Genomic DNA, 72,089 nt, shown 5'->3' on the forward strand with positions numbered 1-72,089 from the left:
TTCTTTTGTGTAGTTTCTCACCAGAGCAGGGACCTGGGGTCCCTGGACTGGTGAAAACTGTGTTAGGTAAACGGTCACTGTAAGTCACCCCCTTTGGTAGGCCTCTTCAGCCCAAAGGGCAGGGTGCCAGTGGCGTGGGGAGGCTATCCCTTCCCACCCTTGTAACACCTATTTCCAAGGGAGAGGGTGGTGCATCCCCTCTTCCATAAGAAATCCTTTGTTCTGCTTTCCCCTGCTTAAGCTGGCCAAGCAGCAGGAGGGCAGAAAACTGAGGGACTGCAGCAGCATGGGCTGCTCGCAAACCCTGGAAGACTGGTATAAGCAATACTGGGGGTCCTCTAAGGTTAGCAGGATCCCAGGGGAAGCAGTTTAAACACACTGATAACAGGCAAAAAGTGGGAGTAAAAATGCCAAAAAGAGTGACTTGTCTATACTCACCCCTTGTAGTTACTGTGATCTCCTCAAACACCCATCAAGCTCAGGGTAGGCCACCACCAGTATGTAGACCATCAGGGGGGTCAGTGTCCTGCGTGCGCCCTGCCCACATGGGGAGGACATCCCCAGCTGGACCTCCGCGATCTTCCAGTTCCAGCATCTCAGGTCCTCCCACTTTTTTGACAATATCAATCAATCAACCAATCAGAGCACTTGTATAGCGCGCTACTCACCCGGAAGGGTCTCAAGGCGCTTGGGGAGGGGGGCCGCTACTGCTCGAACAGCCAGGTCTTGAGTTGTCTCCTGAAGGCGAGGTGGTCCTGGGTCCGCCGAAGGTGGATGGGGAGGGAGTTCCATGTCTTGGCCGCCAGGTAGGAGAAGGATCTGCCTCTGGCGTTGGCTCTTCGGATGCGTGGTACGGCGGCGAGGGTGAGGCTAGCGGATCCTAGCTGGCGGGCGGGCGTGTGGAAGGTCAGTCGGTCGTTGAGGTACTTGGGGCCCAGGTTGTGGAGAGACTTGTGTGCGTGGGTGAGGAGTCTGAACGTGATTCTCTTGTTGACGGGGAGCCAGTGCAGGTTCCTCAGGTGGCTGGAGATGTGGCTGCGTCGAGGGATGTCCAGGATGAGTCGGGCGGAGGCGTTTTGGATTCGTTGTAGTCTTTTCTGTAGCTTGGCTGTGGTTCCGGCGTAGAGGGTGTTTCCGTAGTCCAGCCGGCTGGTGACGAGGGCCTGGGTGACCGTTTTCCTGGTTTCGATCAGGATCCATCGGAAGATCTTGCGGAGCATGCGGAGGGTGTGAAAGCATCAAGAGGAGACGGCGTTGACTTGTCTAGTCATCGAGAGGGAGGAGTCCAGGATGAAGCCCAGGTTGCGTGCGTGGTATGTCGGCTTGGGGGCGGTGACACTCCGCTAGTGATAGACCCCCAGGGTCCGCACCTTATAGATGATGGCTCTCCAAATCCCTTGCTTCTGATGAGCCTTGGCCTGTATGGATGCAATAGACAAATGAAGAGGTCACAATTGCACATTTAAGGGTAACTGGTTGTGTAACAAACAGTTTTAAAACACCTAGCACAAGCATTTTGTAATTGTCAACAATCAACATGTGTAAAGCACACATGGTGAAAAATACAGGGACATAAATGGACACTTTTGGAGTCATCTACTGACTATCCACAAACCTGGTCATAGGGCACATTGACTAAGCAAGCCCACTGACATACTGTAGCTCAGAGTCAAGCAACATGTACTGTGATGTGAGTCACTAGGAAACACAACACACCCTTGTGACCTTTGGAAAAGTAAAATACTTGTTCATGACTGTACAGATACCTTTTCATCCAGCCACATTGGCTCGCTGCATAGGGTCCATGGAGGTAACTACAATGGTACAGACTACACCGTACGAAAGAGCTGGCATGGGTGTCAGTGGAAGCTTCTTCTCTGGGTGTGTGGAAATATGGTCTACATAATGGAATTTCATCCCGATTATGGGTGGTTTTGTGTAGTATGTACTGATATCACAGGAAAATGTGGCACTCCTACAGAGATGACGTTCAACATAACAGGGCATGTTTGGTCTGATTGATTGCATGTAACAAAACTAATGATTCCCATGTCATGATCTCCCCTGCATTAACCAACTATCTGCACAGTGGGTTTTTCACGTGTGCAATAGGCCTGTAAATGTGACAACAGACACATGGGAGTAAGGGGCCTGTCATTAGGCAATGACACACATTGACAATGAGGGTAAATTGAAGTAATTGCCAGGTCAGGTGTTTACCTCAGTCCCTATTTCTAATGTAATCAATGTAAAAGCATGTAGGCCAAATCTTGCTCCAGAAGACTAATTGTGGTCACATCCAGGGATCACAAGGTCTACAGGGTGTGAGTCAAGTACCTAAGTTGCATACTCAGACTTACTGTGCACCAGCCTTGGCTATGTCTCATACTGTGAAAAGACTTTGAACAGCCTTGCTCTCTGCAGGCTGAGCATACATGACCTACATGTGCAGCACATTGCCATCACTTCCATTCATGACAGTACATCTTGTGGTCATCCTATATATTAGTTAAGGGTTGTGAGTTTTACATTGGTCTTATCCCACAGTTTGCCAAAGCCTGAGCTGGGTTGAGTATTATTAGGACTATACACTTTGCTAACAACATCCCCAACTGACTCAAACAATATACATACACAGCTCATGCTGTAATGCAAATAAATGTACTGTGTTATTTACCGTTATCTGATCTACAGACAAATCATTGTTTGGCTGTAAAGTTTATTTGCATAGATATTTGAATGCAACAGAAGGAGGATCTAGAGCTTATCATACATCACAAAACATAATGGTAATTTGAAATACTCAGAGTACCGGACTCCACAATCCACAACCTGTACATCCTATGTATGGTACACCCATTGTGACAACAGGCAACCAAATTACTCACTGGGACCCAGAGGCACATTTTAGACTGTGAGGAAGGAAAGGATGGTTTTGAAAATAGACAGATATAGTTACTTATTTCTCTGGTGAGCCATAAAGCTGACCACACTTATATTTCAAAGGCTAGTGACCTGCCTTCACACCATGGACTGCCAACCCACCTACTGGGACCCTGGCAGACAGACCTGTACTGAAAGGGGACCTTGTGCACTTCAAAACCACTCTTTGAAGTCTCCCTCTCTTCAAAGGCATTTTTGGATATATAAACTGGGTCTCTGACCCCACCAACTTAGACACTTCTGGACCTGAACCTGCAACCTGTCAAGAGGAACTGCCTGGCTGCCAAAAGGACTCATCTGGACTGCTTTGCTGAGAAGGACTGTTGCCCTGCTGTTACCCTGCTGCCCTGCAGCCCTCTGACTTTGCTGAGAAGTGGTCTACAAGGGCTTGGATTGAGCTTGCCTCTGGTTTTCTGAAGTCTCAGGGCCAAAACTACTTCATCTCTTTAAGGAACTCCTTATGCACCAAAAAGTGATGCACAACCTGCCGGAATGAAGAACAGCCTGCCTTGCAATGAGAAAATCGCTGCACAGCCGAACTGGAACAACGCAGCCCGACTTCTCAAGTGAAGATTCAATGCAGCGCATGTCTTGCGGCCTGGAAATTCAACGCACAGCCTACCGGATCAACACACAGCTGAGCCGCAATGATGCATCCCGACTTCACGAGTGAAGAATCAACGCAGCACTCACCGTGCAACAAAAAAATGGATGCATCGCTTACCGGAATGACGCAACGCCTGTGACTTCTTCGTGCACGCCCAGGATTTCCATGCATCATCTCTGGATGTCAAAAAGATCCCCGCATCACAGTGAGGAGCCAAGCCTTTGTGCCGGAAATCGTCGCCAAACCCCCTGCAGCATAGAAAGAAATAACGCATCGTCTGTGCCGCACCGGTAAATTCAATGCACACCCTAAATCTAGTTAAAAGCTAAGCTAAAAACACACATAAGAGATATAATGTTGATCATGAGAAGCAAGGTAGGCCAAAAGTGAGCCAAATTAATAAGGCAATTTGGTATCACATTTTATATTTTGAAAAAAGCCAATGGTCGAATTTAACAATATGTGTGGTCCTGTAGAAAGTCTTCGAAGTCATCAAACAGGAGTGCATCCAGGATGTACTCCACATCAGATGTCAAATCAGTCACAGGATTGGCAGAAGGATCCAGGTAGCAGAAGTGCACAGAAGCCTCAGATGCAGGGTCACCCGCATAGGCGGCACCATCCATTGTGCCATACGTCGACGGAGCCGAGTAGTTCACAAATGTTGGGTCATAAGTGGCTTCGCGAATCAACCTCAGTCTCATGGAGCTTGACCACGAATGAACCCCCATCGGAAACATTACAGTTCTTTGTCCATAGGAGGCACTGGCTGCGGAGCAAGACACGCTATTGGCGTGCATTCAAAGAGGCACCTGGTGCAATAAAACACCGGCTGCATGCAGCATAGTACTGGCCGTAATGACAATGACAAATCATTCTCCAGTTCTTCCAGCAACGGCACGCCAAAGTATTGCATCATGAGGTCACGGCACAGCTGGGCTTGTGGTAGCTCCATCTCTCCATTGAGCTGAAAAAGCATAGCCACTGCATGTCAGGAACAGCACTAGCAGTATTCTGCCAATCAGCACCAAAGTTATAGGAAATCCACCAAACACACTCGAAAAGAGTGAATGGATAGCTGAAGGAATGACTCCGAAGATGGTCTGGAAGGTGGAAATAAATCCAGAACTGACAGGCTTAAAAAAGTGTACAATGCCTGCAGTGCTTGAGGCATTACAAATCCTGCAGACCAGTTCTCCAAAGTGCTTGGGGAGGTTGGGATTTAATAAGGATTGTATATCAGCTAATGATTTCGATATGAGGAGCATGTACATCTCCTTGGCCAATGTCAACGCCATTTATTTTTGAAAAGATATCGCCCTTAGTCTTCTCAGCTTGTCAAAAGTTACATTGGTAGTATCAATATGAAGCCAATTTCTGCTACTCTTATCTCTGTTGTGGGGTGGATAAAACATGTCCACAACAAGTTTTAATTTGAGAAACTGAAATTGTGTAGGCAATTCCCTGCCTCATTCCTCAGCAACTCTGATTATTCAGAATCATATAACTTCTATTCAAAAGTATATGAACTGCTGGACCAATCAAAGGGACAGGAGTAGCCTTCAGAACGCATGCCAAGTTTGCAAACTCCACATTGCAGAAGCCATAAAGGGGCACCTGCTTGCAAAACATTTGAAGACTAACAGTAGTCTCACATTCTCTTTCGTTCAAAAAGACCTGTTTTACTGTTCATACATTTGAACTCAAAAGGCAACTCTCACTCTTCCTAAATATAACTTTCTCCTAGCCGCTCATATCTACCCACATCAAAATATTTCAAACATTTTGTGAAACCAAAAGTGGAAATCAACAGATTTATAAACCCCATGTACTAACCATACTGTTGATGGTGTCCCTGTTATAGTGAAAGGAAGTTTTTCTAACTTTTCACTCTTAAGCATGGTGTAAGCTTCTGTTTTAGCCATTATCTGCTGCTCCCTGGACAAATTAAAAACAACAAACAATTCACTACTGTCTATGTATTTTCAAAGGGATGCTGCCGTTTTTTAGAATCTGCAATATCCAACCCAACTGCATGATGTAATACAGCTGACTTTGCCCATGTTGTAAAAAGGACATGTCATTCTGAATGATGTCAATCACAAATGACACAATGTTAAGGGTATAGTATATATTCTGTTAGACAGAGTATTCATGCCATTGTGGAAAACAGCTAAAGCCTTTTCCATATTTTCTTTATCTAGCTGCCTTAAACATGCTGCTGCTTCTATTTGAGAAAGCTTCCAAATCTTGTTGTATATGGCATACAGGAATCGTTTACAGCAGGGTTTTCTCGGACCTAGCAAGAAATCCTGCAGGTTTACTTCCTCTGATAGGAGACTAAGATGTTCTTTAACTGCTACTAAGGTGCTAGTGTGTAACCATTGTTTGCACAATTTTCCCACACTGCATGTGTAACTAAACAAGAGTATTGACCTGAGACCCTCTGAGGAATTAACAAAACATGCCTGACACCCACTTGTGCCCAAAGGCCACAATAACCACCCGCCAGGACTTGAAAGCATAGTTTATGCAATTGTCTAAGTAGCAGTCAATATTTCATATTTTTGTGTCTTATACCCAGGTGCAGCTTAAGCTGCAGTTTGTGAAGGGGAAGAAATTAAACATATGATGAACCTGGAAAATTGAACATTTCTGAAAGGAAGACAATTTCTGCATTGAGTAAGGCATCATTTGTGTAGCTCTCTAATGGAATCCAAAATAAACTAATTATTGAAGTTAAATAACAATAAAAGTATATTTGGAAATAATAAAAATAGACAAGAGTGTTTCCATCTTTATTTTTCCCCTTTACCCCAATGGACAATTTACAAAAATAACATACTTTAAGTTCCTTCAGAATTTTATGGTCACCGGGACATATTGTGTTCCTAGTTTGCCAAAAATATGTGCTACTACAAGCCATCAACCATGGTGATTTTCCATTGTGCAACGACCATGCATCAATTTATAACCTAAAATCAAATGAATTAAAAATGGATATGAAGGAAAGTTATGAATTTCTGAAAAGTGCCCAAGTGTCCTTGTTTAGGGATAATGGTTATTTGTTTGACTCCAAGTTTGGGGATATTGATAACATCATGTGATTTAGAGGACTGTTTTCAAAATGTGTTTTTGTATTGATAATCAATAGATAATATCAATTTTTTCTCTGATGCATTCCCAAGCGTCTTGTAATTAAAATGGTACCCCACTTGTGTGGGATTTAATCACACTGGCCAGAAAAGGTCCCCAATTATAGTCCTTCTGGCATTTTGGGTATCTTGGATTTGGGGCCCAGAGTCACCTGGCATTCACAGACACCTACCAACCCAGAGATTTCTTTACTTACTTCAATCCCACCTTTTTCATAGCCAGAATGCCCTGTAAATGGTGTCAATGTGCTACTTACATGGCCACTGTTTTGTTCTGTTCTGGTCTCAGGCAATAGACCCATCCACACATGTGAGGCATGGATGTTATCAGAGAAGTATGGACATTCAGGTAAGTAAGATTCCTGCCATTCCATTTATGGTTCTTGTTGCAAATGATTTCCACCAATTTAGTATGGCAGGATTTTTATACTTTTTGATCACTTGGTTTTTGTACCTTTACTGTTGGTGAGGCTCTCGACTCAAGGCTCATTGATGATAATTTAATGGTATTTGGACTGCATTTGTTTACCATCAGTGTCAGCCATTTAAGATATACTTCTGGGGAAAGAAGCACTGGGCAAGTTACCAATGAATATATGAGCACATTGTATGTGAGAGACTACAGTGGTATGCAGCTTAGTAGCTGCACAGATGAAACCTGTTGGTGGCACGTTTTAAAACTGAAAATTTAACTGGTCAAAATACCCATTTGGCAGGCCTAAACATTCCTTTTAAATACTAATAAGTACCAATTTGTAGGCTTTACTGACCATAAGGGTAAGGTGCATGCAATATAAAAGTAGGACATTCAGAAGTCAATGTTGAACATGTCCTTACAGTGAAATAGACCCAAGAATTATTTTCGTTGTAGCAAGGCTGACTGCTGCCATTAGAAATCATTGGGCTAAATTGTTCCATTTATTAAATGCTAAATTCTGATGGGTAGCAGCTAAAGAAATGCTTCTTCCACTTATTTTAACTTATTATTTTGGAAATGACACTTTTCAAAAGTTGTCACTTCCCTACCTAAATACCTGCCTAAATACTGGGCTCTATTTGTGGGTAGCCAACTGCCTGAGCTGGTGATGTCTCCCCCAGTGGGAAATGTGTATCTGGGCAGACAGGAGAGAAAGAGCCATTACTGTAAAGGAGAATGGGCCTTCCTAACAGTATGGTTGTGGAGGAGCAATGCCATGCTGTGATTGCACTTTAAAATAACAAGACTCCATCATACACACTGGAATCTGACACCAGGCCTGCCCCTGCCTTTGTTTCACCTGCCAGACTAGAGCTGAATCCAGGGGAAGGGAGGAACTAACCCAAATCAGTTTTAGGGTTAGACAGAGGGGTTCCCCACCGGCTGGCTGACACTTGGAATAAAAGTGGCATCCCCAGAACCTTAAGGAAAGCAAGACCCCGGATGAGGACAGCAGGAACACCATGGGAAGCTGAAAGGGAAAGTCATCTGAGGCCCTGATGGACTAAGCACTCTCTCTGCATCTGACACCAGGACTAGATGGCTCTCCATGGGGCCAAGTGTGATGTCCCTTTTACAGCCCCTGAGTACCACTCAGAGGAAGGTGCATGGCTCCACTAATACCAGCTCCCCACAACGTAACTCCTGTTGTATGCTAGGAGGCCTGTTGAAGCTGCTCCAGGTGGTGGAAGATCATGAAACTTTGCCAAAACACTGTTATGATCCTTTGAAGAAATGTGACCTTTGACCCCCTTCCCACTCTGCTTTATCTTCAGGCAATACCCCTGGAATGGGCCAGCACAACTTAATTTAAAATTAAATTAAATTATCCCTTTTGGACAGTGGGTGTCTGTAGGGCCACCTCCCCATATTTTTAATTTCCTCTAGGGCCCCCATCACCATGGGGGCAGGTCCAAGAAAAATGCTGACAGTGTGGGTCCCAGAACTGCATCCCAGGAACCCTGAACTGAGAAAAGGTGAAGCTGTGGGCAGGGTTGCCTCCCTGCTTCCTGTGCCAAGACTGGGTGCAGCAGTGGAGGCTCAAATATACATTATTGACCCAGCTGCCAGCATGAGGCAATCTGCTCCTGCCCTGGGAGTAGCTGAAGGAGCCTTAGCTTCTACATGCTACACTTTCGGCTTACCCGCACCTGGGTGTCCAGTGGGCATGGGTACCCATGATTTAAAGAAGAAGGTACATGTGTGGCAAAGCCACACACAGTGGAAACACCCGCTGGTACCATATTCTCTGGTTTGGGCAGCAAGTGCTCCATAATGCCCTGCCAGGACTTGTTTTCAAATTTCTCTATCGTGTGATGCCCCAAGTAGGCTTAGGGGGACCACCAACTGCATTTTCCACTGATGTGGGGGCTGCAGAGAGTGAAGCAGTCCCCTTTAAAAGTAATAATAAAATATAACCACAAGCCTCCTAGGTCTTTGGATTATTGACCCCAAGAGTTCTTCCTTGTTGTGAAAGCACTCCAGAGCTGGAGCTTTTGCTCTACAGTCAGGAGTGCAGGAACATCTAGTGGCTGGTCCTGTGACTGCATTTTAAGTGGTCTAGGTGTGTAGAAGAAAGACTCAGACATGTTCTATTAATTTTCAGTGCTTTATTTAAAGTATATTCCTGACAATGACTTTTGGCAAGCCTTGCGATGTTTTAAATTAACAACAATTGCCTTTAAACATGATTGCTAACTCCAGTGCTGGAGAGAGACAAGTGCTATAACAGAGTAGTTGGTTCCTAGTAAGGAGACAACTGTGGACGTATTATTTATGCAGAAATCACATCCAGCACAACTGTAAACCCAATTTCTAATATTTCTTATTTCTTCTATCACATGAGTGTGTGGAATTTTAAGGTTTTCACATTCTTTGACATTTTCACTGCAATATGGGTAAGAAAACATACATGAATCTGTGCAAGGCGCAGTACCAGGAACTCCTGTGAGTCTACTTTTAAAAAATGTCTGGGGTTGGTAAGTTTCCGAGGATGCCTGCTGACCACGGGTCCAAATAAACTATTTGAAGTAACCAATAACTGCATTTGAGTACAGTGTCAAACATTTCCTCTCCCTTTGACAGAGCACAGGTAAAAAGGATGAATGGTGTTACATTCCTCATTGACAGGAAACATGACACTTACAGCACAGGTACTGAAATGCCACTAGTAGTGCACTCATGACATTTTCCCACTTCATTTTATGTGTTGTTTTATTCTCTTGACATTTGATAGAAGCTGTGTACGGATAAAGGCCTTGGTGACCGCAGGCCTCAATGACCACCCTCTTGCCTACTAAGGTTCTTCTAAAATTCTAAACATATACATAATGTTTTTATGACCAGGTATATCATTTTGTTGGATCTTTAGACATCCTTTTCCTAACAGAGACATGGATTATGGGATCATCAATGCTCATGAGTATTCTTGCTATCCCGCCTGGCTATAAAATGAATCACTTAGATTGGATCTCTGGGTAAGATCACGGGATAATCATTACTCATACCAGGCTATTACACTCAATGCAGACCTTGTGTACTTTCAATGGTAACACTAGTGTGAATTGAATACTAATCTATCATTCTCCAGGACCAGCATACCAGTTTGGTATCAAGTTTGCAGATACTATTGCTCAGCCAGTTCTAAACACTTTCAACTTTCTTGAATTGGGAAATGATAATACTTTTGGGTTGATGTCTCATCACTGCTAGTGACAAGGTATTTTATTGATTCCCATGCAGCTCTTTGGTCCACAAAACAAGCCCAACAGACCTGCAATATTCCATCTTGAATTTTCATAGAAGAAGCACATACATTTAGAGTGGTGCTACTGGGGCATGAGGTATAGCCACAAGTCAATTCAGTGTTGCTGTATTAGTAATAGACCTATGCCCCCTCAGTCAGTCAGTTTCAGTAGGACCAGACAGGGCTGCGTATCTGTTATATTCCAGGACTGATTTTGGCTGAGAGTGATGACACATTAACAGAAACCTTAACTGCATATTGGGCTTATAAAAAATCCCAGAGGTAGTAATACAGTTCTTGGACTGGCACAGTTGCCCTCCATATGGAACCCTAATAACTTCTTCACACAGGAAAGGTGCCTGAGGTTTATGCAGGGGAATCTCACAGTGAATGCAACCTCTCTACATTTTATTTTGCTCACAAGGCAGGGCATATATGCTGGACATAAATGTATTCACTAAATATTTCTTTACCAATGTAAAACCTCTTTCTGTGTTACTATATGACCACACATCCACATGTTTCTCCTTGCAACTTAAATATGCACAATCTACATCTTGCTCTTCACCTCGCACTACACTCAGTAGGCAGAAGTGTGCTGATACAGACTCTATTTTCATGCCCTCTTTCCTGGATACGAATAATGATTCCCCTCCATATTTCAATGGGATTTAATCAGTGGTTGGCTTCAACTTTGAATACAGTGCCCCCAGTTTAAACTGTTACCTCACATCAAGTAAAACTTTGGTTCCTTGGTACAATTAATCCTTAGCGGAGGAGAAACTGGCTTGTACGGCTTTAGCGGATTACTTTACCCAAAGTCCATTACAATGCTGCACTGAGAAAATATAAAAACTAACTTATACCTGCCAGAACACCGGCCTAACCTTCATAGATTTTGACAACGAATGTCCCTTCCAAAGAAATAGTAAAAATTGCTTCTGAGTTTTTTTGCACTCAAAATTTATTGTGAATTTTCTCACTTTTTGTTTTTAGATCTGTGAACCTCTCTCGCTCTTTTTTAAATCTAAGAATCAAAACATCTGCAGTATCCTCCAAGCTACTAATGGTAGCTTTCACGTTGAAAGTGATCAATTGGGGAAGGGCTGAGCCTTGCCCTAACAAGCATGGGTGCACTGTTATAGTGCTACCTGGCCCGGTGTTTCCAATCTGCATTCCTGTGACCATCACTGACATCAGTGGTGGTGGAGGAATGGGTTGTACAACCCCAGTGCTCTGGGGCCAGGCTTTTGAATATGCGGTGAATATGCAGGGCCGACTGCAACAACCTCCTCCCAGTTCCTGTCTATTGCACTTATGGAGATGGCCATGTTGGGTAAGTCGCGGCCTATCACTGTGCCCTGAAGCTGCAACCTTAATTCATGGCTCCCCCTTTATGGCAATTCTTTTCCACATGCATCAAATGGCTCTCCAACATCAAGTGGGTGCTCCCCCCCTGACCTGGCTCATACATCGACTCCTGCCCTGGACACACAGTCACTGCATCAGTGGGAGGACCCTAACTGACTCCTGAACCTCTGTGACATTTTTTTATGTTGTCTCTAGCTGTGCAGAGACCCTGGTAGAGATAACTGTGACCTACTTGCACAGTGCAGTCAGGGCCCCTTTTCTTTGCTGCCCGTCACTTTGGATCTTGATGCTTGTGTTTTTAGGGCCCCAGCATGGCACTGTGATCTACCTGGATGGACCCCTCTTTTACACCCCTTGAGACTATCCTATATGGATATATAAACGCTATTGTGAGTCAAAGCTTGCTCATCTCCATTCAATCCTAGGGCCTTGTTGAGGGTTGAGGCCCTTGAGGAGTGTCTGTACCAATGGAGACCCTGTCATTTTAGACACTGCCCTCCACCCTCTTGGAAAGGTATACTGCTGCGTCATATGCAATCCCATAGCAGGATCTGATGAACTGCCATTCAGTCATCAACTGTATCTGCTACTAGACTGCGCTGAGCTTTGAGATACCTGCCCCCTCTCCAGGACCTTGTAATGTCGCCCACCATATGCTGGCTATTTTGTAACTCTCCTTGGGGCATCTCCTTGCTTGGTCGATTCCCTATTCCTGGCATCTGGCTCTTTCCAAAGCAGTGGGCAACACCCAGCCCTCCACTCCCACATCTTCTCCCATGTCAGATGAAATCCACATCCCTCCCATAGCAGTGGATACACTATTGAAGTAAGTTGCCAACATTAAAACCTCCATCACAGATGTCACTGCAGCAATCTCATCCACAACTGCAGGGGCAAAGTTACACCTCTCATCATTAATGTATGGACAATACGGACTCCAGACTCCAAGCCATGGATACTAGTGTAGACAGCCTTCCAGACTGGGGCTCAGAAATATGGAATATGAAACTAAACTAATCAACCTGGCAGACAGGAGCAAGAGGGACACCGTATGCTTTAGGGGACTGGCAGAAAGGGTGGAGGGTGATGACATCTTAGTTTTCCTCTGATGCTTCTTTACTGACTTCCTGAAGCAATGCTTTGATCCACCTCTGGAGTTCCAGAGAGCTCACAGAATGAGACCTAGGGCCAGATGTAGCAAGGGTTTTGCGAGTCGCAAACGGCGAAAAACGCCGTTTGCGACTCGCAAAAGCCACTTTGCTATGTTGAAATGCATTTTGTGAGTCGGATCCGACTCGCAAAATGCATTTCCGAATCGCAAATAGGAAGGGGTGTTCCCTTCCTATTTGCGATTCGCAATGGTATGCAATTCCATTTGTGACCGCGTATGCGGTCGCAAATGGAGTCGCAGTTACCATCCACTTGAAGTGGATGGTAACCCATTCGCAAACGGGAAGGGGTCCCCATGGGACCCCTTCCCCTTTGTGAATGGACCCCAAAACATTTTTTCAGGGCAGGGAGTGGTCCAAGGGACCACTCCCTGCCCTGAAAAAACCGAAACAAAAGGTTTCGGATTTTTTTAAATGCAGCTCGTTTTCCCTTAGGGAAAACGGGCTACATTTAAAAAAAAAAAAAAACTGCTTTATTTAAAAGCAGGTCGCTAACATGGAGGCCTGCTGACTACAGCAGGCCTCCATGTTAGCGAGTGCCTATACTCGCAATGGGGTCGCAAACTGCGACCCACCTCATAAATATTTATGAGGTGGGTCTTTGCGACCCCATTGCGAGTTGCAGAAGGTGTCTGAGACACCTTTCTGCATAGCAAATTGCGACTTGCAATTTGCGAGTCGCACGGACTCGCAAATTGCAAGTCGCAATTTGCTTTCTTCCTGCATCTGGCCCCTAGATCCTTGTTCACTTAGAACTTTCCCTTGCCCCATCCTGGCATGATTCCTCTGCCACGACAAGCTCACCAAGTCATAAATGCAGCAAATAAACATGGTCCATACATGTACAAAGACCACAAAATCTTCATTTCAGTGGACTTTTCCTACAACACTAACATCAAACAGATGTTTTTGGTCCTGCGACCCCCGACTCCAACGAAGCGAGATCTGCTTTGGACCTCTGGAACCAGTGACCATGCTAATCACCATCAATGGCCTTACCAAGCAATACAACTACCTGGATCTTCTAGAACAATGGCTGGATACACTGGACTCCTCTCCTATGAATTCAGGACATGATTGAGCATTGACACCACCAGCATTCTTGAAAACCCCTACATCTACCAATTGAGAGGAAGAACGCCATTGTTTGGAACAAGTGACTCACAAGTGGGCTGATCGAGATTGACATATACTCTGATCCTCCCACATGGGACACATCCTGTTCTCTGCTGAAATCATGATGCCTCTGCTGGACCTGTTCTCACCCTTGCCCCCTTCCTCCCTGATCTTTGGTGATGCTATAGCGGATGTGGCCTGTTTCCCCCAACTAACCCTTCCCTTTTTGTCCCTTTACATCAGTGTGAACTCCTGCCTGTCAATATTCACTGGCCTGCGATATGGTTGCATGCATTCATTATCGTGTGGTATGTATGTTTTCCTGTGAGGTTCCCCTGCAGTTCTTTTTATGAACCGCTTCAATGGCACCCGCCGGCATATGAGATATTCAATGGCATAATGTTGGGATATGCTTTAGCCAACTGCATAAGTCAAGTTAGAGCCTAGGGCACATGATACGTGGGCTGGTTTCTCCTGACGCCTACAGTAATGTAGTGTTCTCAGAATGGAGGTTTGACATAGCCCTTTCTACTACCCCTATCTCTGTCAAGCTCCCCCTAAGCCCTCCTTCCCTGCCTAACCCACAGCACCTGGTCCTATGTCCCAGACTCCTTACTATCATGCTCCCATGTGTCACCATCAATCCTCCACTGGTAAACCAATCTGTACAATCTCCCTGAATGTTAATGGTCTAATTCATTTCATAAAACAAAAAAGATACTTACCTATTTCAGATCTCACAAACCTGACATAGCGCTACTCCAGCAGACACACTTGATTTGAATTGATCCAAAAAGCTTGAGAGGTTGGGTGGGCCCTGTAATTTATAATACTACAAAAGGTTCCACAGCTCTCCTTGGTACTCTGTTAGCACTTATGAAGGTCGGGTGCAGTTTTGCTTCACTAATTCCTTGCTACCTGTGTTCTCCACACCTAGAGGGGTGGCAAGGCCCACTACATTTTCATTAAGCTCAAAATTCAGTCTGAGACACTGATTGTTGGCTCCATCTATGCCCCTACCAGTCCTAAAAAGGACTTCTTCGCTAATTTATCCAGATTGTGCCACCTTTTCAGACAATCCAAAGTGCCCTTGGTGGGGGCGACTGGAATATTCCCCCCAGTCCTATCCTTAACAGGCCAGTGGCTCCTGCAGACCACCAATCGCAGGACAGAATAATTTTGCAGGATATCCTGACAGACCATGCCTTTGAAGACCCAAGGTTCTTGACCCACCCTACTGACTGGTACTACACTATTACCTCCTGTGTCCTTGGCACTAGAACTTGGATAGATATTTTCCTTTACACCGTGCAATTAATTCACAACTTAGTGATTTCTTCCATACCCCCAACAGCACCTCCAATCACGATCTTGTCATACTTGATTTGGACATGCCAGGTGCCCATTTGCAGTTGAATATGGCCAGATACTTTATCCCAGTTGCTATGGAGCAGTTACGCTCCGACATGAAATAGTAGCTAGATGACAATGAAGGTGCGCTTTGCTCCGCTCACCTATTGTGGGCTAACGGTAAAGCCTGCTTATGGGGAAGCATGATTAAAGAACAGATGCAGACATGCGCGCTCTAGAGGACAGAGGGAGACATCACATCTGTGAGTATAATACAGCCATTGCTGTCCTTACTTAAAGACCTGTTATCGGCCAAATGCTCCCTTAACGAGAGTCATACATGACAGGCAGATGCAAACTTCTTCTGTCTTAAGCAACACCACTACAAACATGAGGAAAAAGGTGTCTTATGGTAGCTCAACTAAAAAAGGAGGCATCTGGTCAGATTATTCCAGCTATTTGAATGCACACACAGTGCCCTCTTGATAAAAATGCTGAGGCAATTTACATGCCAATATAGTACGACACGTATAGAATTTCTGGATGTGGAATTGTACATTGGAAATGGTCGAATTGAGAGCAAACTGTTTCGGAAATCTACTGCTTGCAATTCAGTAATACATGCGGAGAGTGCACATCCTAAACACCAAAGAGAATCAATTCCTTATGGTGAGATGGTCAGAGCACGGAGGAACTGTAGTAACGACCTGGAGTTTGAGAAGTGCATCGAGGAAATGGGCAATCGCTTTAAGGCTAGAGGATATCGTGAGAGTATATTCATTAAGGCACGGGATAGAATAAGACGTGTTCCGCGACATTTGACACTGACATCAAGGAATAAGAGCGTACGAAAGCATAAGGGAGATAAAGTGAGATTGATCACGGATTTCACAGATAGCACAGGGATGCTAAAGAAATATGCCACCAAACATTGGCACACTTTACTCCGAGATGAAGTAGTGACCGAGTTATTGACTAATAAACCTATTTTCACTTTTCGTAAGGGGAGGTCACTGAAAGAGATTCTGAGTCCCAGCTTTCCTAAACCTGTCCCTAAGGTCAATTGGCTGTCAGCACAGAGGGTAGGTTTTTATAAATGGGTGATTGTGGACTCTGTAAATGGGCTTGCCATGGGCAGAAAGAGTTTTCTAATTTAATAGGGGAAATGTTTTTCATCAGGTCGAGTATGAACTGCAATACTCCGTTTGTGGTTTATATTTTGGTTTGTAAGTGTGGGAAATATTATGTTGGAAGCACAATTCGACCTCTAAAAGTAAGAATTGGGGAACATGCTAGAACCTTGGCTCAGCAGGATATTAGATACCCTGTGGTGGCGCATATGATTAATTGTGAGTCACAAAACACTAGAGTGGGCTTTACTTTCTTTGGTTGTGAACAGGTATTTAAAGACCCGAGAGGGGGGAATAGGGAACTGATACTACGAAGAAGGGAAGCAATGTGGATAATGCGGCTAAGGGCAGTAGAAGATGTGCTGAACTCAGATAGGGAATTGGAATATTTCCTGGGGACTTAAATTGAGTTGTGTATTTGGGATCGTTATTTGGTTACACCTTCATAAGTTTTGTGTTTAAATATGATATACCAACGAGATGCAATTTGTTTTAGTCTGTTACGTCGTATTCCGTCACATAACAAACTGCTCGGGACTAATAATGATGGGGCTAATCATCATGTAAACATTGAGACAATACGAAGTATAATATTCATCTACAAATGTAATACACGTGAAATCTATTTGTAAGGGTAGAAGAAAGTTTTCATTGTAACTGTGTATATTTCAAATTTTACTCTCTTCAATATATTCTTTCCATCTTTTTGTATTACTGTATTCTTTCTCGGTGTCGCAAATAACTTCTTACTGTCATGTTATAAATAACTCGGTATGCGGACATGTAAGGGTGCCTATTTGAGTATTGTCTAGCTTACCCAGGGACTACCAAGGAGTGTGGACTATTTTCATGAGATATTTCTCATCCTTCTTTTGGGGGTACCTAAAGGCTAATATATTTTCTTTAGGGTAATATGTCCATGTAAACTAGGTAAATTGTTGTGGAAGATCCAATCTTTGAAAGGTTACTGTTTTTATCCTTGATTAATAACGTGGACAGAGTTAGAGTCCTCTGTCTATGTTAAATAAAGGAATATAGATCATTGGTCCTTTCTCTACGTTGTTGAAGAAATGTTAAGGTGGGACAATACATTTTTAGTTTTAGTCCCTCCTTTATGTCTATTGAAAGGTGTGGGGATTGGTCCCTCCTTGATTTCGTTGACAGGACAAGATTTAATGTTGGATTACGGGCACGCCGTGTATGGCATTAACGTGTCTGTTTCCGGGAACACACAGAGATGTGTTCATTTGCAACTCATCGGTGCAATATTGATATTTGATGAGGTACGTGGATGTGATGTAATTTTAATGTGGACTACTGACACGCCAAGTTTGTGTCGACGTGACAGTTTTGTAAGAACATACGGAGGGGTGTTTATTCCCAAGTTATTGGCACAATTCTATCTTTAAAGGAAATATGCAGCTCTCATTTGGGGACTGTAATTTATAATACCTATAATAATGTAGGTGTAGATGTGCTTATGTTGACTTGGTTCTTAAACAATGGACTTTTCATGGCAGGATAATAGTGATGGCTTATATTTAGCTTGTTCACAGGACAGCGCATAGTGAGTCGCGTACTGTTCGAGTGGGAAGGCAGGACGTTGAAGGACATTGACTGCGGGTTCGAGGTCGGTTTTGAGAATCACTAAGTTTATATTTTGGAGATTTTTGAGGTAAAACGTTATTGGATTGTTAAATAATTTTTGGATTACCACTTTGGGCTTGTTTAGTTATAACATGACAATAAATAAGTTATACTATAATTCTTTTCCTATGGTTTCATATTTAAACTCATCTATTTAACATACGAATATCTCTCATTGGCTTAGTGAAATTGGGATTTTGATTGCACGAAAGGGGGCGTCACCAGTTTGGGTGTCTGCATGGACTAACAGGGTAACTTTGTGAATTGCGATTGGGCCATTAATTACTAATTCACCTTGAAAGTCTTTGGACACTGGTTTCCACTATGGTACTAATGATATGTATTCTGAGTGACTTTATTATGATTATATTGAATGTATTTTTGTGTTTTTTCTTGATGACTCTTGGGATCCAGATCAATATATTATGAGAATTGACTATATTCCAGCCCTGAGGAAGTCAAGTGACGAAACACGTGTTGGCTGTGAGGTCGTTGTAAGGAATTTGGACATCTTGTTTTAAGTTGGATTCTCTACTCACATTTGAGGTGATTAAAATATTGGAGGAATACCTAGGATTGAACACAATGGACTTTGGAGATCCAACGGAGCATCATTAGTTTGTTCAGTGAATTTGGAAGGAAATGGACTGGTGTTTCTAGACACTCGAGGAAAAATCAATGGACCATTTAAGGGGGATATTGGAAATATGTGATTGATAATTAAAAATAGTAATTCAAGGTCTGTGATATTTTGCTTAATTGTTTGTTAATTAGTTATTGATGATGTAATTTGTTTTTGTATACTTATAGGAACTTATTAAAAAAGCAATAGCTCCCATAATTAGGGATCTGTGCACTTGATCAAGGGGTGCCTCAGCGTTTTTATTGGTATATTGACTGTTTCTCAGTCAACATTTGGGGTTCTAGGGTGTATTCCCCATAGCAGTGCACCGTTGCAGATATTTGGAGTTGGATTAATTTAATACTAGTTAGTTCTCCTTGGTGCGCCATTACTCCCCTTACAATACACCCCCTTTTGGTACATATCACAGTGCCCTCTTGACCAACCCCCTTTGCAGACCCCCTAAGATATTGCAGCATGTATTAGGAAAGTTTGCAGCAAAATATTGTCATTTTGCTGCACACGTTTGCATTTTTTGTGGCATTTTTGTTGCACTTTGTTTTAGTGACATTTAATAGTTATGTCCTAATAAAAAGGGAATATGGAGGGAAAACCCATGATGTATGCTCTTCTAATCACCACATCATAGGGCTTCTGCTCACAACACTATGTTGGGGAGCAGTGTGGACTACAAATTTGGTGGAGGAGAGCTTTTGAGGAGTATAATGTTTGGAAGAGAATCCTATATGAAGAGTGGTGTGGGTGTCAAAGTCTAGTTACGTGGCAGATGAGAAAAGGAATGTTATAAAACTGCTAACACTACCTCCTGGTGGAGCTGAAATTCTGTTGTTGTCCACTGTGGATGCCACTGTGAGGGAAAGTCCTGCCTAGACTTTTCTTTGTAGTGCTATTCAATAGTTATGCAAACTTTTATTTTGTGATTCATGGTGAACTGTGAAGGTAGTCAATCTGGTGTTCATATTTTGTTTAAAATAAAGGATGGTGGACTGGGAAGTTCTGAAAGCTGGTGGTTACATTTTAAAAATAATGGTTGGCTGGGGAGATACTGGTGCTACAATTGTCCCTGACTAATACTCTCTTTCAATTATAAGCTTTTGTGAATAATAAGAATCTAAGTAGAATGCCAAAACATAACTAATGTGTTATGGATTAATACATAATATATCACAAAACATGGTAACCTAAAATATTTTATGTTTATTGGCGGACTGTAATAAGTGGTTTCATTGTGCCTGCACTTTATACACAGAGAAAGTTATCAGATGACACCACCCCAACAGGGGCACTGTGCTCCAGCACTGGACTTTCCTTCTAGAAATCAGCTGTGCTGTTCCAATTGATTCCCTTGGAAGTTTACTGTACTGTAATTGCATTTAAATAGCACTTACTACCCCTCACAAGGAACTGAAGTGCTTTGCAATGAGTAGCATACTACTCAGGATTCAAAAGTTAATGATTATTCATTTGGAATTTGTTGGTTTGTGGGATAAGTCTTATGCTCTCAAGGAAATCAATATATGCACTTACTCCAGTTCAATCTGCTAGGGGTACCTAAACAAGTCAAGTCAAATCATACTTTATTTCGACCATAGGTCAGAAAGGTTTACACATAAAATAGCAGAAAAAGAAAGTTCATCCATTATCATTGAGCTTCGCAAAGCACCACACTGGCTTAAAATAGAGTTTACAATAAAATTAGCTTCTCTGAGGCCATGGTCACTGGCAATAAAGAGTAAATCACAGGCCATGGCCTACTATAGTTCACCATTATTCCTGATGCCTAACTTTACATTTAAGTGCCAAGATTTCTATAACATCTGCATCACAATGTTAAAATAGTACAAATATTTAAAAGCCAACAAAACAATAACAAGTGATTATAGATTCAAATCAAGGTAAAAGCAAGTAGTCTGACCCAGGATCTAAAATACTGGGTTAGTGTTGTAAAGTAATACAATTTCATAATAATTTAAATGACATACTTTAGCAAAAAGAGCCTCCTACCTGCACAATCTTATGAGCAAAGAAAGTGGAGGACATGATTTAGAAAAAAAAAACAAAAAAAAAAAGAAAACCCTTAATTTGAGCATGGTCGAATCATTAGAGACACGTGCACAGTGTGACAGAAAGCTTATATCATAACTCAAAACAGCTATCATATTCGTGTTAAAATGACACAGATTCCAAGCAAATGGATAACAATAACACTTTACAGCTAACACTGGTGATAAAATAACAGAAACACAGGGTGATTGCCCACATATTGTCTAAAAGAAATCTTTTCCAAAGCACTTTCCATACGACATGATTAAATAGTTCTTTACTCGAGCAAACAAACTATCAAACTGAAAGAAGAAACATTTGTCTACAGGTTCTACGCATGCCAAAAGTACATTAATCAAGGGCTACCTTTTATTAGGAGTGGACGTATGACGTATGACCGTTAGGTAGGTTACATTCACATCTAAGCAGGATGTGCATTATGCCCTGAGCCACCTCTGCAGCTCAGATTCACACAGAGGAAAAAGTTGAGTGTCTATCAGCTGCTCAGGCCACTCCTCATCAAGAAGATGAGGATGTATAGTAGAGCCCTTCCCCTCCCCCACCACACTGTGCATGACTAGAGGAGTCCAGCTTCCAAAGACATGTGGGTCATGACCTTATCACAGGTAGTCAGATTTAGCTCATCTGCCCTTCAAAGTAGAAAGACTACTGCTTCAAAGAGAGAGGGAACATCGAACCTTCATCTCATTCAAGTGCTAGTGATGCCAATAACTGAGGATGAAGCAATAACATTTTTACAAAACAGCTGAGAACTGCCTATCAATGACAGAAAAAGATTAGCTAAAGACAATGCATTTGTATAAAGGAATAGCAAGCAATACTTTCACACTTTGTCCTGCGTCCTACGCAATGTCTGCTTCCACAGCTGCAGCAGCTGATGGGACACTTGACTAGAAGTGGGAGAGCCACTTAAAGCTTGAGCCAGATGCCTGACTCTGGATCTGCTCAAGATCCTCTTGTTACCTCAAGCCCAAAACGATCCAAGCCTCAACAGGAGGTGATGTAGCTCAGTGGTTCCCAAACTGTGGCCCGCGGACCCCCAGGGGTCCACGCCACATTCCCAGGGGGTTCGCAGGCCTGGGCTGGGAGGAAGGCACTCCTCCAACTGGGGCCTCTGACAAACATGTGCGTGCATGTTTTCATATTTATTACTTCCTTGGTTGAGCAGTTTTAAACGCACTGCTAAGCTCCTTGTACAGCAAAAATAAAAGCGTCAGGCTAACTCAAGTGATTAATGTATCTGCTGGAGAGAGATGGGAATTTTGTGCTGTGGCAGTTTTGACTCAAAGGTAGCGCAGATGGTTAACATGCCTGCTGCAAAGAACGGGAATAATGCAAATAACAGTATTTTATGTGCATGGCACAGTGGGTTACTGCTTTTGTCACAGAGATTATTTTGTTACTGTGCAGTTCATAATCACAATCTTGCACAGTGAACTGCCATTAAAGAGCTGCATGCTGACCGCATGGCACAAATTAGAAAGTTGTTTTTTTCCTAGTGTTTCATTTTCCTTATGCTGCTAAAAATAGGTTTGCTTGTATAGAAATACATTCTTATTGCTAATGTCATCGCTAATCACCATGCTGTGTTCTGAGTCCTAAGTTTGTGCTTCTCCGGACCAAGCACTCTTAGAAAATGCCTAACAGTGTGGATGAAATGTGAATCCGACACCCTGTTGTCCCCTGTAATTTGCCCTGATTCCCTACAGTGGTATGAGAGGTGCTATAAAACAAATCAAGTACATGTGACAGAGAGGCTAGGGAGAGATGAGAGGCCCTTGTGGTTTACTTCCTTTCCCATTCATTTATTTATGTGACAAAGCTTTCTCAGATCTTGCATACCTAAAAAATAAAAACAGAAATCACTCCGGAAATGTAGGATCTGACCTGAGGATTCACCTTTCCTAAATAAAACCAAACATTGAAAAGGTAGTTGCTGAGATGCACCGCCAACCTTCCCAATACATTTTTCGATTTTTGCATATTTTTCCAATATAATTTTTTTTTTCTTTAGTAATTTGAGTATTTGTTTGGTGTATATTTTTTGAGAATTATTGTTTTAATGTTTGAAAATTAAATTGTACGAATTGCAGGGGATCCCCGGCTTCCAGTAATGATTCACTGGGGGTCCTCAGGAGTCAACAGGTTGGGAACCACTGAAGTAGCTTATTGCCATGGAGAACAAGGTTTGAATCCCCGCCTCAACTTAGTATTCTGTGAATCCAGTCAAATTAACTTTCTCCAAAACACTGTGTAACATGATTTCTGTATCTTTTGAAACACTTTGGGGATCATTTTGACCCTGGCGGTACGCGACCGCCAGGGCTAAAATGACGGAAGCACCGCCAATAGGATGGCGGTGCTTCCATGCGTATTACGACCGCGGCGGAAGTGCTGCGGTCGCACCGCCGGGGCCGGCGGTATTCAAACTCTTTTGCCCCGGCGCTGTCCAGGCAATTATGAATCCCCGACCGCCAGCCTTTTTCTGGCGGTTTGCACCACCAGGAAAAGGCTGGCGGAACGGGGAGTCGTGGGGCCCCTGATAAGGCCCCATGCAGCTTTTCACTGTCTGGTATGCAGACAGTGAAAAGCGCGACGGGTGCAACTGCACCCGTCACACGGCCGCAACACCGCCGGCTCCATTTGGAGCTGGTTCCTATGTTGCGGCCATGATCCCCGCTGGGCCGGCGGGCGGAAACCAGGTTTCCGCCCGCCAGCCCAGCGGGGATCTCCAAATGGCTGCGGCAGGGGTGCGGCCGTATTGGCGGCCGCACGGCGGTCAGATCTTGGCGGGCAGCTGATGCCGCCCGCCAAGGTCGTAATGACCCCCTTTATGTCTTTGCAATGTTTGCACTATGTAGACTGACAAAAATACAATGCAGATTCTGGCCATCATTAGCTAATTTCATCTTCCAAAGACTTAAATGCAAAGCACTTTGATATCTGAAAGAAGGACCTATCTAATGGCTGGTTTGTACAACGTGAAACTGGAAAATCGGGCATCAACCCAGGCTTCAAGTATGTGAGTTCAGGATGTGCGCTATGTGCCGGATGTGCACAAACCTGTCTTATGTTTGATTTAATAGTATATAATGTTGCTCAAACTTGAATAAGAATCCAGGCCACATAAAATGTACACGTGACAAGTGTCTCTCAGTCAGGACCACTGGAATTATGCAATTCTGTGGCCGCTACTTTTTTCCACATAATTCTGGATTTACTACATTAGCACATAAACCTAACAGAAGCCTGGCTCAGATCTATATATATTTATTTTTGGCATTAGCCACACTATTCAACATCTGCTGCCTAATTTGCAGGTTTTAATATAAAATGTATTTGTTTCTAGTACAAACTGATCAAAAGTTAATAAAAATGTGGTGACATTTGTTTGCAGGCAGTGGCGGGCATTTTGCAAAGGTTAACTGGTCATCTTTCAGTTACTTATTTCTGTGTTTGGTTGTTAAATTGGTACTAATGACGTGAAACATTTACCGTTACTTTATTACTATGTGAAACAAGTATGAAATAAGTAATACTATCAAAAACGTTGTGCGTTATGCTGCATAATTAGCATAATTTATTAATCCCTGATGCATAATTTGGTGCTCCACTGCTGCATAATTCCAGTGGCCCTGCTCTTAGTTCACTAATAGCACTGTCATCAGAGTCAGGACAGCAATGTTATGTTTCTCAGTTCATGTTTATGGATCAAATCTGTTTATTGATTTAAGCATACAAAAGTACAGAGCACTGTAGCATGGTCAGTAAAGTTCAACCACCAAAATACAAAAGTTCCAGTTTGGCATGAAGAAGTCCACCCACAGAATCCCTATACTATTGCCAAGAGGGACCCCCCTGCCTGCCTCCTCCTGTCAGCCAGAAGGACAAGGTGGCCAACGCACGAAAGTCTATTGAGCTCCGAGCTCCGTACATGGTGTAATAGAACATATAATCAACAAATAATACAATAAACTGTGCTTCCCCCCAAGAGGCTGTGCCCTTCTCCCGTCTCCCTGCTCTCCCCCTCTCTCCCCTCACTACAGTGCCTCAGCCCTCCCCAAACTCCCTCAGAACGGTCAGCCTCACAGAGGTTCATGTCAGCCCCAAGACCCTCAGATAAGCCGGGCATGTCAGCTCAGTAAATTCTGTGGACAAAATCTGAAGGAACGGTGTCCACAGTGTACCCAAGTCACCCACTCACTGCTGAGAAGCCAGGGTAAGCTTCTCCATTGCCAGAATGAACCACAGCTTCTGGAGCCAAGACACATACGTCGGTACCCTGTCCGTGCCCCATAGAGCTAGTATCAACTGCAGCGCCGCATTGAGGGCCAGGGCCATCTGTCGCCCCTTCAGCGATCGAAGGGGAAAGGTGAGGGTATTTGGTAAGCCAAGCAGAACGTACGATGGAAAGTTAGGAATCTCGGTATGGAACACTTTATCAATATTGTCTATAATGATCTCCCTTATCTCTTGAGCTTGGGGCAATGCCAGAGCAGATACACAAGTGTACCCGTGCTACCACACCCCCTCCAACAAAGGCTAGACTTGGTGGGATCCCATGCATGTATCCTTGCTGGAGTGTAATACCAATAAGAGGCCACCTTATATGCCGTCTCCGTCCCTGCTGCATTATAGGCAGTATGATGTATTCAATAAAATATATTGTCCCATTCCTCCTCAGAAAGCTCCCTCTCCAGCTCCCTCTCCCATCTCAAATGCCCCTTAGACTTAGGCGGACGCCCCTCCCCCTGCAGAAGCCTATAAAGTTCTGAAATCCCTCGTCTGTCATCCTTCTTTGTCAGCAGCCATTTCTCGAACGGCGTGAGCGGCCTATCCATCCGTGCTCTATTAGCCGGCAGGAGGGCCCAGTGCCGCACCTGATAGTACATCAGCCTGTCTGCCTCTGTCAAGCCATATGTCTCCCTCATCTGGGTGAAGGAAATCACTCCTTGCTCATCAAAAAGGCTCCCCACCCTCTTACAACCCCCATCATACCAACGGCGCAGACTTTCCACGTGCAGCCCAGGCTCAAAATCAGGATTTGCGCCTATCCGGGTCATCGGGGACAGAAACGACGTGAGCCCCGACCGACAAGCCACTGTGTCCCATACACGTAACGTTGCTCCCGTAATCGTGTAGAAATGGAGGCCCCCCGCCCTGTGACAACTCTGGAGCCAGGGCTCCTTCCAAATATGAGAGCCCACCACCGCCTGATCCATAAAGCACCAATGTTTCTCAGTAAGTGGGCAACTCCACTCTAAAAGAAAACGCAACTGTGCTGTGTGAAAATATCGCAAAAGGCAGGGAACCGCCAACCCCCTGTCCCCCTTAGGGCGGTGCAAAACCCGTTGTGGGAGATGCTCAGGTTGCCCATCCCAAATAAATCGCAGAACTGCCAACTGAAGAGTCGCTATCGTCCGAGACGGAGGAGTCAGGGGAAGTGCCTGGAACACATAAAGTATACGCGGCAACACTGTCATCTTCACTGCCGACACCCTACCAAGCCAGGAAAGTCTGCACCTCACGAACTAACGTCGTGCAATTCAAGCTCGCCGTCTTTGCAACGGAAGGCGCCAGGTCAACACCCAGGTAAGAAAGCCGCAATGTCGACCAGTGAAAGGGGCATTGGGCTCTCAAGTCCTCCTCATACTCCGGGCTTACAAACAAACTAAGGACTTGGGACTTCTGCATATTTACCCAGAACCCAGAGACCCGGCCAAACTCAGCAACTATCACCATGAGCGCAGGCAGTGAAGTCGCGGGCTCCGCCAGGGTAAGGATCACATCATCTGCGTACAATGTAATGAGATGGTGATCACCGGCGAACTTCACGCCAGAAACCAAGGGGCTGTCGCGTAAACGCTGCGCAAAGGGCTCCATATATAGCGGGAACAAGAGAGGAGAGAGCGGGCATCCTTGTCGAGTCCCTTGTCTAATAGGGAACGGCAGAGAGAGCGTACCATTAACCCGGACTTCAGCCCTAGGTGACTGATAAATACATCGGATCCACGTCCTAAAGCCCGGGCCTAGTCCATAACGTTCCAACACCCTAAAAAGATAAGGCCAATGAGCCCTACCAAACGACTTCTCCGCGTCAATAGAGAGGAAGAGCGCCACCCTGCGGGATTGACCAGTTTTATCTATCAGATGAAGAAGCCGCTTCGTGTTGTCGCTGCACTGTCGGTATAAAACCTGCCTGATCCGGATCAATAAGGCCCGGCATGTAGAGATTAAGGTGGTGAGTGAGTATTCCAGTAAATAGCTTGGCATCTATATTCAGTAGCGAAATTGGCCTATACGAAGCACACTCCTCTGGGTCGTCCCAGGCTTCTGAATAACTGCAATAGTAGCGTCTAACATACTGGGCGCCAGGACTTCCGACGTCCGGAAGGAGTTGAAGAGCCGCACCAGAAGCGGCGCGAGCTCTGCGCAAAAGGTCTTATAAAAAAGCGCCGTAAAACCATCTGGGCCAGGGGACTTCCCAACCTTTAGGCGTGAGATCGCCGAGATGACCTCTTCCACTCTAATAGGCTGATCCAAGGAAGATGCCTCCCTCACCAAGCGTAGTAATTGCTATACCCCCCAGTAAAATATCCGGAGCCGCACCGCCCTAATCATCTGCCGTGTATCACCCCCGACAGTACTCCGCAAACGCCTCAGCAATCTGATCACTCGTTTGCACCTCCCACCGAGGGGGAACGGACCAGTTTTATCGCTGACGTTAAGCGTTGTGCTTGCAACCGGTGCACCAAGAGCTTCCCACACCTATTGCTCCCAATGTAATATTTATGCTTGAGACGCACTATCGCATACTCCGCCCTGTCCCAGTCCAGCCGTTTCAACTGTTGCCGGACCTTCTCCAACTCCCGCCAGATTCTAGGCTCCCCAGTGGACTTATGGGAGCGCTCTAGTACCGCCACCCTCCTTTCTAGCTCCGCCCTCTGCTCTCTCCTTGCTTTATTATCTCTAGCTGATAGCGACATTACCTCACCTCGCACCACTGCCTTCAAGGCCTCCCACAGAGTTTCCAGACAGGTGTTCCCGTCGTCATTGAAACTAAGATAGTCCATGATCACACGCCGGAGCGACTCGTCCGTTGCCCTATTCTGCAATAACGTGTCCCTAAAGTGCCAGCTCGAAGTACCCACCCCTCCCATGTCCATAGTAACCTCTACGGTAATAGGAGCATGATCTGTCAGGGCCCGAGGCTCAATTGTGGTCTCCCTAACTCGGGAGATGTACTTCTGAGAGGCCAGAAAAAGGTCAATCCGTGTGTACGTCTTGGTTGCCGCCAAGTAAAAGGAATAATCCCTAAGCGTGGGATGCGCCTTCCTCCAAACATCCTCCAAACCATATTCAGCCAGCCACTGTCCCCCGCCGCTGTCAACGCTCCCGTCTTCCCAAAACGATGCCCAGACCGATCCAACTCGTTATCCATCACCAAGTTAAAGTCACCACCCACTAAAATTGCACCATCCGGCGAATTAAGCGTCGGAGAAACAGCCTGTCTCAGGAAGGTTTCTTGCTACGCATTAGGAGCATACAGGGAAGCAATAGTAAAGGAGAAGGCCCCCACTCGTATTCTAAGAGCCAGAAACCTGCCCTGCACCTCATATATTTTTGCTACCACTTCCCCAGAAAAGGACCTCGAAAGCAGTATCGCCACCCCAGCATGTTTCGTGGAGGCCGAAGACCAGAACTGCCTAGGGAACCACCTTGAGCGCATGCGGTATGTGTCCCTATGCAGTAAATGCGTCTCCTGTAACAAGCAAATATGACTTCCAGACTTCTCAAGTCCTGACAGGATCGCCAACCTCTTACTCGGGCTGTTAAGCCTGCAGACATTCAAGCTTAGACATTTAATAGCCATGCATCCCAAAGGGAAGGACGCTCAGGGGGAGGGAACCATCGGGGGAGCCGAAGCCCAGAGCAGCACCTAGGCCGCTCCAAACAACAGGGCCAGTCCTCTAAGACAACTAGTGAACAGGATCCAGGGGAAGCACCCCAACATAAAACCATTACGCACAACAGGTGCTCACAACATAAAAGTCCTCTAACACCCATCTCCAAAGAGGCAAAGTCTCAGCAGGGGCAGTGGAACCACTCAAGTTCATTGAGCAAAGTCCAAAGACTCCACCGCCTAGACCCCTCTCAAATGGTCGTTAGACCTGAATTAATGCAACCCATATCAGCCCAGCCATCCCCGGCCGCCCCTCCCTTAAGCACTGGTCCCAGCGGCCACGCTGCTCAATGCAGATTGACGTTCTAACGCTTGCTCCGGCGTTGTAGGTCGCTGCTGTTTCCTCTTTCTCTCCGTTCGCCGCCAGCGCGGGCGGTCCCCACCAGCCACCTCCACACCCGCGCCAGCGTCCTGACCATCTCCCTCCAGGCGCAGAATCCTCCTCGCCTCGGATACTGACTTCACTTGCCGCAGCTGATCCTCCCATCGGAAGATAAGGCGGAATGGATGACCCCAAGAATAAGATGCGGCGTGCGCTCATAGATGCTCTGTGATGGGCTTAAATTCTCACCGCCTCTGCAAAGTCCGTAGCGAGAGGTCTTGAATTAATTGGAGCGTGTGCCCTCTAAAGTGGATCTGCGGAAGGTTGCGGGCCAGCTGCAAAATGCTTTCTTTAAGCCTGTAGCTGTGGACACATGCTAGAATATCGGGCGGACGGTCCACGGCCCCACCGGCGCGGCCCACCCGATGAACTCTATCTAGCGTGATCTCCCGGGTCTCTTCCAGGCCAATGACCGAGCGGAACAGAGGCACCACAAAGTCTCCAGTATCCTCCTTCTCAGCCCCAATCGGCGCTCCTATGATGTGAATATTATGCCTTCGCGATCGGTTCTCCAAGTCCTCCACCGCAATCTGAAGAAGATCCTGCTGCTACCCCAGATGTATGATCTCCTGTTGCATGCCTGCCACCTCCTCACCACGGGAGATCTCACCATCCTCAACATGTGCCACCCGCTCACCCAGGGACGTAACTTCCACTCGCAACTCCTTCACCTCTTGAAAAATGTCCCTACGGAGTTCTTGCAGATCACTCCGAAGTGAGTCAAACAAGGAGGTAAGGAAGTCCTTCATGACTAGGGCCCCCTTGTCCTCCTCCATCTCCCCTCGTACCTCTGGAGACTTCATCAGCGTCACCCTGCACCGGGCGGGGTCCGGTCAGCATTTCTCTCACCGACCAACCCAGACCATCAAAATCCAGGGTCGCAAGGCGATCTCTGAGGCCTGGGCGGCAGAGCTCGGACAAACGCGTCCGCTCACGCTGCCATCTTGGCCACGTCCCCCTCAGTTCATGTTTGAACACTCTCACATTGATAAATATTTCTCAATGCCCATATCTAATCGGATGTACTAAAGTGAAAAGCTTCTGCATTTTAAGGACAGCTTATCATATTCTAACACTATCATTGTTGCATGACTTACATGCTAAATATTTTTAGGTCATGGCGGGTTCTCTTTCATTTAGTTTGGTAGGTCAAGGAGTGTGTAGAGAGGGATGTGTGAAGCAAGGGATAGTCAAAAATAAGTCAAAATGTAGCCGTGCTAATTTAAGTTTAAAAGCTCGTGCTACTCTTTTAGAAATAAAATGAGTGCACAGGCCTGGTTTCCTTGCTGTCTCCATTTTACAGTGATACACACTCCAGTGATAGGAAGAAGGAAGAGCAGAGGAAGGCCATGTAACATTCTTTAGTGCACGTCTTGGGAGGGAGGGAATGCAGCAAAAAGACACTTCTGCAGCCTTGTAAATCTCCTTACAGAGATCACAAATATATCAGATATAAATAGAGCCCGTATTTCTCTGATATCTAAACATAACAAAGACCTCTGTCGTGGGACAGCTAAAAGACCCATCACTTTAATCAATACAGATGTTAAGATTTTTGCAAAAATACTGGTCAACAGGCTGAAGTTATACATCCCTGTGCTTGTTCACTCCTCTCAAGTGGGCTTTGTGCCCAGACGACCTTCTCAAAACCATTTTAGGATGCTGTCCCACTTACTGTGGCAACTGAAAGATGATGCAGATGAAAAGTTACTAATATCTTTAGACATCGAAAAGTCTTTTGATTGGGTGGAATGGCATTATTTGTACTAAGTGATGAAGTGCTGGGTCTGGGTGCCCCATTTCTAGCCAATGTTCAGTGGCTGTACCAGGTGCCCACGGCCTCGATATCCTGCGGTAGCTTTACCTCCCCAAGCTTCGCAATCATGCAAGACATAGTTGCCATTTTCTCTGTTGCTGTTTCTACTAGCCCTAGAGCAGCAGGCAGCAACCAATAGAATGACCCCTGTGATCAATGGCATTTACAGAGTTGTGGGGGAGCACAAAGCTATGAACTATGCCGACGATATCTAAGTTACTCTTTCAGATCCATTGTTTGCGATACCAGCGTTGATGGAAGTGATGGACTCCTTTGCGAGCTCTCCAGTTACAAAATTAACTGGCCCAAATACGAGGCAATGCCATTGACAGCATCTGCCACAAAGGCCTCCTCAGGAGAATCACCCTTCCAGTGGGTCACTTTCCACCTCGGATATCTAGGCATCCTCCTCATCCCCAGTTCAAAACCATAAATTCCAATAGTGGACAAAGTTAAAATGGCCCTTGCTGTCTGGGCAAAACTGCAGTTATCCATGCGGGGAAGAATATAGATTATTAAAATGAATGTCATGAATGTCATGCCATGCTTCTTGTTCGTTTTTGGTACCGTCCCCCTCAATGTCCTGGCTTTCACTTTCAGGAGATTGACAGTTTCATTTGACATGTTGTCAGGCAGAAAGTGAGCCCTGGCTGAAAGTATCCAAATAATATACGTGCACGGCATCTTGAGGCCTATGCCTCCTCACACAGAATTCTACTGGTTAGAAGTCCAACTGGTGGATGTTACCTAGCTCATCAAAACACGTTGAGAAATATCGTTATGCACAAAACTGAAGAATCGCCTCCTTGGTTCTGCTTGTCATTTCACTCTCTTATACACTGACTTCTCCCATACCTGCACACTCATTATTGGACCATTCGGCTTGGATACATTCAGGGACAAAATATGTGGACACTGGTGGTAAACACCAAAATAGAATGCTTCTACTGGCTAACCCGCTGAATTAGGTGCCTGGACAATTCGCTAGAAGATAGAACGTTGCTCTCCTAGCCAATCCTAGCTCAAAAATACAATTCGTCCCCCTCCCAGCCCTGGCATTATACGCAACAGATTCACAGCCTCCAATCTATTCTTGGGAAGGGGCCCTACACTCTTGACACAGATGACAGCTTGTATTACCTCACACGCAGAAAAGACCTCAGGGGTATTCCCTCTGATCGTTGCTCCATTCTGACCAAGAACATTTTTTCTAAACCTATGACGCTCTCACTACACCAGTGGAGATTCACAAGATAGGGAACTGAATTTGAGGGCTTAGACTGGCTTCATATTATGGAGATGCACAACAAAAGTCCCCGTCAATCCCTTCTAAAACTCAGCTACTATAAAATTATACACCAATGGAACTGGTCCTCGTCGGGAGAGCTAGCTTGCTAGGGATGTAGCAACCCATACAGCCACATCGTTCATTTGGTCTGGTATTGCACGCAGTTATGGACTTATTGGCAGGAGGACTGGAGCTCGATCATCACAATCTTACGGCTTAGTCCACCATCTGACGAGATGATCTTCATTTTACATGACACCTCCTACTTACTCCCTTTGCCCACCACATCTATAGGTGGTTCGCAACAGGCCTGGCAGTCGCCAGAGTAGGTCTATCACACCACTGGAAGTTGAACATTGTCCCCCTTAACCATTACTGGCTGGATGACATGCGTACAGTAGCGCCCCAAGAGAAAACTATTTCTACACTTGATGACCGCCTCCAACAGTTTGAAAACATATGAGGCCCATTCCTAACATCGTCCTGCTTTCCTCACTTCTCATGTGAACTGGGCTAATGCGGCTAGGACTCTAGACGTGCATCGGATGGGGTCCCCCACCCCCTTATAAATCCCTGATGAGTCCTGGAAGGTACCCCCTTGCCTCAGCCCCTTCTACTTTAGGGATCCTAAGTGCTGACACATATTATGTGTGTTTGAATCAGCAGTTGTAAATGTTGACTGGCAGTTTATACTGTTGTATGATAATGTGGTGCTAATCCTCATAATGATGCTCTACCATTCCCTGTTTTCCTTGCCCCCCTTTCCCTTCTCTTCATTTTGATCTTGTTCCCTTTACTTTGTTTCCTGTATAATAATGCAGGCTTTATACATGGCTGGCATTGTTGGTACTGGTATCTGTTTAAATGCCAATAAACAATTGCAATACAAAAAATAAGTTGTTCGATCTTTGTGTCTGCTACCTGATGGTTCATCAGAGTATTGCACCTACCTGTGTATACCCCATGATGTCCCATATTAAAGTAGTACGTTATGGTTCTCCAAATGACCCCTGCCCAGAAAATATTGTTCAGCATATTTCTAAACGCTCAGATAGAGGAAGTGATGTATTCCTCTTTTTGCATGGTCGTAGTCCCCAAGGATTTGAAAAAGATGTGTTTGTTATTCCTCTTTTGAAGAAACTTTCTCTCGAGAATAAAATGAGCAACTGCAGGCCTATTTCACTTTTGCCTTTTACTGCTACGATTGTGGGGAAGGAGATAAACGACTAATTTAAAACAGGTATTACATACAAATCCCTCCTGAAAGCTTCACAGGAAGGTTTTTGTCCAGCTCACAGCATGAAGGTGATTCTTTCTGCGATCCAAGATGAGCTGCATACAATTCTCAATGAAGGAGGGACAGCGGTCCTGGTTCTACTGAAATGTCAGCCACTTCTGACACAGTTTTCCATGGGCTCTGATCACTAGATTATGCTCTGCAGGCATTTCAGATCTTGCTATCGACTGAATTGGTTCCTTTCTTTCGGATCACGGTGAAAAAGTGTTGGTAACATTTTTAATGTTCGAGTGCCATCCTCTTGTCCAGTGGTGTTCCCCAGAGTAGCTCCCATAGCCCCACATTATTAAATCTTTACATTGCTACCATGGCCAAGCAGATTGTCTCTTTTGTACTATCCACAATGTGTTATGGAGATGACACCCAGTTTATTTTAAAAATGGATGGTAATTCTGCGACAGCTTATTTTAATGTTAGCACCTGCCTCTCAGGTGTAGCTTCCTGAATGAATAACATGTCTAAAGTTGCAGCCACTTGATTTTTCTATTTCAACATTTGAGGGGAAGTGGTCCATTTACTCCTGCAACATTGTCAATTTAAGGTAACTCAATCATTGGTAGATGCTAGACTCGATTATGCTAATGCCTTATACCTTCGAGCCTGCTGGCTGCTACTACCTACAGCTAGGTTAAAACACAGGTGTTAGGCTCTTGCTACTCATACGGGTCACTTAAGAAACCTTCACCGGCTTCCCACTCATAAGCGAGCAATGTTTGAGAGTCATTGGACCTAATTTAAGGTTTGAAATTCACTGAAGAAACAAAGGTTTCAGGGATGTTATAGTTAGGTTCAGATTTTCAAGGTACAAAAGATGACAGCCATTGGTTTTGACAGTCATTCACCACACTTTTTAAAAGTTTTTGTTTTTCAGAAACAAACTCAAAAAGTGGGAGTTTATTTCTGAAAACTGTTGAACTAATGACACCAACAAGCTGGGAGGGAGCAGCCAGAATGTGGGGGTCATTAGTTTTTTTTTCCTATCACTCACTGCCAGGTGTTTTCTAGCAGTGACAAACAGAAAAAAAGACATTACACCTCCCACCCTAAATCAGACGGGCAGTGTAATGGTCCAACTCTGATGGCCAAACAAAGTAGGGTAACTGGAAGTTTTCCAATCCATCAGGGTGGCAGAAGACACCTCCCTCCTTCTGATGGCATACTATCCATCAAAATTGGAAATAACTACTGGCCTAGCAGTCATCTCTGTACCTTGAAGAAATCTGCTGCTTTTGAATGTCGCTTAAAATCATGCTGGATCTGAGATTCCCCCATGGAGCCTGAAACAAGAATTATGCATGGGGTGGGCTTGCTGCAGAGCTACAAATCCTAAACACATTTAAAAAAAAACACATTTGCTGTTTGAAAAGAATTAACGTTCTGTCTCTTTAATATTTTTATACAGGTTGTTTACCTAAAACATTTCTAGATTAAAATAACTGTGGAACGGGATGCAATCTTATTATAAATGCCCCTCTGGAGGGTCAACCCCTACATCATCAGGGCGGGTCCCCCCCCAAAAAAAATCTGATGCTGTGGTAGGTATTCCTGCCCTTTGGGAGTCTAATTGGGTGAAATACTGCTGGAAAGGGGAAGGTCTCCCCTTCTGAATGGTGCAACTCAATGTGTTTCTAGGTGCCTGGGGAAGAGGCAAAGGTAGCCCGCTGTCCTCCACATTAAGGGGGGGGGCAAGAAATAAATTCCTATTATTTTTCTAAGGACTAAAACTTGATAACCACAAACATCGATTATGTTTTTTATACCAGTGTGGCAGTGTATATGAGCTCTTAACCCACACCACCCTTTGAGTACACTTTAAGTCACATAATGCCCTTAAGTAGCTATCAACTTCTCTACCTCTGACAGCTAAATGTTATCAAATGGCAGCTTTGGAACTTAAAAACACTGAATTTAAGGTATTTAAGCTGTTTGAGCCATCAAACAGAATTCAGATCCTTTGTACTTGGATGCAGTGTAACATATCAATTAAAGAAGACTGTAACATTGGTAAAATGTACTAGGAAAGTGGTGCAGCAAATATTGTGACCAACAAGATATAATTGTTTTGACTTAGGGCCTGATTTATATCTTGGTAATGTCACTGCCACCCACCACAGCACAAACCCGAAAAGACCATTAAGTCAACAGTGTTCAGCCCGCAATATTTAGATGTTACAGTTGCAGGTGGTGTATTGGCGGGCATTTTTCCGATGGAGGGAGACCATCGCTGGACCCAATGGACATGGGACAATGGCACTGGATATGGAATAGAGATAAGTCACAAACACACTGTACCTTTGCCATATGTGTCCCCCTGCATCACACACAACACACCATCTACACACTATTATCCATTGCCATTCCACCACAACACAACACATACATGCTGCAAACACACATTGATGCTCATCTATGACACAAAAAATGCACACTATTGACAGTGCACCCACACACAACACAACCACAACAACCAACACACTCACACAACATAACAACTATACACATTATGACAATTACCCCTACACAACACTCACTTGAGCAACCCAACACACAACATACACAACAACATCAATGACATATGCAAGTGTCACACATACTAACACAACTACATCACCTACTCCTTCGCCTCACCCAGACAATCGCATCGCACACACATACACGTACTGACTCACACACAACTCGAAGCACAACATGACAGGTACAGGTCCCCTTGCAATGTGCACACATGGACACAGTTGACAGATGCAACTGTACTGTCAATCTGGTGGCAATGAATACTGACACCAAAATGGCCTTTGTGTATGTGTGCAATATTTGTTGTTTACCAGTGTGTCCCCATCCGTGTCTGACACAATCGTCTCCAAGACAGATGCAAGTCAAAGTAATTAAAACAAATTACTGTAACATGTATGTTCCTGCAGTGGTTCTGAGCTCATGAGCAGTGACCCCCCTATCTACATAGCCAATGCAGGTTACCTACCTTCTTGCTGAGTGAGGGGGGGTTGTGTTTTCTCCATGGTCCAATGACAACAGCGATGGAGGGCGTTTGTCCTGTCGTGTCCAGCCGGAAACGGAAGATGAATAGGGAAAAAAGCTGAGTTTTCATCCCTTTCCTCACTCCCAATCCACGATGTCAGAAGTGGAGGTCGGACCTCCACATTTTGCTTGGCGGTAAGGCACATCTAGATCTGAATGGCAATGAGTGTGACGGGAGAATCGCCACCAGCCACTGTTTCCTACGTTGCTGTCACAGTGGATGGGAATCCTTGCTGAGTGGGTGGGACTGAGGCGGGTTATAGCTATGGGACCGCCAACGTCTAAATCTGGCAGGTGGGCCACCAAGCCAGCAGACGGGGTTTCCATTGAAAAAGTGGTGGTGGGCCTGTTACCGCCTGCATCTAAATCAGGTTCTAAATATTTTGGAATTTGTTATTTGATCCCTGAAGATCCGATTATTTGCAAAAACATGTTGGCTGTTATGAATTGCTCTGTATGAAGATTCATAGTTGTCATATATTATTTTGTATAAAGGGTCATGTCAAATTGGACATTCAACGGTCACAAAAGAAATTTTTACAAAATAGTCACAGTTCAAGGACTTTAACTGATTATCTGAGAGACAATATATATCTTTTTGATTGCATGAAGCTTTGCCACTTGACAGTAAACCATGATCTGAGAGTTTAGCGACAGGTGACATTTCTTTTACCTATTGAATGTAATTTTATCAGCAAATATGGTCTTAATCAAAAAGAGAAAATGAGTAAACGCGATCGAAACATAGAACACGTTTTTTATTTTTATTTATGATTTCACATAGCACCACCCTTACCCCTGGGTTTTCAACATGTTGTAGAGTTTTATTTTCTTTACCTTAAAAATGTATTCCATTTCATAAACCAATATAAGACTATGGGCCTGATTACAAGCTAATGCATCATTTGTCACCTCTGATAAATATTGAGACCACAGGGTGCGTTATTTATGATGTGCAATAAATAACATCGATTACGAGTTCAGGGGGAATAACATACGGATTTTGATATTTAACACACAAAAATCTGCATGATACACTAAATGCTGTCCGTTTTCCCCTGTTAAATTTCGGCAGGTTTGACCTGCGAAACTTGACAAAGATCGAGGTATTTAATACACCTGATAATTATGAGATGTGTTTAATACATTCAAATTCACAATTCTGAACCATGTGGAAACAGGGGTAACCCACAGGTCGGAATATTACGAGGAACTCATAACCAGACCCTCTAACCAGATCCTCTATCAGCAACCCACACCTACCCTTGCGTGTAACATGCTGCATGTCAACAATTTTTCTCCATGTACTATCTTCATAGCTCATACTCAATATTCATTACCTGTAATCCTTAAGAGGCAGAAGTAGAACTCTGTCCCAGGACATTTCTGCTTAAATACTATCTGTATCATTTAAAATTGATCAGTACTCAACCAGTATTAGGCAATATTATAATATCACAGTGTGTAGTCAGATGATCATATTTCCTCTTGCATCCACCTCTTACATTTTACGCGCAGCTCAGCCTGGGGATTTAAGTAGATTTTTAGAGTACCCCAGAAATCCCGTGCATGTGAGCAAATGGGTGGTAGGCTTTATAGATGTCTGCTTGTCTGTTCCAGAGTACTGTATGTCGTAGCCAGCCCTCCTTCAGTCACTGGGTCGATATTCCACGCTAAATGCTGCTCATCCTTTATCCAGCGAAAGCAAAAAGATTACGAATTTCCTGACCTTATTCAGGATATCTTTATCATATGCTATCAGCACAATCATTGGGGAAGTATAGATTTTAAAATCAAATATTGCTGACAGTTTAAGCTCTGCGAGCAGTAATCAAGTAAGCATGGGAAGCTCCGAGCAGCGTGGAGGATGTTGACACGCGCTTCCTGACATCTTCGACAGTTCCGTATATGGTTCTTATACGAAACAAGAAGTATATAATATGCTTCGTGCATACATTTAATGTGAAGGAAACAGTGGCTGTGGTTCATCAATGTTACACAGTCCTAACACAGCAGTATACCCAGTAAGCATCTGGAATTTCTTTCCCCGTGTATATTTTCCACGCTGTCCTTGCATTAATAGTTAAACTAGTTGGCGAGTGTAATGCTGTGTAGCTTTGGGACCCAATGAAAACAGGAAAGGAAAAGGAAGAGAAAGACTGACAAATATTGAGAAAGGGAGATAATAGGGATGAACATGAACCTGCAAGAATGAGGGCAAGAGGGACAGAGTGTCTGATGGTGGATTAAAGTGGCATCAGGTGGTACCAAGACCAGGCAGCCCAGGTAGTCTACAGTATCTCGACGGATTTTGAGCCTCAGTCATAATGATGTGTGTCCTATGTCTGATTAACAGCTACGGCAGAGTTTTCTCTGCTTGTTCCCCTCAACCTAATTTCAACCATGAGCATTTTTGGTCAGGAAGGCTACTTCCTTGTCTGCAAACTCTCTAAAGGACAGCAAGTTCAGTTCAGCTGGCATCAGTGCAGTTCTGCTAGCACATCTATGGGGACCTCCAAAAATATGTGGGTATGCACTGAAGGGGAATCTCTAATTACAACAGTATCTGGGAATAATCAGACAGTGGTTTCTATATGAGCTCTGTGCAGAGTTATGTATCATTTTGATAAAACGAAAATGCTATTATGTGGTAATCCATCACCCACTATGTCCCTACCACTCTCACCACTTACCTATGCTTACCAGTGTCCTCTCAGTTATTAGGCAGTCTGTATAAAAGGCTGGACCTGTCACGTGCTGGGCTTAAGACTAAGTTAAAGTTTGTTCTCCATATTGAGCTATATTCAGATATCTGTTGGCATATTTCAAATACCTTATTAAATAATTGAGGACTGTCTGTATTTGGTCAGTAAACATGTACTAGAGTTGTTTGCATATAAAAAGTGTCATTCAGGTTTCTATTTATAAACTCATCTTAACGTCATTTTGTTTTTACCAATGAGTATATCAGCCCCTTTGCATATGTGCTACTTGAAGCACAAAACCATTTTGTTCCACGCTTAATAAGAAGCAGTGAACTGTTGCTGCTTAGACACTTATGTGTATCTCTTGCAGCATGGCGATTTCTTCCCCTTTTCTGTGCAGATGTTAGTGCCTCTCATGATTTCTTGGGGTAATTCAAGCCTCTAACATTTCAGGATTTCTACGCTACGATTGATGTATCTACTTGCACATGCAATTCATTTTCACACCTTAAAATTCATGGACCATACTCGTGAAGAATCTTTGCAAGCCTAGAAATGAGAAAGCATCAATATGTCTAATGTGCCCTAATCCAATATCTACCACAACTCATTAAACTTTCCCCGCACACTTATTTCCAAACCTGTAGGTAAAACCAGCCTTACACTTAATCCACCACCCCTCTCAAAATACTAGTTATATCAGCTGCCTGCCAACCACTTTTAGAAATACAAATGTCTGACATACCTGCCTTTAAAAAAATCAGTATATAAAAGTTGTTTGGTAGCATGAATTTAACCAATAAACTTGATGTATTAAAAGGTCGACTCGGCCTTCATCTGGTGGCATGTAGACAGACAGAATTCCAGTTTGCATTTCTGTTTCATGGTCCATCTCATACGGGATTTTAGTACTATTTACATATGTACAAAGAGGAAGCAAATATTTAGTTCTCGATCTTCAGCTTAGGTCATCAGTTTAGCCATTGTCTCTAGTTTATCCTTCTCCTTCTTTTCCTTTTTTCGCTTTCAACATCATCTGTGTTCAATTCGGGCTACCTTGATGGCAAGATGGCCTTCAATCCGGAGGACTGAACTCCTGCTGGTGCCATAGATAGGAAAGTGGACTCTGGTCTTAAGAAGGCATTTACGGATGAGAATTTGGCTTTGAGGATGAGTCTTTTCTCTGCATATTCAGCATATTCCCTGGCGCAAGACTTTGATAAGCTGGCTGTTGCCTTTCAGGAGGGGCCTGAGTGCTCTGATTTGTTGGTAGTGATGGAACAGCAAGCAAGGTTGCTGGCTGACATTTCTTCGGATACTCTACACATGTCAGCTATGTCCACTGGGGCTCTGATCGCAGCCAGACGTTCTCTGTGGTTGAGACAGTGGAAGGCAGACCCTAGGGAGAAGGCTGCCCTGCAGATGATCCCGTTCTAGGGTCAGGTGCTCTTTGGGGAACTGTTAATGAGCATGATCTACAAGGCATTTAAAGAGAGGAAACATGTCTTGCCATATAAAGGGGGTTTCTCTGCTGTTAAAGGATGGAAGAAGGCTTATAAATCCTTCCCTAAGCATGAGTCCCGGCCATCTGACTTCCGGAGGAGGAGGTTTCAGCCCCTATTTTCTTCAAATGCACTGTTCCTGCTCTGAAGGGGGCCTCAAGGAAGGGCTCCTTGCAATCAGTGTCCCATCTGCAGGGTTCCAGTGGCATAGCAAGGGAAAGTGGCCGAATCCATCCTTTTTCTGGTTCAGAAAGTGTTGGGGGCATTTTGCCCTGCTCTGGATCTCAGGTGGCTCAATTCTTGGATCAAGGCTGTTCATTTCCAAATGTTGACTGTTCAAGCGAATACTTTGCTGACATGTCCAGGAGTTTTTTGGCATCCATGAATCTGCAGGATGCCGACCTGCACACCCCTGTCGTAGTTCCCTCTCAAATATTTCTGTGGTTTGCGATAGGGGACAAGCATTTCCAGTTTTGTGTTCTTCCCTTGGGCTCAAGTCTTTCCTCCAGGTGTTTACAAAGGTTCTGGCACCACTGATAGATATTCTTCAGGCAGAGGGTGGGCTTGTGCATCCTTATTTCAACAATCTCTTGGTTTAGGATGCAAACGAGTTCCAATTGGGGGTTCTTGTGACAAGAGTGTTGCAGGTCCTCCAAGTGCACTGATTTTTGATAAACTAGGAAAAGTCAGCTTTGGATCCATCCCAGGACATGGTGTTCATTGGGGCACGTTTTCTGACTCTCAGTGGGTTGGTGTCATGGTCAGAGAGAAGGCTGGTCAGCTTGCAAGATCAGGTTTGTTCTTTATGGGCTCAGGCTGCTCCCTGAGCTTTGGAGTGGTTGCAGGTGCAGGTCCACTTGGTGTGGGCTGTGTTCCTGGTCCCTTGAGCCAGATTTAACCTGCACAGTCTAATCAACTGTATTCTTTCCCATTGGTCACCAGGGACTCTCAGTCTTCAGCAAGGTATCCCGATGGCAGCTCCTGTCCGCAGGGTACTGTTATGGTAGCTGGAGCGGGAGCATCTGTTCAATGGGCTCTCCCTGTCTCCTTCAGCTCCAGTGATTATGATAACGGATGCCAGTCTCTCCAGGTGGGGGGCTTGGCTGGGGTCAGAGCATGTTTGAGGGTTTTGGTCTGTTCGGGAGTCTCTGAGGTCCTCGAATTTGAGGGAGTTGAAAACTGTTCTTCTGGATCTGGTGCATTTTCAGGTGCTCCTGAGGGGGAAAGCAGTGCTGGTACAAAGGGAAAATCTGGGGGCAAAGGCTTACACCAACAGGCATGGGTTACCAGGTCCAGGTCTCTGAATTTGGTTGCTCGGGCGATTTTCTTGTGTGCAGAGATTTATGTTCTGTCTCTACATGCCCTGTACATTTGTGGGGGGTGGACAATGTCCGGGTAGATATGTTGAGCAAAGAAAATCCATCTTCCAAGGATTTCTCCCTACGCCTTTCTCTGTTCCATCTACTGGCGCTGAGTTGGTGTCTTCCAGTGATAGACCTGTTTGCTTCATGGTAATGCGAAAGTGAAGAGGTTTTGTCCCGGAGTCAATGTGCTCTGGCTTAGGCGGTGGATGGGTTGACTTGTTTTTGTCCTCGCGGGCAGATATATGCCTTCCGCCCTTTCAGCTGGTCAGGGCTTTTCTGGTGAGAATCAGGAGAGAGAGAGCACAGGTGATTTTGGTGGCTCCATGTTGGCCTCAAGCAAATTGGTTCCCTCTACTGCAGTTGTTGAGGAGTAGTCTGGAGTGGGTTCTTCCTGTGCTTCTGTCTCCACTTCTCTTTCCCATGGGGATCCTTAAGGAAATTGCATTTGAAGGCATGGAGGTTGAATGGAGAGGCTTAACTGATCTGGGGGTTCCTGAGCAGCTAGCAGTGACTTTGCAGGCTTCACAGAGACTGTCCACTCACCATCCTTATGTCAGGTATTGGAGGGCCTTTTCTTCTAGGTGTTTGAAGAAAAAGGTGGATCCTACAGAGGCCAGTCTATTTCTGATTATGCCGTTTTTACAGGATTGTGCTAGCTTGGGGTTTTTGGTTGCCACTTGAGGGTTCAATGGGTGGCAATTCAGGCGTTTTGTGGTCCTTCGCAGATTCTAAAAGATGATGGGGGGCTGATGCCTAGGTTATTTCAGGGTCTGTTGATCTTGTTTCCTAAACCAGTTCATTTGTTCCCTAGTTGGGATCTACAGCTGGATTTGGATGTCTTGACTGGGCCTCCATTTGAGCCCCTAGAGAGTGCTGATTTAAAGGTTTTCATGGTTAAGATTTGCTTTGTGGTGTTCATTACACCTGCCAGAAGCTTGGGGGTGATGGGGGTTTTGTCCTGTAAGTTTCCTTTCTGTAAGGTTTTTCAGGACAGGATTGTTCTTGTTCTGGTTCCCTCCTTCACCCCTAAAGTCAATTCTGCTTTTCATGTGAAGCCGGAAGTGATGCTGCCAGCTTTTTGTCCTGAGCCGTTCTCCAATGAGGAGTGCAGATTGCACTGCTTGGATGTGCAATGGTCTTTGCTGTGGTACCTGGATGTTGTGACATTGTTTCTTAAAGGGGACGCATTATTTGTAAATTTTGGTCCTGCTAGGAAAGGGGAGAAGCCTTCTAATGATACCATGAGTAGGTGGATCCATTCTCTTGTCTTGTTGTCGTATGAGTTGAGGGATGTGGTTCCTCCTCTGGGTATTCAGAGGTGGTCCACATGTGGTATGGTGGCAATGGTGGCTGAATTGCAGGGGGCTTCAGTGGTGAAAATTTGTAGGGCGGTGACTTGGTCCACACCCTCCACATAACGTATTGGGTCATAGCGTCATGGCCTCTATGAGGGAATAGAGGTGTTTCTGTGTGTTTTCTGGGCCCTTTATTAAAGTTGGGGGGTTGCAACACAGTTATCAGTTTCTGTTTTTACTTGCTATGTCTCATTAGTGAAGAAGGAAGGTGAGGGAGGGTCGGGAGGTAATGCGTCCTTTACTTTCCGATAATGGCATTACTCCAAGTCCTACTCCCTCGCCTTCCTTCCAGGTCCCTCCTGCCCTGCCAGTATGTAACAACTGAATGTCTGTTTGGCTTGTTTACATACAGGACGGGGTGGGGGAAGGGGGTTATTTAGGAAGAAAGGGGTCTAATGGAGGCAAGGGGCCTCACTGGTTAAGAAGGAAGGTGAGGGAGTAGGACTAGGATCAATGCCATTATCGGTAAATAATGGACGCATATTGGCACATTGTGTTGTTATTGGTGCTGAGGATATGCACTCTCTTTTCACCACAAATGGATCAGAGATTTTGGGTCACCCTGGAAGGTCAGAAATCAGAGTCTCAAGCATCTCATTTCCCAAATTTGTGGATTCAGTTAACCCACTATTTTAATGTTATTTGGTGGGAGCAAGCATCACAGTCCGCATTCTTAGACAGCTACGAGATGAGAAAAGGGGACTTTTTGGAGAGATAGATCATTTGTTGTACAGATTTAGGCCCATATTTATACTTTTTGACGCAAAACTGCGCCAACGCAGTTTTGCGTCAAAAAAATTAGCGCCGGCTAACGCCATTCTGAAGCGCCATGCGGGCGCCGTATTTATTGAATGACGTTAGCCGGCGTTAGCCGCCGGCGCTGTCTGGTGTGCGTTAAAAAAAACGACGTACACCAGGCAGCGCCGGCGTAGGGGGAAAATGGCGTATGGGCGTCCAGAAATGGTGCAAATCAGGCTGAGGCAAAAAAATTGCCACAACCCGATTTGCGCCATTTTTTTTACGACGCCCATCCCCCATTGAAATGACTCCTGTCTTAGCAAAGACAGGAGTCATGCCCCCTTGCACAATGGCCATGCCCAGGGGACCTCTGTCCCCTGGGCATGGTCATTGGGCATAGTGGCATGTAGGGGGGCACAAATCAGGCCCCCCTATGCCACAAAAAAAAAAAAAAAAAATACTTACCACAACTTACCTTAATGTCCCTGGGGTGGGTCCCTCCATCCTTGGGTGTCCTCCTGGGGTGGGCAAGGGTGGCAGGGGGTGTCCCTGGGGGCTTGGGAGGGCACCTCTGGGCTCATTCTGAGCCCACAGGTCCCTTAACGCCTGCCCTGACCCAGGCGCTAAAATCCGGCGCAAATGCGGGTTTTTTAGACCCGCCCACTCCCGGGCGTCATTTTTGCCCGGGAGTATAAATACGACGCATATGCATCGCAGTCATTTTTTAAGACGGGAACGCCTACCTTGCATATCATTAACGCAAGGAAGGTGTTCACGCAAAAAAATGACGCTAACTCCATGAACTTTGGCGCTAGACGCGTCTAACGCCAAAGTATAAATATGGAGTTAGTTTTGCGTCGAAATTGCGTAAAAAAAAACGATGCAATTTCGGCGCAAACGGAGTATTAATATGCCCCTTATAGCTCTGCAGGGTAAGGACTGGGTTGTTTTTTTTAGCTGATCTACAACATGCATGGTTAGTGCATCTATTTTTTCCATCAACTGATTCAGGGTTCCTTTTCATGTCCAAAAATGTATATTTCATACCTCTCTCATCACTTTCAGCCCCATCTTCTGAGTCTCGTTTCCAGCCACCCACTACTGGATTGTCAAGCTTTTCAAGGTCTTTTTATGATTCAAGCACAGTTCATTCTATTGTTAATCCACTTTTTGTATTTGAGCTGCAGAATGGACCCTGACTTTTGACGTCAACCCTCTAGGTGAATAGCAGTAGTAGTGTTTAATATGGATTGTTAACAAGATTTTTATAATTTATTGCAGGCAAAACTTGCTTTTTCTTCTTTCAACTCTACATGAGCTGTTAAGAGAGTCCAGAATGCCACAAGCACTGAACTCAGCCCATTTCTACGTTCCCTCAATGTTCTCATGTAATGCCAAAAATGCAGATGTAGGTTGCGAGACCTTTACCATGGGCCCAGAGGCATTTGGCCATTGTTAAGCAGTATCCGTGGTGGATACTGTTGTTTGCCATCTGTATTTCAGTGAAGACTATTTAATTCCATTTATATAACAGTTATTGATTTTATAAAAATGTTTTGCAAAAGATGGAAATAACTTGCAGTGAATGCTTACTCAGGGAGGTGGTGGAAGCATTGGAACTCAAACAGAAAAGCAGGAAAATAGCCCTTGTTTTCAAGATTAGCACCTCTTTTTTGGATTGATGCTGTTGTGTTATTTTGACTCTGTGCACTGAGGTTCTCCTAATCAGCCCCATGGCAAATGCTCTGACCCCTGACATTGGCTACACTCCTGACTGGCATATTTAACTTACCTTTAAGTCCCTAGTATATCATACAAAGTGTACCCAGGACCTGCAAGTTAAATGTCACTAGCGGACCTCAGCACATAGTGTGCCACCACTAAAGTGACAATGCAAAACATGACTAGAGGCCTGCTGCCAGCAGCCTGGCTGCGCAGGGTTATACACATCCGAGCTGTCAAAATCACCCTTTTTGACAGGCCTAACCCCTCTTTTTAAACATCAGTAAGTCACCCCTTATGTTAGCCTCAAATGCTCATAATGCAGGGTGCATGATATTTAAAAGTAGGACATTTAAAAGTTTAATTTAAAACATGTCATTATTTTGAAAAGACCTAAAAAGCTATTTTCACTGTGGCAGGGTTAGCCGCTCCATAAGAAAGCACTAAGGCCCATATTTATACTTTTTGACGCAAAACTGCGCTAACGCAGTTTTGCGTCAAAAAAATTTGCGCCGGCTAACGCCATTCTGAAGCGCCATGCGGGCGCCGTATTTATTGAATGACGTTAGCCGGCGTTAGCCGCCGGCGCCTTCCGGTGTGCGTTAAAAAAAAACGACGTACACCAGGCAGAGCCGGCGTAGGGGGATATGGGGCTTGGGCGTCAAGAAATGGGGCGAGTCAGGTTGAGGCAATTTTTTCGCCTCAACCCGATTTGCGCCATTTTTTTTCACTCCCAACCCCCATAGAAATGACTCCTGTCTTAGCAAAGACAGGAGTCATGCCCCCTTGCCCAATGGCCATGCCCAGGGGACTTCTGTCCCCTGGGCATGTTCATTGGGCATAGTGGCATGTAGGGGGGCACAAGTCAGGCCCCCCTATGCCACAATTTTTTTTTTTTTTTAAACTTACCTGAACTTACCTTAATGTCCCTGGGATGGGTCCCTCCAGCCTTGGTGTCCTCCTGGGGTGGGCAAGGGTGACAGGGGGTGTCCCTGGGGGCATGGGAGGGCACCTCGGGGCTCCTTCAGAGCCCACAGGTCCCTTAACGCCTGCCTTTTGCAGGCGCTAAAAAACGGTGCAAAATCGGCCGTACGTCATTTGTTTTGACCCGCCCACTCCGGGCATGAATTTTGGCCGGGAGTATAAATCCGACGCACATGCCTCGGAGTCGATTTTTTAGACGGGAACGCCTACCTTGCATATAATTATGGCAAAGTAGGTGTCCACGCTAAAAAATGACGCTAACTCCATGGACTTTGGCGCTAGACGCGTCTAAGGCCAAAGTATAAATATGGAGTTAGTTTTGCGTCGAAATTGCGTAAAAAAAACCGACGCAATTCCGGCGCAAACGGAGTATAAATATGCCCCTAAGAGTTAACACATGTTATCTCCTCCTAGCAACCAGACTAAAGGTTACTTCTAGGACTTTTTCAAATATTTTTTGCAGATTTGTCCTAAATATTTTATAAAAGGTTCTTTTAAAAAATTATCTTAATCCTGCCTAAAGCCTCTAAAAGCCTATTTGAATGCGCTTCTAGCTGTCACTCAGAAGTTGAATGGCTCTTTGATGAAGTGTGAAGTGGCTCCCAGAGCTGAGACAAAAGCCTTAGGTGTGAGAAGGTGTTTTGTTTCTTTGACCAGATGTCATCTGGGCTGTGCTCAGGAACTTAATGAACTTCAAACAATGCCTACCCTGTCACCAGCAGATGTAGCTAGCACTGGGTCCTGCCCCCTCTTTTGTAAACACAGCACCAATCCTAGTGGGAGAGGAGCTACCCCCAGGACCAGTTTCAGTGTGCAGACAGGAGGGGTGTTCATTTCCCTGGCCACACATCCAGGTTGGACACAGATTTATGTAGATAAGGGTACCATGGGATTATCCGCAGTGAAGCACACAAACACTGCTTCAAAAGTGGGTAGGGTTACCCTTAAGAAATTTTTCCCTATTGGTTAGTGAGTGGCCAGGAGTCACCCCTACCCACAGACTAGCGCCAGGCATCAATGTGACACCCCTCGGCACTCTCTTTAGAACACTATGGGACCTGTCAAAGACAGAAGATGGTTTTGCCCATGCTATTGTGACTTGTGAGGAAAACCTTAAGGGATGGATCTTCTTCCACTTGTCCTCTGGACTTAGACATGCACTTCAACAGTCAATTGGCTGACCTCCTGTTAAGCTACAGGGACAAAAAAACTCAAAAAAGCCACTCTTGAGGAAGAGCCCAGCTGATCAGTTACAATTGGATTGTCTTGTTTGTGAGGTCTTAGAACGCTTGGCTGGTGTGAAAGTGTACTCTTCTTGCCTAACTCTAAAAATTGGGACTTAGAAGCTTTTTGCTGATATTCTGCTTGGAGAACCATTGTGGAACTTGGACTGAGACCAACTTGCTAGCCGATCTGCAGAGTGTGCATTGCTAGTGTTGCTGACTTGGTAGAGCCCTCGCTATGTTCACCCCTCAACGCTGAGATCCATCGACAACCAGGGCGCTTCAACTCCATCCACTGCTTCCTTGATACCACTGTTGACAAGCACTCGATTGATGCTGAAGACCTCCAATGCATAGTACTCCAAACCTTTCCATCTTTTAGTGACAACCACATAGAGACCCCGGCCTTCTACAACTCGCCGTAGTCGATTCGTGCTTCAGCTCCTATCTGTTGCCATTAACGCTGACAAGCCCATAAACCCTTCAACATCCAGAGGTGTTTCTAAGAAAAGAAGGTAACTCTTTGACTGAGACAAATCCAGTCCTTGTTTCTGAGTGGCAGACAACCTCAGTCAGCCTCAACTTAGATTTTGCCCCTATCAAGCAAGACCACTTGACCTCAGTTGACTCTTTCACTTTTTAATGATATTATCATTTAAATCTTCATAAATTCGTATCTCTGCACCCCCTTCTTGGATTTTGGTTGTTTTGGTATAATTTGTACCTTAACATATTCTCTATTTGTATAAATTGGAGCAGAATTTTAATTGTGTTGTGTTTTTTATTTTCTATCTGTTTTGGTGCTTCCAAATGCTTTATACAGTTTCTCAAGTTAAGCCTGCCTGCTCTGGGCCAAAGCTCTGAGGGACTGAGCTTAGGTTTTAATTACTGAAACTTTTTTCTGGACCTAACAAGAATAGTGACAACAGTACTGGTGGTGGACTACCTATCACTCATATAATAGTCCCGTTTTTCACACAGAATAATCCACCAATCACACTTGATAAGCCCAATATCAGGATAACAAATATTGTTAAGGTCCCTGATTTAGAGACAGTAGTTATGGAATGAAACCCCAAAAATGATAGATTCAGTCACCCTCAAATCTCAACAGACATCTTGTGGCATTTCAGCGTGTACAAAGTGTTTCCACGTGTTCTATGAGTCTGGTGAAACGTTGGCCACCTTAGTATCATAAAATTAAAGTACTTTCAAAGGAATGCTCTCTACAGCTGCCTGAATGCAGAATTCCCCGTAAATATCAGTTTCTCCTTGCCTGACTCTCACTTTTGTCATGCTTTTCCCTTAAGAACTAGAACGATAAAATCCTACAGCACCGTACAGAGTACACCCGATCAGTAAATGACACTTAGTGCAGCCAGTGGCATTAAAAAACTCATCTCAAGAGGGATCTTTAATCACGTAGACTTATTTCTTCTTCATTCATAGCTTTCATAGCTGTCGAGCGCTAAAGGGGAAGTGGTACCTACATATAATAAGTGGCATAGCGTTTCCGGTAAAAAACGGGGCTAAGAGCATATTTTGCATATTCCTACCGTCCAAAAACCCACTCCCTCTCCAGAGCAGCATTTATAATCTGTAAGGAAAGAGCACGCAGAAGTGCTGCCTGGAAGATGGAGATGTGCTCGAATCCCTCTCAGTACCGGCACTGCAAGTTAAATGTTTTTTGCAGAGCTCAGGAGAGAAGGATGCTTGTTTTGTTCCTTCATGAGATTCAGCACTTCAAAAGTAATGTGAGGAACGTCCTCGTGCTCCGAGGTGTTATTAGATCCCATCGCTATGAATTGCTCAGAGTACAGGAAGACACTGCACGCTATGTTCTCACCTTGAAAATGTGCCGCAGTGCTATTGTTTCATAAATACTGTGATTGCAATAAAGAAGTAGCAATAACACTGAAAAGCTTACCATATGCCATATTGATTGTTGATGTTTTTTCATTTTCTTACGACTGAAATGACTTTAATACTTGGATTCCAATATTGAGAAGATCTGTTTTTATTTTTAGTTCACTTTCTCTACTTTTCTTTGTCAGATACCACCAGAATTGTTTTTTGTCTGTCCCATTAATATCATTCACTTAAAACATGAGCAGCCCCTCGCCTTTTTGGGCGAGGGGCCAGAATTATAGACAGTAAACAAGGGGTTATTATAATGTCCCCGATAGCCTGGGCAGCATCCAATTGAACTGTGTCACCCGCCATTTTTAATGCCAATATGCCTGAACGGTTTGACACATTAAAAGTGTTTCAGATCCACTTTTCATATGGAAAACCCAGAAAGAGAGACGCTGGATTAAATGGTGCGTCATGAACTCACAACTAGCAATACTTTCATCTGTAATAATGCTGGCAAAGCTTTGCTTCCAGGATGAATTATCTGACGTGGTCGGAAAAAATAGTAAATCCCACTTCAGAGACAGGAAGTTTTCATTCTAAGGCATGGTTTGTCTTGGGAATGCCCACAAACACTTTGTAGATGTCCCAACACTTATCCTACCTGTAGGAAAGTGCCACTGGTGGCATGGTTACCCCCTAACTTTCTGCCTTTTGTTGATGCTAGTTATGTTTGAAAATGTGCTGGGACCCTGCTAACCAGGTCTCAGCACCAGTGTTCCTTCCCTAAAACTGTACCTTTGTCTCCACAATTGGCACAACACTGGCACATAGATAAATCCCTTGTAAATGGTACCCCCTGGTACCAAGGGCCCTGTGGCCAGGGAAGGTCTCTAAGGGCTGCAGCATGTATTATGCCACCCTGGGGACCCCTCACTCAGCACATGCACACTGCCTCACAGCTTGTGTGTGCTGGTGGGGAGAAAAAGACTAAGTCGACATGGCACTCCCACAGGTGAGGGCATAGCTGCATGAACACTATGCCTCTACAGTGTCTAAGCCAATTCTCAGACATTGTAAGTGCAGGGTAGCCATAAAGAGTATATGGTCTGAGAGTATGTCAAACACGACCTCCACAGTTCTTTAATGGCTACACTGAATACTGGGAAGTTTTGTATCAAACTTCTCAGCACAGTAAATCCACACTGATGACAGTGTGAGATGTATTGAGAAATGCACTCAGAGGGCATCTTAGAGATACCCCCTGCATGCCAGCCCAACTGCTAGTGCTAGGCTAACCGGTCTCTGTCAGCCTGCCACTTCCTGACTAGTTTCTGGCCAAATGGGGTGAGTGCCTCTGTGCACTCCATGACCAGGAACAAAGCCTTTTCTGGGTGGAGGTGCTTCACACCCCCTCCCCCCTTGCAGGAACTGTAACACCTGGAGGACAGCCTCAAAGGCTCAAGCCTGGAGCTACAGCATCACAGGGTCCTCCTGCTAGTGGAAATGCCTGCCCCCCAGACACAGCCCCAACTTTTGGCGGCAAATCCAGAGGGCATAGTGAGAAAAACAAGGAGGCGTCACCCTCCAGCCAGGACAGCCCCTAAGGTGCCATGAGCTGAGGTGACCCCTTCCTTAGAAAATCCTCGATCTTGGTTTGGAGGATTTCCCCTATAGGATTAGGGATGTCCCCCTCTTCCCAAAGGGAGGAGAGCCTCCTCCCTGCTTCCCAGCAGGGAGGAGGGTGTAGCCACCCTCAGGGACAGTAGGCATTGGCTACTGCCCTCCAGCCCTAAACACACCCCTAAATTTAGTATTTAGGGGCGACCCTGAACCCATAAAAACAGATTTTCTGGCAACCTAAACAAGAAGAAGGACTGCTGACCTGAAAGCCCCGAAGGAAACACAGAGACAACAATTGATTTGGCCCCAGCCCAACTGGCCTGTCTCCAGACGCATCCAGCGGGACCAGTGACCTCTGCCGACACAGAGGACTGCCCTGCATTCTAAAGGACCAAGAAACTCCTGTGGGCAGTGGCTCTGTCCAAACAACAAAGAAGAAACTGTCTTTAAAGGGACTTCCACCTCACTCCTGAAGCGTGAGTCCCCAACACTCTGCGCCCGACGCCCCTGGCTCGTGTCCAGAGAAACCAACACTGCAGTGAGGACCCCCAGGCAACTCCCACAACATGGCCACCCTGAGATGACCTCCCTGCACCCCCACAGCGACGCCTGCAGAGAGAATCCAGAGACTCCCCCTGACCGTGAATGCCGGGTAAGAAAGAACCCGACGCCTGGAAGAAGAACTTCACCAGCAGCCCCCAGGCCCAAGAGGAACCAACTACCAGTGCAGGAGTGACCAGCAGGCAGCCCTCATCTTTGCCCAGTCGGTGGCTGGCCTGAGAAGCCCCCCTGTGTTCTGCCTGCATCGCCAGAGTGATCCCCGGGTCCCTCCAATTATTCCAATACAAAACCTGATGCCTTGTTTGCACACTGCACCCGGCCGCCCCTGTGCCGCTGAGGGTGTATTTTGTGTGCCTGTTTGGGACCCCCCCAGTGCTCTACAAAACTCTCCTGGTCTACTCTCCAAAGACACAGGTACTTATCTTCTAGCAGACTGGAACTGAAGCACCCCTAGTCTCCATGGGTGCCTATGTCATTTGGGCCCCTCTTTGACCTCTGCCTCTGACCGGCCCTGTGTTGCTGGGTGTTTGGGGTTAACTTGAATCCCCAACGGTGGGCTGCCTATGCCCCGGAGACTGAACTTGTAAGTGCTTTACTTACCTTCGAAGTTAACTTGTACTTACCACCCCCAGGAACCGTTGAATTTTGCAGTGTCCACTTTTAAAATAGCTTATTGCCATTTTGAGAAAACTGTGTACATCACTGTTTTACTTCAAAGTACTACATTTACCTATGCCAAGTACCTTACAATTTATGTATTTACTTGAATTCTGAATTTTGTGGTTCTAAAAATAAATTAAGAAAAGAATAGTTTTCTATATAAAACCTATTGGCGTGGAGTTAAGTCTATGAGTGTGTGTTCCCATTTATTGCCTGTGTGTGTACAACAAATGCTTAACACTACCCTCTGATAAGCCTACTGTTCGACCACACTACCAAAAATAAAGCATTAGTATTATCTATTTTTGCCACTATCAACCTCTAAGGGGAACCCTTGGACTCTGTGCACACTATCCCTCACTTTGAGATATTATATATAGAGCCAACTTCCTACACTACCTCTTCCCACTTTAGAAATGGTCAGAGATTTACTCCAGCCAAATGCTGGAGTAAATTCCCTTCATTGATAGAAAAGGGAATAGACCACTCTAAGAACAGGAAGAGCTGTAGCAGAAGGGCTTTTTCAGTTGGGAAAAATGTTGTCTTCCCCAGAGGAAAAAACAAATTGCATGGGTAGCTCCCTTCATCCTGTGCGGAGTTCTGTTATGGACAACTTAGCACAGGGGGAATAGCAGCCTTGACAACAACTCACATGGTATTTCCAGAAGAACACCTGAAGACATCTACTGCTGCCTCCATAAGGGGCCTGATGAACAGATGTGTGGCTCCCTTCTGAGCGCTCCTCTTTCCTGTTTGGTGCACTACCTCTGTTTCTCCACTTTTATTGCTGCAAAAAAAACGCCTGTACAGCTTGCTGTATTCTTGATGTTTTCAGCTGGAGTATTCTGCCGTTCGGTTGGAAATTACTTTATAGCTACCTCCTTTTCTCCTCGCTTGTATTCCCTTTGTGATTGACAATATCACTTTAACAATGTATCCCATTCACTACTTGGCCTACTGCTACATTGCATCACAGGAATGCAATTACCATTCTTATCCCACAGTTAAGTGCACTAGACACACCAAGCCATTAGATACTCATATGTGGCCTGTAAAATTCCTGTTACTTTCCTATCACAGAATTACCATTAATGCGGGTCTCGATAACCCCAGAGGTGGGGAAACAACACGAAATACAAGGTTTTGGGAGAATAACATGAGGAATCTGTATTCATGTGGCAATTTATGCATCAATTTCCCCAGTCTTTCACACTGAAATTTCAGCTGCATTTATGGGTCACTGATAATGAGGGCCTTAGAGGTTTAATTTATAAGGCATGATTTATTGAAAGCATTATAATGACCTTGCACGTCCTTCTCTTGAGTCAACACAGGTCAACACAGGTCTGAAATATTTCTAAGGAAAGTCTTCCATGACGCACCCACAAAATGCCCATCCACTCCCACCCCCAATAAATTGTTTTTAATTTGTCAGCAGGACGATATTATTTCCTTTTGCAGCCATATTTGGTATTACTTCCATCATGAGACTTGCAGCTCTAAAATGGCAACAATCAAGAACGATTGGTCTATCCTATGATTTATGACATAGGCTTTAATCAGGTGGCATCCCCTTGCTCAGAAATGTGTGATCAGCAGCAGGACTGTCAGATACACATACGTCCTCCCTGGAACCACCAGGGTATTTATAATGATCTGTGAACTTTCATGTGCTCTCATTAACTGTATTCTACCATACCCAATTGAAGGCATGCTGCGCCGCCCTTGTCATGCTCGAGCTGCACTCCCTCAACATTTCGTCTTTGTATTAACAGAGAAGTTTCGTCTTTTATCTCTAATCCAATCCCGGTATGTTAGAAGAGGTAAAATGTTGCTAACAAGCTTTAGAACTGTTAACTGCAAATAACAAAGAATGATACATTCTAGAATTGTCTCAACTTGTCCATGAAGCATTTTAATGTGAACATTTTCAAAATGTTAACTTTTATGTGATTTCAAAAGTAGAACAATCGAGCCCTTGTTAGTCAAATAAATTAAGCCAATGTTACATTTGTCCTTCATAAACCACCTATATTTTAAATTATTTTCAAGTGCAAACAATGGAAAAGTAGGCAAATGGTTGTTTTTCACACGATATATCTGAAGTGTTTCTGAGCCAAATGTTAACGTTTTTGAAGTTACAAGACAAGTAAAACAAGTTTTATATTGTTCCACAGCAGAACCTAAGATCTCACGCCTTTAATTAGGTTTTTGGGTCTTTCTTAGCCTTCAAAATCTTAGCATGCTCCAATGCATTTTCACTTTTCTATTCAGCATTTAGGTCGAGCATAGCAGCGCACAAACGCTGCTTTTCCTACGTGTTGGTATGTGTCACACCCATCACTATCACTCGTTCATGAGCTTGCCTTTCAAAAATCCTTTGTTTTCGTTGGTAACTGCTTTACATTTGCCCCTCCTTATGGTGGTTTTGTTAGGGCCTTGGCCATCGACCCTGTTACATGGATAAATGCACTTTTGTCAATAACTTTGACTGCGAGCAAACTTCTTTTTCCTCTTGTCTCTCTCTTCGCACTTACAGCCACGCTTTGAATCAGTTCGCTTATGTCAATTGTTTTATTTTTTATTTTCAGTTTGTGTGTCAAGAAAGGTCCATTTAGGAATTTACAATGCTAATAGCTCTAACGGGAGACCCACTGCATTCCAAACACTTGTATTTGCTTCAGACATTTCCCCCTGGTGTTGGTAATGGGCTAGGGTGACCACCCGTCCGTAAATTTCACGGCTGTCCGTAATTTCGCCCTGCTGTCCGTTGTCCGTGATGAAAGTTTTAACGGACGGCATTTGTCCGTAATTTGAGCCTTTCAGCTAAAGGGCAACGGAGGCAGGGCAAAATTAGGGGCAGAGGAGTTTCCCCAGCTGGGCTGGAAGGCAGGGGCTCTCCTGTGCTCTGAGGGAGGGAGGGGCAGACAGATTAGAAAAGGCCTTCTTGCCAGGGGGTCTCCTTCCCTAAACACATGCAAATGTGGGCCACTGGTGAATCTGCAAATACAAAGGGGCTTGAAAACCTGCATTGACTTTACTAAAAGGAGCCACTTGAAGTTTTCTGGTGGCAAAGATATTTCTTTCAGAGAGGTATTGTAATGGTTTTCCAAGGTGAGCTGTGGAGTGTGGTTTTAATGGAGTGTTATAACAATTTTTTAGCACTAGGTATAAACTGTATATTATTCAAATCTGTATTTGAGAAGCGCTTTTTTTTTAATTTAACCGAAATGTATTTGCGCATTTTGTAGCAGCCTTTATTATAATGTAATTGTATTTTTTACAGTTCTTTCAGGTACCTCGGTACCTCATAGTACTAACAAACTTTGGCAAAGCCAGTTGGTCTCATCTACGAAAGAGTTATTGGCTTTGCTACTGTGTTTTAGCCATTAGCCATGTTATACACCAGAGTAGCTGCTGTTCAGCATGACTTAAAGCTAGTGGCATAGTGGTGTGGAGTGGAGTAGAGTAGCATAGGAGCAGTGGCGTAGAGCCCAGTGGTGCAAAGTACAGTGCAGTGGGGTACAGTGCAGTTGTTTAGAGTGCATTAGCGTAGAGTGCAGTGGTTTAGAGTGCAGTGGCATGGAGTGGCATGGGACAGAGTAGAGTGGCGTAGAGTGCAGTGGAGTAGAGTGGCATACAATAGAGTGGCAGAGAGAGCAGTAGTGTAGAGTGGTGCAGTGGCATAGATTGCAGAGTAGACTCATGTTGCAGGGAGTGCAGTGGTGTAGTGTAGAATGGTGCAGAGTAGGGCAAAGTGCTGTAGAGTGGAGTGATGCAGAGTAGAGTGGCATAGAGTGCAGTGGCATAGAATGCAGTAGTACATAGTTCATTGGTGTATAGTACGGTGGTGGAGAGAGCAACACTGCAGAGTAGAGTGTCAGTGCAGTGATGTTTTGTGGAGTAGAGTGGCACAAAGCAGTGGTGTAGAGTACAGTGGTACAGAGTAGAGGGCAGTGGCGTGCAGTTGTTTAGAGTGCATTGGCGCAGAGTGCAGTGGCATAGAGTGGCATGGGGTAGAGTTACATAGAGTGCAGTGGAGTAGAGTGGCATTCAATAGAGTAGCAGAGAGTGCAGTAATGCAGAGTGGTGCAGTGTCAGAGTGCAGAGTAGACTCATGTGGCATAGAGTGTAGTGGTTTAGAGTGGTGCAGAGTGGAGTATTGTAGAGTGGTGTAGAGTAGAGTATAGTGCCTAGAGTGCAGTGACAGAGTAGAGTGGTGTAGAGTGCAGAGTTGCAGAGTAGAGTGCCAGTGCAGTGGTGTAGAGTGGTACAGAGAACAGTGGCATAGAGTACAGTGGTGCAGAGTAAAGGGCAGTGCAGTTGTTTAGAGTACACTGGTGTAGAGTGCAGTTGCATAGAGTGACATTGGGCAGAGTATAGTGGCATAGAATGCAGTGGAATAGAGTATATTGGTGCAAAATGCAGTAGTACAGAGCAGAGTGGAATAGAGTATATTGGTGCAAAATGCAGTAGTACAGAGCAGAGTGGTGTAGAGTATAGTGGCGGCCAGAACAGTGTTGCAGATTGTCAGCTTGCAGTGGTGTAGAGTGCATTGAACTAGAGTGCAGTGGTCAGAGTTTTATAGAGTACAGTGGCGTAGAATAGATTGTTTCAGAGTAGAGTGCAGTTGCATAGAGTGGAGAGGTGCAGGGTAGAGTGCAGTGGCATAGAATGCAGTGGCACAGAGTGCAGTGGCATTAAGTAGATTATTTCACAGTAGAGTGAGGTGGTTTAGAGTGGAGAAGTGCAGGTTAGAGTGGAGTTGCATAAAGTGGCATAGATTGTGATGGCATAGAGTAAAGTAGTGTAGAGTGATGTGGCATAGAGTGCAGAGGTGCAGAGTAGATTAGAATGATGTACAGTGTATTGATGTAGAGTGCAGGGGCATAGAGTTGAGTGTTACAGAGTAAAGTGCATTAGCATAGAGTGTATTAGCTTAGAGTGCAGTGGCGTACAGTGCAGCGTTGCAGAGTGGCAGAGAGTGGAGTTGTGCGGATTAGATTGGTGTTGCCTAGACTGGAGTGGTATGGCGTGCAGACGAGCAGAGCGCAGTGGTGTAGAGAGGCGTAAAGTGCAGTGGCTTAGAGAAGAGTAATACAGAGTAGAGTAGAGAGGCATAGTGTGAAGTAGCATAGAGAACAGTGGCATAATGTGGAGTGGTTCCAAATGGAGAAGAGTGCAGTAGCATGGAGTGGCGTAAAGTGGAGTGATACAGAGATGGGTGCAGTGGTGTGGAGTGGTGCAGAGCAGAGTGGAGTGGAGCATGCATGGTGTGGTAACACACTGCCATTACAGACAACACATTTTTGATTGAAATGACCATTACATTTGCACAGATATACAGTTTTTCAAATCAAACTATATTGTGCAGAGACGATGATGTGTGGAAATTGCATCACCTAATGCAATGATTTGTTTTAATCATGTAACGGTATTTGTTTCCAGCACAGTTCAGAATTAACAAAAATGTGCTTGATTTGTACTTCTAATTCTGATATCTACTGAAGTCTATTTAAATGTCATGTGATAGAAAAAACTCTTTCCTAACCCGAGTATCCAGCAAGATTGTCGCATAAATCTTCTTACTTTGAAGTCAGAGAAAGGAAAGTAAACACTAAGTTCCCACCGAAGACAGAGCCTGACATTTGACTTTGTTCTTTGAATGCACAGCAAATATGATAAGATAAGAACAAGATTTACAGGCCTGTTTACAGAAAGGGAGCACTCAGCAGGATACTGTAAATAAGGTTTTGGCAAGGGAAGGGAGGAATTCAAGCTGCATAGCCTAAAACAAATAAAGCCAGAAAATTGAAAGCAACAAATTGTGAGTTACAAACCACAAGGCCAATGGCAAGCAACGGGCAGAATGCATTCACAAGGAAGCACTATGAATTTACTTAAAGTGACAGCTGTGGGATACTTTGTGGGGAAAGTCCAGTATTTTAGTCCATATCTTGCAGAGGTTTGGTACATCAATCACCCAGGCAGTATGACAAGAAGACCTGGAGTGGTTTCCATGTTGCAGGATAGGTCTGTACACCCATTCCATCAGTTTGCCACCATTTCCTATGGTACAGAGCTTCTGGCACACCTCGTGTAGGGTTAGTGCTAGGTAGCAGACATGAAATAGGGCACTTAATGATTATTTAAGGTGGTTGTAAGTAAGGAGTTGACCGGAGAAAGTCTATGGGCGGTTGGGGTAAGCCAGATGTTTTTCTTCAATTTGTTTAAACTAGCATAAGGTTAATTACCTTAATGTTTCCCAAACTGTTTGCCAGGGGTTTTGAAATGTTCAGAAACATAATCAAAATTTTGCTCTTACTTTCTCTTCAGGAAAGATCGGGTAGATTTAGGTAGGGGTGATGGCCTTGCCGTGAAGGGCATTCATTTACTACTGAACAAGGACGTAATGTGACGCCTGAATGTAGCACACCAGGAGGCAATCACAAAAGGTCCACAGTGAATAAATAGTGCTATGTTAAAAAAGAGTAAATAAATGCACTGACAACATAGTGAGGCATAGCCTCTCTTGCGTGTGTCTGTAAAACGGACATTTGTTCTTGAAATTTTGTCCTGAATTTTGACCCTTTGTCCTGAATTTTTGTCCTGAGTTTGACCCTTTGTCCTGAATTTTTTACAGTCCTGTCCAGAATTTGCCTCAGTGCCAGGTGGTCACCCTATAATGGGCAGGTTTTATTGGTAATGTGAGAAGTTACCGGAGGTCGTAAAAGGTGAACTTTTGAACTTGGGAAAGGGCCTTGAGGCAATTTTCTGAAGCAATAACACTGATAGAGCTGCATCACAAAGGGGTTTAGGGGCAGCAAGGAGAGAAAACAGTGTGCCGAGCCCTCGGATGCGTGTGATGGTTCAAAGTGTGCACCTCTAAACACACCAGAGCTGTGCCAGGACTCTAGCCACATCTGTGCGTTGTGAGTATGACATGTTACGTCTGTGCATTTCAAGCAAGCACAAAATTCCGAATGTATCAGAATTATACCTACATCTGTGATTTGTAGGTATATTTACATCTGTGCATTCGTTGTGAGTGTGATATGTAGAGCTGTGTGTTGTGAGTGTGATATGCAGAGCTGTGTTGTGAGTGTTATTCCTACATCTGTGTGTTGTGCACGTGATACCTACATCTGTGAGCTGTGAGTGTGATACCTCCATCTGTGAGTTGTGAGTCTAATACCCGCATGTAGGAGGCTGGCCTGGTTTGTAGTGAGTACCAAGGGGTACTTACACTCTGCACCAGGTCCAGGTATCCCTTATTAGTGTAGAAGAGGTGTCTAGCAGCTTAGGCTGATAGAAAAGGGTAGCTTAGCAGAGCAGCTTAGGCTGAACTAGGAGACGTGTGAAGCTCCTACTATACCACTGGTGTCATATGCACAATATCATAAGAAAACACAATACACAGATATACTAAAAATAAAGATACTTTATTTTTATGACAATATGCCAAAAGTATCTCAGTGAGTACCTTCAGTATGAGGATAGCAAATATACACAAGATATATGTACACAATACCAAAATTATGCAGTAATAGCAATAGAAAGCAATGCAAGCAATGTACAGTCACAATAAATTGAAATGAGAGCACATAGGTATAGGGGCAACACAAACCATATACTCCAAAAGTGGAATGCGAATCATGAATGGACCCCAAATCTATGTGACCTTGTAGAGAGTCGCTGGGACTGTAAGAAAACAGTGAGGGTTAGAAAAATAGCCCACCCCAAGACCCTGAAAAGTGGGTGCAAAGTGCACCTAAGTTCCCCACAGAAGTTGTGATAGGGGAATTCTGCAAGGAAGACCAACACCAGCAATGCAACAATGATGGATTTCCAGACGAGAGTACCTGTGGAACAAGGGGACCAAGTCCAAGAGTCACACTCAAGTCGTGAGTGGGCAGATGCCCAAGAAATGCCAGCTGAGGGTGCAAAGAAGCTGCCACCGGATGGTAGAAGCTGTGGAGTCTGCAAGAACGAAGAGGACTAGGAATTTCCCCTTTGGAGGATGGATGTCCCACGTCGTGAAGAAGCTTGCAGAGGTGTTTCCGTGCAGAAATACCGCAAACAAGCCTTGCTAGCTGCAAGGGTCACGGTTAGGTTTTTTGGATGCTGCTGTGGCCCAGGAGGGACCAGGATGTCGCCATTTGCGTGAGGAGACAGAGGGGGCGCCCAGCAAGACAAGGAGCCCACTCAGAAGCAAGCAGCACCCGCACCAGTGCCGAAACAGGCACTACGAATAAGAGTGAACTGGAGCTCACCCGAAGTCACAAAAGAAGGTCCCACGACGCCGGAGGACAACTCAGGAGGTCATGCACTGCAGGTTAGAGTGTCGGGGACCCAGGCTTGGCTGTGCACAAAGGAAATCCTGGAAGAGTGCACAGGAGCCGGAGCAGCTGCAAATCACACGGTACCCAGCAATGCAGTCTAGTGTGGTGAGGCAAGGACTTACCTCCGCCAAACTTGGACTGAAGAGTCACTGGACTGTAGGAGTCACTTGGACAGAGTTGCTGAGTTCCAGGGACCACGCTCGTCTTGCTGAGAGGGGACCCAGAGGACCGGTGATGCAGTCTTTTGGTGCCTGCGGTTGCAGGGGGAAGATTCCGTCGACCCACTGGAGATGTCTTCGGAGTTTCTAGTGCAGAGAGGAGGCAGACTACCCCCACAGCATGCACCACCAGGAAAGCAGTCAAGAAGGCGGCTGGATCAGCGATACAAGGCTGCAGTAGTCATCTTTGCTACTTTGTTGTGGTTTTGCAGGCGTCCAGAGCAGTCAGCGGTCAATTCCTTGGCAGAAGGTGAAGAGAGAGATGCTGAGGAACTCTGATAAGCTCTTGCATTCGTTATCTAAAGAATTCCCCAAAGCAGAGACTCTAAATAGCCAGAAAAGGAGGTTTGGCTACCTAGGAAGGAGGATAGGCTAGCAACACAGGTAAGAGCTTATCAGAAGGAGTCTCTGACGTCACCTGCTGGCACTGGCCACTCAGAGCAGTCCAGTGTGCCAGCAGCACCTCTGTTTCCAAGATGGCAGAGGTCTGGAGCACACTGGAGGAGCTCTGGGCACCTCCCAGGGGAGGTGAAGGTCAGGGGAGTGGTCACTCCCCTTTCCTTTGTCCAGTTTCGTGCCAGAGCAGGGCTGGGGGATCCCTGAACCGGTGTAGACTGGCTTATGCAGAGATGGGCACCATCTGTGCCCATCAAAGCATTTCCAGAGGCTGGGGAAGGCTACTCCTCCCCAGCCCTGACACCTTTTTCCAAAGGGAGAGGGTGTAACACCCTCTCTCTGAGGAAGTCCTTTGTTCTGCCTTACTGGGCCAAGCCTGGCTGGACCCCAGAAGGGCAGAAACCTGTCTGAGGGGTTGGCAGCAGCAGCAGCTGCAGTGAAACCCCGGGAAAGGTAGTTTGGCAGTACCCGGGTCTGTGCTAGAGACCCGGGATCATGGAATTGTCTCCCCAATGCCAGAATGGCATTGGGACAATTCCATGATCTTAGACATGTTACATGGCCATGTTCGGAGTTACCATTGTGACGCTATACATATGTAGGGACATATGTATAGTGCATGCGTGTAATGGTGTCCCCGCATTCACAAAGTCCGGGGAATTTGCCCTGAACAATGTGGGGGCATCTTGGCTAGTGCCAGGGTGCCCACACACTAAGTAACTTAGCACCCAACATTTACCAGGTAAAGGTTAGACATATAGGTGACTTATAAGTTACGTAAGTGCAGTGGTAAATGGCTGTGAAATAACGTGGACGTTATTTCACTCAGGCTGCAATGGCAGGCCTGTGTAAGAATTGTCAGAGCTCCCTATGGGTGGCAAAAGAAATGCTGCAGCCCATAGGGATCTCCTGGGACCCCAATACCCTGGGTACCTCAGTACCATATACTAGGGAATTATAAGGGTGTTCCAGTATGCCAATGTAAATTGGTGAAATTGGTCACTAGCCTGTTAGTGACAATTTGGAAAGAAATGAGAGAGCATAACCACTGAGGTTCTGGTTAGCAGAGCCTCAGTGAGACAGTTAGGCATCACACAGGGAACACATACATATAGGTCACAAACTTATGAGCACTGGGGTCCTGACTAGCAGGGTCCCAGTGACAAATAACAAACATACTGAAAACACAGGGTTTTCACTATGAGCACTGGGCCCTGGCTAGCAGGATCCCAGTGAGACAGTGAAAACACCCTGATATACACTCACAAACAGGCCAAAAGTGGGGGTAACAACGCTAGAAAGAGGCTACTTTCTCACACTTCATCTGTGAGTTGTGAGTGTGATACCTACATGTGTGTGTTGTGAGTGTGATACATCTGTGCTCTGCTTTGTGAGTGTGATATATAGATCTGTGCGTTGTTAGTGTGATACTTACATTTGTTCTTTGTGAGTGTGATACCTTCATCTGTACATTGTGAGTGTGATACATCTGTGCTTTGTGAGTGTGATACCTACATCTGTGTGTTGTGAGTGTGACACCTACATCTGTGCGTTGTGAGAGTGATATATAGATCTGTGCATGGTGAGTGTGATACTTACATCTTTGCTTTGTGAGTGTGATATATACATCTGTGCATTGTGAGTGCAACACCTACATCTGTGCGTTGTAAGTGTGACCACTACATCTGTGTGTTGTGTGTCACATTTACATCTGTGCGTTGTTAGTTTGTTATTTAGATATGTGCATTGAAAGTGTGATATATAGATCTGTGTGTTGTGAGTGTGATACTTACATCTGTGCTTTGTAAGTGTGATCTAAAGATCTGTGAGTGTGATACCTTCATTTGTGCATTGAGTGTGACCCCTACATCTGTGCTTTGTGAGTGTCATATATACATCTGTGTGTTGTTAGTGTGAGATATAGATCTGTGTGTTGTGAGTGTGATACTTACATCTGTGTTTTGTGGATGTGATATATAGATCTGTGCATTGTGAGTGTGACCCCTACATCTGTGCATTGTGTCACATCTACATCTGTGCATTGTTAGCGTGATATATAGATCTGTGCATTGTGAGTGTGATACATTTATCTTTGCTTTGTGAGTGTGACATCGACATATGTGCATTGTGTGATACATAGAACTGTGCGTTGTGAGTGTGATACCGTCATCTGTGAATTGTGAGTGTGCATCTTAGTCCCCAGTGGAACTATATCGGAGACATACCTGTGTGTGTCTCGGAACTCATTGACGCTGTCAGTGTTATTTATTCCTTTGAGTTCGCCCGCCCATCTTAAACTTCACTCAACATGTCGCAGAATGGAAAGTGTATGCATTATGTGTTATAATTGTGTTCCTGAGCTTCTTGAATATGATTGGCTCCTGAAGGACACCTGTGTGCATGCTTAAGGTGGCAGTGACATCTGAAAAGCCACTGCGGATGTATCCGAAAGAAATCTGTGAAGCTGATATTGTAATACTGCGTGGAAGCATGGGAAAGTGAGAGTTTCGACAGGTGAATAGCATTACATGGTCTCATTCAGTTACATCGGATGAAAACATCTTTTAGCAGCCAGTAATAATTGATCAAACATATCTGTTTAAGTTGATAATCTCAAGGCTACCCCCTAAATAAGGAAGTCCCAGTAAATTACATAGTTGCACTTTGCTTTGAACTAACATTTCAAAGATACCTGGAAACATGTATACTTTATTGTATTTTATTTTAAATAGCTCCTGTCAGCAGTGCAGTCCATTCAGAGAGCAGTGTGACTGTAGCAGGAGAATGATAAATTGAGAGCGCTGTGTGGGGCCCAGGTTACAGGGGCTGCGGCAGCCGCCTTCACACTTTTACATGGCGCATCTTCAGGGAGAGGTGGGTTTGCACAGACTCACATGATTTGTAGTGCTAAAGTCAAGAAGACAGGAGAGCTCCATCCTTCGGGTTCCTCGGGACATCAGGCGTGTTACTTCGTTAAACTTACTGAAGCAAATGGCCCGCAGTTAAATGACCTGCTGTTATGTATGCTGATGTTTGTCCTTCCTTGGGGTGGTTTGTTACCGCCTTGCAGACTGCCCCTGTTACAGGGATAATTGCACGATTGCTGATATGTTTGACTGTGAGCGAACTTCTTTTTCCTTGTGTGTCTCTCCTTCGCACTCATGCTCATGGTGGCCGTGGTACTTTGGTTTGGTTTACTTATGTTAGCTAATGTTTTACTTTTCATTTTAAATTTATGTAAGGGGAAAAGTCCAGTTAGGAGTTTACAACGCCAATAACTCTACCTGGAGGAAATGTGAGACCCATTCCATTTCAAATGCTTGTTATCTGTGTTGTCTGTGGTATATTGTGCGCATAGAAGTCATTTAGGGGTCGCCGGGGTAGCATATGTGACCCCTGTCCTACCCCTAGCCCTGCCTCTGCGACCCCTGGTCTCAGAGGTGACAAAATCAGTGCCAAGAACACAGATGCAGCTCATCCTTACGGACGTTCCTTGGGACTCCACTTCATTATTTTCATACATTCATGACTAGTGTAATAAAACATAGAGTACAGTTATCTGGAATATGAGTCTCCTTGGTAGCTAAGGTAAGTAAAACATTTTCAAATATATGTTAAGTGCATGTTTGCCAGTGAGAGTGTGCTTACATAAAAGAGAGTGTATGTATAAGAGAATGTGTATTTGTTTAAGCATGTGTGTGTGTGTGTGCGCAAAGGTAAAGATGAAATGGAGTGTGATGTCACTTTCGCTACTCCTGGCATTTTGGTGAATTGGCGTCCATGATGTGGCTATCCACATTACTGAAGATTCCTCCCTACCTGTAGGCGTCTTCCATTCTAAGCACATCTAAGCACACTGTGAGGTAAGAAAGTATTAAACTTTGGTCCTTCAGCTTTTTCAGTAAAGTATTTTTTATTCTTCCTCCACAGCCACCACTTACGTGAATTGTTCTTGGGACTGAGGAGGTTTGTATAGGTAAAGGAGCAATTTTCCATTGACACTGCATAAACACTAATTTAAAAAATATTGTATAAAACTGGCCCCTGGAGTTCTGTCGTTTCAAAAAAGATCAGCCTATTCAACAAGTAACATGAATATGAAGTGAAAAAAATATTGGACTCCAATGGTGTTTGTTATAAACTTCTGTATATTCAACTGCAAAGGATATGTCCTAGAAGACCAGTGCTGGGGAAAGTTTACATGTCCCATGGTTGATCTTCCAGTATCACCCACTGACAATATAGCACCATAAGAATAACATTGGTAGGGAGGGGGGTATACAGTCAGTATTGGCAAGTGTGAGATTGAGGCAAAGCCAGATGATACAACAGAAATAACACAAACTTATAGCTGTGAAAATAAGGGAAACACCCAGGACCACCGAGCCACTGCTATGAAGTCAGCAGCAGTGGCTTTTAACACATAGTATGTTTGAACCAAGGAGGCTACAAATCCCAGGGAGGATGAGATTTTCAATTCCCATGAGAAACACGTCCTTTGACAATGCTTTTTAGTGCTCATTTTACAGCTACTACTACTACAAAGCTCTACTCAAAAGCAGGGCATTTGGCAACTTGTGTTTCCATAGGTGCAGTTGGAATTGACGACTCATGTTCTAGACTTACATAGTCATGGAGGCAGAGGGCATTTTGAAAGTATCTGCTGACTTTCTGGTGGATCTCCTTCAGTGTGTGGGGATCAGAAACAAGAAACAACATGGATTAGTGGACAACAGTGATTTTCTAGGTGGCACAAATATGAACTTGTACTAAAACAATGGTATAATGGAGACAAGAATATGAATGGTACGAGAGTACATGGACATTTGTGTGGCTTGGTATATTAAAAACATGAAGCAAAACCTCAAGACTTTACATCTCAATATATTATCTTCCTTATACATGTATATCCTCTCTGAGTACATATTTATCTATATATTTATTGTTTCACTCCTACTGCAGAAGAAAAAAAACAAGAAAAATCCTTTGACTCTCTCCAACGTACTACCCTATGTCTCCTCCTACACCTCTCTCAATATATCCTTTACCCCCACTCTCTGACTCATCCAAAACATAATTTTATTACTATAATCTCCAAAATAACTCTTTCTAGATTCTTCTCTCCTCTATCCCTCCTTGGATCACCCCAAAATTCATTTTACTACTATGATCTCCCAAACAACCCTCTCTAAATTCTTCCCTTGTGTATCCTTCCTTTGACTCATCCCAAACTTTGCTTTAGAACTATGATCTCCCTAATCTATTTCTAGAGACTCTTTCATCCTCCATCACTCCTTTATTTAGTTTTTTAAACTCTTTTTATTGACATTTTTCACTTAACATCAGCTTTGAAACACAACACTTGTATATTTGACAATGTTCATAATCACCAAATCCACCTATCCACCCCCATTATTCTCTTTCTTCAGCATTCTCCTTCTTTCCTTTTACTCATCCCATACCTCATCTTACTACTATGATCTCACAAATAATTCTTTTTAGACTCCTCCCTCTTCTATCCCTCAATTGTCCTATTCAGTCCAACTAACAGACTAACATTGCCACTGCTCAAATAAACTCCTTTTTCCCTATACTAATCGACCACTATTCCTTTTGGTTTCCAAAGTAGCGTGCTACTTGCTAAAAAGTGTTTCAATGCCTCATCAAGGGTAGTAAGCACCGTATAAATCCATTTACAATTACAAGACATTAGCATTTCAGATTATACTAATCTCAGACACACACGTCTATCGACCTGGGCAATCATTATCTTATCAGAGACATGCTCACTGCCAAATCATGTTCTTTGGCACCATGGACCCCCGTCCTCCTCTAGGGATGTCGGGTATTTAAACCACCACTGATAAACTTTGCGTACCATTGCACTTAAGGTGATCAGAGGAAGCATGCATCCGGTTCACATTTCCCTCCTAACAATAGAATGCATACTCACTCTTTCTCACCTATTTGGGGTTATCATATAGAAGTATCATTGCCAACAGTGTGCCAACTGTCGGTGGTGATGTAGGCCTGTAGATATCCATAGGGGGTTTTACCTTTCTTTTAGACATTTACTGCTTACTTTTTGCAGGTGTTTTCCTATTTTGTTCTTGAGACTCCTCATGTGGGCACTAGCTCATTCACGTAGACGTATCCTAGTCATAACAGCCCAACAAACTATCAGTTTGAAATTTAGGAGTTAGTTTCTTTTTAATACCTAGATGCCTTCCTTTTTGTAGCAATTACTGCTGCCAACTGGTTGTGGGAGTATGGTCATATAGGCCTGGGGATCTAGGTGAAGATGTATTTATTTGTTATATCTATAAATAGTAAGGTATGGGGCTAGATAGGGCGTCCAAAGGTAATTACTTGTATCCTCACTCTAGTACTTAATTGCTCACCCTTTCCACCATGAGCACTAGCTCATCTGTGATACTGCTTACTACCTTGGAGAGTCTTTTGGTGAGTTACGCAGCTTCCATGATTGAATCAAAAAGACCCTGGGCATCAGTCGGGCCCCGGTGCATAAATGAAAGACTCCTGTGTTTTGGAGGTTGGCAGTCCTGGAGGGAGGACCACTTTTTTGACAGTGTCTGCTGCAGCACTCTCCAGCTCCTGCCTACTGCACAGCCTGCTTGCTGTTGGCTCACACCTGCTGAGGTTTCTCGCATATTCCACCCATTAACCATTCCTGCCAAAGTATTTAAAGGCATCCCGCAAAGTTGGCCTTGCCGATTGCACATTTGTCGATGTGAAATTCCACCCACACCAGTCTCCATGTCCAGCCTTGCCGCACTTTCCTTCGGCTCTTCTTTTCCCTGCAGAAGATCGCCTACTCTTCGCATCTCCTGCTTTCATTTGCTGTTGCATAAGGAACAGATAATGGCAGGTTCACTGCCAGGGAGTACAGTGTTCATCTCTTGCCGGAGACGGCAGGGGACTGAGCCGACTGTGGGAAAAGAAACTGAGGCAGAAGAATCACTACGCAGAACAAACCCTCAACTGCGTGTGCTGTGAGCCAGCGACACTGTCATGGCAGCCCCGCTGCGCCTTTGGCTGTAAGTGCGCCATGCTTCAAGCGTCGCTGCATGAAAGGCGCGCTCAACTGGCCCCTCAACGAAGGCGTGTAATTTGAAGCAGGTGAGGCACAGATGTTGGCTTTTATTAAATACCTGCAGGTCTTAGCTGCACCACCGGTCCTCGGCTTATGAAACCCTCCTCCTGTGAAGGGTTTCATGCTTTTACTGTCCCTCGGACTTGCTCCTTTGATCTGAACGGAAGCGAAATTACAAGGTGGAATTCAGACCTGCCTTGCTGTCACCAGCTGTGTGGGGGTTTGTGCGACACGCCACATTGCAGGCAGAATGATCCTGTCACAAAGGCACAGCACTAAATGATATCTATCAATTATTTGGTGTAAGAGGATTTTCTATGCTGACATTCGAAGCTGCCAGCTCTTCTACTGCTGGCTCTTGATAGAATCCTAAACACTGAATAATAGTCACATTTTCTCCTGCAATCGATAGATTTTTTTTTTTAACCTTGCTGTTGCTTTTGATGGTTTTGTGATATAAAATCAATGGTCATTTTAATTAATGACAATTTTTCTAAACTGGACTTTATGTTTTACTGCACAGTTAAAAGTGTTAAACCTAGGATAATTTGCTATTTTACTATACCAACCTAATCATACTAGGTTAGTTTTACTGATATGGAATTACCATACGTTACAGTAAACTGCGTAAATGGAAAAAAAAAAATATATATATATATATATATATATTATTCACATAATGTTTTTCCATTTTTTTTATCAAAGTATGACAACCTCCTTCTGTTTGAAGTTATTTTCCCGAAGCTAAGAGTCCAGATTGAGGCAAAGGTAACTTATCCCTAGACATGCCTTATGTTATGTTCATCTGGTTCATTTTCCTATTTAGCATTCAATCAAAAACCAGCAAAAGTGACGCAAATCTGCTATTTTCTTTTCTGTTGTATATTCCCTTTTTGATGGGTTCAAATGATGATACTCCCTGAAACTGTACAAAGAAGAGAGCGAGTCTGAACAGTAGAGGAAACTGGTGAAATGCAGCTGCCCGGTCACACAATACAAGGGACGGCAACTGTGGTGTAGTTAGTGTCTTGGGCCCTATTGCATGGCAGGAAATAGACCCCTTTAGCGATGTTAGAACTATGAAATAAAACAATAATCAGAGCCCCTGTGCCACTGCACCTGAGTCACCAATGTAAGCAACGTCCTTAAACAGCATTACAGTGCTCTCAGTTGCAAGAGTAAGTTTGTCCCTCTATTAGTCCCTAAGGAGCACCAGACAAAGTGCATCCTTCCCTACAGTGATGTAGGAGGGATGTGGGTATTGGTTATTTAAAAAGCTTTAGCCCTTTATATTTATTGTGCTTAAAAAAAGGCACATATTGGTTAACAAGGGAGCTGCTCATGCTTCCTCAGGATGGATGACAGTTTTTTACTGAAATATGCCACCGGTACCTGGATCCCATGTACGTTAACACAAACTGTGTCATGAATAAACTTGCAACAAGTTGCTTTATACAACAAAATGTGTTTGATTCAGTTATTAGCCACTTTGCACCATTTCAGGTTTGCTGAAACACCATTTCAATTTTGTCCTAACTCTTTTAAGTTGCAGGGTAACGATATTAAGCCAAGACCTCCAGGGGTGACTGCTGGGCATTTAGACATTGGCTCCCAACTACAAAAATGTACCTCACAAAAGGCAGGAAGTCATTTCTGCATGGGTCATAAACATGAGGCCATGGATTAAGTAAGCCAACTGTTGGGCAGTTTTACCATTCAGTGGTGTTTTTCATGTTGATGCTTAGACCAGCAGAGGGCTTCCTTTATTTACAGCTGTTGGAATGGTCCTTTCTACAGGGTCACCCCCAAATGTCTTGTCTTTTACCCTCCACTTTTTACTGTATCTTTGTGTGGGCCTTAGGACTATGCACAGTTTACCACTGATGACTAGTATTATAGTGTATGTACTTCTCCCTTAAACATGGTCACATTGGCGTATCCACAATTGGCGTATTTAATTTACTTGTAAGCCCCCTGTTATGGGGTATACATATAACAGGGGACTGCAAATTAAATGATACCAGTGGGCCTGCAGCCCTGATTGTGCCACCCACTGTATCTTTGTGTGGGCCTTAGGACTCTGCACAGTTTACCACTGATGACTAGTGTTATAGTGTATGTACTTCTCCCCTAAACATGGTCACATTGGCGTATCCACAATTGGCATATTTAATTTACTTGTAAGCCCCCTGTTAAGGGGTATACATATAACAGGGGACTGCAAATTAAATGATACTAGTGGGCCTGCAGCCCTGATTGTGCCACCCACACAAACAGCCTTTCAAACCAGGCGTATGCCTGCCATTGCAGAACCTATGTGCAGTTTCACTGCTACTTGGCATTTGAAACCTCTGACTAAGCCTTAAACTCCCCTTTTATTACATGTAAGTCACCCCTAAGGTAGACCCTAGGTGACCTATAGGGCAAAGTGGTAGGTAAGTAAAAGGTAGGACATGTACTTTTAGATTTTACATGTCCTGGTAGTAAAACTCTCCTAAAGTCGTTTTTCACTACTGTGAGGCCTACTCCTTTCATAGGTCAGCATTGGGAATTCCTTAATATACTTTTAAGCTGTAATTTCTGATCAGAAAGGAGTAGCTACATCCTGTTTTATATCATTGGAATGGTAATGATAAATTCTCTTTACTGGTAAAGTTGGATTTAACATTACTATTTAAAAAAAGCCACTTTTAGAAAGCAGGCCTTTCTCTGCTCTTACTGCTTTGTGCCTTGAAGCCTATCTCTAATACATGTCTGGGCTAGGTGACAGCTACACTTTGTGCATTCCCTCTAGAAAGCTGGAAGAGTGGAGGGGAGCTAACACTTACACTTCAATAGGGAAGTGCCTGTCCCCACACAAAGGGGGGATTACCCCCTACTGGTAGTCTGGATCCAGGCTAGGAAGAAAGGATGTCTGTGCACTTCAAGGAGCTGCTTTGAAGTCACCCCCGCTTCAAATGCACATTTGAATATAGGTACTGGGGCTCTGACCCTAGCAAATCCACACACTTCTGGACTGGGAAAGATCTTTG

The sequence above is a fragment of the Pleurodeles waltl genome, chromosome 8 (genome assembly GCF_031143425.1).
Source record: "Pleurodeles waltl isolate 20211129_DDA chromosome 8, aPleWal1.hap1.20221129, whole genome shotgun sequence".
NCBI classification, from domain to species: Eukaryota; Metazoa; Chordata; class Amphibia; order Caudata; family Salamandridae; genus Pleurodeles; species Pleurodeles waltl.